The sequence below is a fragment of the Uranotaenia lowii genome, chromosome 1 (assembly GCF_029784155.1).
Source record: "Uranotaenia lowii strain MFRU-FL chromosome 1, ASM2978415v1, whole genome shotgun sequence".
Taxonomy (NCBI): domain Eukaryota; kingdom Metazoa; phylum Arthropoda; class Insecta; order Diptera; family Culicidae; genus Uranotaenia; species Uranotaenia lowii.
Genome location: NC_073691.1, coordinates 43,724,451 through 43,796,539, shown reverse-complemented (window position 1 = coordinate 43,796,539; position 72,089 = coordinate 43,724,451). Strand labels below are relative to the sequence as shown.

The 72,089-nt window shown below is 36.8% G+C and overlaps 1 protein-coding gene across 2 annotated transcripts; it reads right to left on the bottom strand.

Annotated features, from left to right (window-relative positions):
- Positions 1-37,705: 37,705 nt before the first annotated feature.
- Positions 37,706-52,421, bottom strand: LOC129739062 (transcription factor btd). 2 transcript variants are annotated; one of them, XM_055730441.1, is made up of 4 exons: positions 52,242-52,421; positions 50,942-51,875; positions 45,503-45,957; positions 37,706-41,626 (listed from the first exon to the last, which is right to left on the bottom strand). In XM_055730441.1, exons 2-4 carry the CDS (start codon positions 51,050-51,052, stop codon positions 40,054-40,056), a joined length of 2,139 nt encoding a protein of 712 aa, XP_055586416.1. In that variant the 5' UTR covers positions 51,053-51,875; positions 52,242-52,421; the 3' UTR covers positions 37,706-40,053. The 2 variants fall into 2 exon arrangements, with proteins under 2 accessions (XP_055586416.1, XP_055586415.1); XM_055730440.1 differs by having other exon boundaries at positions 50,942-52,421.
- Between the last annotated feature and the right edge of the window lie 19,668 nt (positions 52,422-72,089).

The following is a 72,089-nucleotide window of genomic DNA, read 5'->3' as shown; positions in this document are numbered from 1 at the left end:
AACTTCCTTGGAGGTAGAATTATTGAAATAAGATTCTTTGCCGAACCGGCATTAACAAGCTTTCTATTATCTGGCATTGTCCTTCCAGCACAAACGTATTGAATATGTCTGAAAGAAACCAAATTGAACATATCCCATATCCTATTACAAGTCAAATCTGGATGAAAACAATCAGCCAGCAAGGATATTATCAAATGATGTACCGAGCGCTGTGTGTGTATGTTTAACCGGAATTAGAAAAAAAATTCTTTGTTTCCAACCGACGGCAATGAACCACCGACCAACATGAGCTGCACGTGTGTATGTAAACCAGCAGGCAATAGAAAACAGTTTCTAGTTTCCTTAACATTGCATTTTCCTCCCATTCTTATTTCTTTCCCATCAAAACCAAGAGGATGAAGAAAAACCCAAGCGATAGAGGGCCAATGCAGTGCGTTTTGCCAATCGGCGATGGCAGAAACACTTTGACAATAAACTTGCGTTTGCTAACCGTCTCAGATGGTGCACTGGATAAGATATCGGACTGGCAAGCCGAGATGAGATGTTACAGCGAGTTCGGTTCTCACTATAAATTTGTTTATGAGACGAATTATCCAATAGGACGAAATTCCCATCAAATGTTTTCTTGTTTAGCTTGAATGTAGTGGCCATGCATCATGTTGCTTGGGAGCTCGAGTTTTTATGCCAGCAGTGCTTTCCCAATCATATCGTTTTTGGAACAGTACAATTTTTAGCGCATTTTTGGCACAGAGATTTGCTAAAATTGGATGGAAACTGATATAAATTAATCTTCCATTTTGGAAATTCATCCTTAAACACAGATCCGATTAGTTTCGACCATTACATTGCACAATGGGAATATTTGACCCAAAAATCCCAAACAATTCGAAGCCGTAGGTTTGAGGAGCTGAAATCATACTTATCATACATAAAATTTTCTCGGTTCTCAAATCTGCCGCCCGATTTGGCCGGAGACATCTCAGTGAGATATTTTTTGCCCTTCATTGCCCAGAAATATGCTATGTTTCATGTAAGTCTTAACAATATGAGGTTTTAAATCATTTAAATTTCATAAAACGAGCTGAAAAGCTTTTAAATACTTAAAATCACTTGCAACCGGCCAATCACGGATGAGTAGATCTTAAAAAGCGATCTTTTTTGTCACCTTTCACCCTATGAAGATTTAGTAATTTATCAATTTGTTTTCAGCCATGAATTGATTTATTTATTTATTTATTACACTACATTCATCTGACTAAATACAGGGTCTACATGAATTCCTATCCTAACTTTCAAAGAGATTATTCACTTATTCATTTTCAGAATGTTTTCAAGTGGTTTGATACACTAATCGTTGATTTGAATTGGCTAGTAGCAGTGTTCGGCATCGCTAACTGAAAAATTAGCGCCGCTAGTTAAATCGCTAACTCATTCAAAGTTAGCGATCGCTAATGGAAAACGCTAAATGTGCCGAAAAAGTTATCGCTTTAAGCTTAAAGCGGTAATCGCTAACTGTTGATAAACAATTAGGTCGGAACAAATATCAAATTCTTCGTTTGTCATCTATTTCTATTCCTCTATTTCTATTTTGTTTATTTAGAGAGGATTTTAACCAACATGGTCATTCTTCCTCTTTTAAAAAGAAAATTTTAAATTACATTCTAAGTTTTACATCTTGTTAAGTAAGTTTGAACATTTCAGGAATTTTATCAGGTTTTCTTCGTTCGCCGTGTTTAACGCTACCGCGATGTCGTAGCCTATCCCACTGGTTCTCCTTTCCTTCTCGTACAGTCTGCAATCTCCGATGACGTGCGCCACCGTCAGTGGCACGTTGCAAGAAAGACATGTTTGGATGCCTTTTGTAAAAAATTCGCGATGCGTCAACATGGTGTGTCCAATTCTTAACCTTGTAAGGGCGCGTTGCTCCAATGGTTTTCCTCTATCATTCCAGCGTGAGGTATTCCTTTTTATTTTCCTTAAAAACAGATGCCGATTTCCATCCCATTCTTCCTCCCATTTCAGTCTAACCTCTGATCTGACCCAGGTGATGATGTCACTAGCTGGAATTCCAATGGAAACTCTTGATCCACTCCTACCTTTGGATGCCAATTCATCTGCTTTTCTATTTCCTTCGATACCAACATGACCAGGAATCCAACATAGCACGGCTTTAAGTTTCTTCTGTTCTTCTTCTATCGCTTGTATCCATGGGTGCAAGGATATACCGGAATCTACTGCTGACAAAACACTGGCTGAGTCCGAAAAAATCACTGATCGGTATCTCGATTTTTGCGCTATATTTCGCAGGGCGTGAAGTATAGCCATAGCTTCATCGGAGAATATCGTACATTGATCCGGAAGTTGGTAGTGAAGCTCTCTGTTGCCACACGAAATTCCAAAGCCAACCTGATTGTTTGCTACTGATCCGTCAGTGAATATCTCCAGGAAGTTTGTATACCGTTGTTCTAGATGGTGTTTGAACAATTGGATTGCTTTCTGATTACTTTCACCCTCTTTAAATTGTGTTTTTATAGTCTACGATTGGATTTTCAACGTTCCAAGGTCGGCTGCTTACTGTTATAGAGCGAGCAATGGTGGGGATCGTTTTTCCAGTGAGTGTTTCGAATGCCTCCATCGACCTTTCCGTGGCAGGAGTGATTATACCATGAGGTTTCCCAAGCATGCGTACTGTATTGATGGCAAGTCGTTCAGTAAGTCGAAAATTCCACGGCAAGGTTCCACTTTCAGCATGCATTGACAGAACTGGGCTACTACGCATAGCTCCAGCTGCAATGCGTATTCCGGAGTTGTAGGTTGGCGTGAGCGCTTTTAACGAATGTGTGCCTTTCCTCCCTATCGTATTTAGAGCATAGAATATTTTTGACTCACCGATGCTTCTAAAAAGATTTAAGATGCTGTTTCTCTGACCTCCATACGGCCGGCCACCTATTGCGCGTATCAAATTTAAACGGGATTGCAGTGCTGTTTTAGTTTCAAAAATCTGAGACGAGAAGTTGAGGGTTTTGGTAAATGTCACTCCAAGAATGCGTGCTTTTTTCACTTCGGGGATGCTTCTTCCAAGGACCTTAATTTCGGGGACTGCTTTGTGTTTCCTTCTTCTACAGACATGGAGAACATTTGACTTCTCGCACGAAATTGTGAATTTGATTTCATCAGCCCATTCTACAGTTTTGGTGACGGCGTTTTGCAGTTTTTTCCTAAGACTTTTGACCTGTGTACCTGATGCAACAAGAACTATGTCATCAGCATAGACGAAGGTTTGGATTCCACGAGGAACTCTCTCAAACAGTGGTTCCATTGCAACAAGAAAGAGTGTTACGGCGAGGACTGAGCCTTGAGGGACTCCGTTTTTCTGGCACTTTAGCTCTGAGAGAGATCCTCCAACTGCAACTTTGAACTTTCTATCAGTGAGGAAATCTTGCAAAAACAAATACGGTTTTCCACTGATACCCCACTTGGCGAGGGTTGCGAGAATCGGTGCCTTTTGTGCAGTGTCGTAAGCTTTGCTGAGATCGAGTAAGGCTAATTCAGTGTGTTGCTTTTTTTCGAAAGGAGCATCTAGCGCTGCCTCCAATTCCGTGAGATATTGTTCCACTCCCCTTCCCTTTGGGTCTTTGCCCGCTTTCGCAATAGGTATGATGATAGCTTCTTTCCAGGGAGAGGGAAATATTCCATTTTCCCACAATTCATTTAAGCAACTCAATAGTTGTGTTTTTGTGGAGATTGGGAGTCTGCGTAGCATTTCGTTGCTGATGTTGTCTGGTCCAACGGAACGACCTTTTTTAGACTTTGTTGCGACAAAAAATTCTTGGATCGAAAATTTCTTTTCTAGTTCCGATATGGTGTTTCGATTTTGACGTTTAATTTTTGGTACAGCGGGGAATGGAAGTAGTGGTTGATCAGACATGGATTGAAAGTGGTCGCCAAGGAAGTTTGCAATAAGCTGGCTGTCATCAATTATACCAGTAGGAGTTTTGAGTACCGTTCTTGGTGGTTTACGTTTGCCGGAGAAGCGATTGAAGTTTTGCCACATGACCGATGTCGGAGTTTCCGATGAAAAGGACGCAACAAAGTTTTCCCAACTGGCTTTTTTCGCTTCAGCTATACCGCGGCGTGAAGCGTTTCGAGCATCTTGAAACGATTTGAGAGTATCGGCGAAGCCCAGATCGTCCGATGCAAGGTTTCGGAGGTATCTTAACTTTTTTCTACGGTCTTGGATCAATTCTTTCACTTATTCGTTCCACCACGGAACGGCTCTACGGTGGCAATGTCCGCTGGTTCGTGGGATGCTTGCTTCCGCTGCTTTAAAAATTGCCTCAGTTATTTCGGTCAAAGTGGGATTGGCGTTAGGGTCGAGTTTTTCTAATAGAGTTTCCTCAAAGATTTGCCAGTCAGCTTGACTTTCGAGCCAGCGGGGGCGGTTATTTCGCGCTTTCGGAGGTGTATTCAAAGTTGTCCTAATCGGAAAGTGGTCACTTCCGCACAGATCATTTTCAACTTGCCACGTGAGTCGATTGCAAATGGATAATGAAGCCAAGGAGAGATCGATTGCACTGGTAGTTCCGTTGGGGAGATGGAAGTAGGTGTGATCTAGAGAGTTTAATATAATGAGCGCATTTTTTGCGCAGAGCTCTTCAATAAGGCATCCGCGACGGTCAGTACGCTTTCCACCCTAGGTGGTACTGTGAGCGTTGAAATCACCAACGATCAGGAGGGGGTGGGAGAGAGAGTGGATTATGTTTTCGAATTCAGTGTTAAATGAGGTGAGTGTTTCACCATTCGGGATGTAGACGGACAAAATCGTGACTTTGATGGGTAATTCGATAGTGACGGCGCACGCAGGGAGACTTGTGTTGAGGTTAATTTGGGAGAAAGGGACCCCATTTCGGATCCCGATAGCGGCGCTTGATGTGTGGGGATATATGCTTGGAGTCGAGAACCAGGTAAAGTTATTTACATACCCTTGTAAATTTGATGTACGGAGCTCTTGAAGGGCCACTACAACTGGATCATATCGGCTGATGAGATCGGCTCTGCGTGGGTGGGCCCCGCAAACATTCCACTGCAGCACTAAGGTTTCCTCTTTCGCTTGTGTACGATTTTTGTTGTTGCGATTCATGTGACGGATTGGTGAGATAGAAGTTGAAGCAGCATGATTTTTCGGGTCAGTTGTTAATGTGCTTGTCGTTGAAAAATTTTGTTGATCGGTCATTTCGCTGTTTAGTTTTGTGAAACCAGGTCCTGGGTGCACTGCGTCATTGGGACTTCGATTTCAGATCCTATATCTGGGCAGTCTTCGAATTCGGATGAAGGTTGAGTGGTGGCTTGTTTTTTCTGCGGTGGCTGTTTGAGCTGTTCGGTTTGATTTCGTTTGATTGGTGTTGTTGAGCGATTTCCATTAGCTTGGGTTGGTGCCAAAGAGCGACTTGGCCGGTTGGGCTGCGATTGTGCCTTTGGGGGATTGGCTGAATTTTCGTTTCTTGGTGGTTCTACTACGATTTGAATGGGATTAGTCGACGATGGATGTGTTCTGTCTTGGCTTCTGGAGCGATTTTTATCAATGCTTTGAGATCTTTGGATCCACGTTTTCGCTTTTTGAAAGTTTGACTGCAGGTTTTTGTAGGAAGCCTCAAGCTCGTTGAATTTTTTCTGCAACTCGAAGATTACCTGATCCCTCTTTTCGATTTCGTCTTGGAGAGGTGATTTCGATGAGGTGATTTCGGCGTATGATTTGTTGTTTGTATGTTGGGAGTCATACAATCGTCGGGCCTCAGGAAAAGTGATTTTAAGGTCAACTTGCATTTTACAAATTTTATCTTCCAAAAGATATTTTGGGCATTGACGATTAAGGGCAGAGTGACCATTTTTGCAGTGGTGACAGTAAGTGTGGTTTTCGCATATTCCATCGTGCTCCTGGGAGCAATTTTGACATTTCTCTTTTCCGGTACATTTCAATTTTGTGTGACCATAATCCAAACACTTGAAACAGAGCATAGGTGTTGGATAATATGGACGTGTTGGAATACGCAGAAGCCCAAAGTTGATGTAATCCGGTTTCTCGATTCCAGCTACCGTAAGGACAAGGGTGGCAGTATTCACTGTCAGGAACATTCCTCGTGCATTTTCGTCAGCAACTTTCCTCGTGATTCTTCTAACATGTGTCACATTTTGACTCTTCAATTCTTTCAGAAGCTCGGATTCGTCGATGTCAATGGCATCACGACATGAGACGACGCAACGTGCGAAGTTTAGTTGAGGGTGCGGTATCACTTGGATTGGGGTGCCGTCGATAAGAGTTTCCAATTTAATAAGCTTTTCAGCCAATTTCCGGCCGCGAACCTTAATGGTGTATTTGGTTCCTCTGGCTTCGGTTTTGGCGTATTCTATTTTTCCACCGTCAAGTTGGACAGACTTGCTGATAGTGAAAGGATTCTTTGGGAGGCTGTTTCCTTTAGTTGGATTCATCTGCAAGATGATGGTGTCTTCGTATGGACCAAACCATTCAGGAAGTGTTCTGCTGTATGTTATACCCGGCGGGGAGCCTCCCCCCGGGGGGTTTTCCGGGCTAGCCATAAGGCTAGCGAATTACTCCGCTAAGAACGAATGTTGTTTTTGTCGCTCAATCTTGTCTCAAACTAAGTAACGTACCTGATAGGTATTAGGAACGGTGCGCTTTACCCTTTTCCAGTTCAACGACCAAAGGCGCACGAAGGTACAAGTCGTTGAAGCCTTTTTACCTGGCGCCTCTCGTAGAAGCAATAGGCTAAGGTACACAACTACGAGGAATTTGGAGAAAAGACCCACTCGCTACAGGAGTAGTACAGTCCTTTACCCTATGCGCTGAACGAAAACGCGAAGGGCGAAGGTACCACGTTTCGTTTTTTTCACCCAATCCAAGTCCTATTCGTGATGCGTAAGTCAGCCAGTTAACCTTTGTCGAGGTAAAAGGAGGCAGAACAATCTCTGGCTTTCGAGCAGTTTAAACGCCTGAAGGTAGGCTCTTATTCGAGAGCTTCAGGTTGGATTATAGCGGCGGGGAAAATTTATTATGGCAATCCACGGCCACCATCAGCATCAAAACAATAACAACACTAGATGTTTTGGTGAATAGTGTTGTATTGATTAACGCTCTTGCTCGAACCGGAAGTAGAGAACTTCACCACGCTATGTCGCTTCTAACCTCTGGCTATCTCATGAACCGAAAATCACCAAATTAGAAAGCCGTTAACAGTTGAAATAATCGCTTATAAAATCCCGAAAAAAGACACGTGCCGTAACGCTCGTAGTGTCAACTCGGTAGTGCGTTTGTCATCCTCAGTTATAATTTATAGGTAAATAAATAATAAATATGAATAAGAATAATTAAGTTTTGAATATTTTTTTGGAAGTCAGATAAATTGACGAATTTTCATACAATTGTATCATCAAAACACTATCTGGCGATGATGATAATGTTATCACCTCTCAGTGTTCCAGAAATAAAAAAATTGAATTTTCGAATCGTTACAAGAACAAAAAACAAAATGTGAAAAATGGGAATCTGTTTTTTTTTATTTTGGTCAAAAATTTACTCGATTTGTCTGTTTTTTACTAAAGCAATAATGTTGCACGAAATCGTGCAATTTATTTCAATTTATTTTTTTGCATTATTTTTTTTACTTTCCTCCCCTTCATGTTTAACCAGTTTTCACCTTTTTCAAACAAGTAGGGGCATTACCAAACGTGGACGTTTATATAATATCTGATCGAACTGAAAACGAAGGCTGGAATGAACAATTAACAATTAAACAAGGTCAATTGATTTTATAGTGATTTTATCTTAATTTAATGAACTGATCTGAAAAAATCCGAAAAAAAGTGAAAATCCAAAATTAATTTTGTAATATTTTTTTTTTAATTATGAACAAAATTTAAAAATTATGTGCAATCTGTGAATACTTCTGAAACTAAGTGTTTTGCGACATAGATTTTGTAATGTACATTTGCTCAATATTCTGTGAAATTATAGATTTTTCTTTGATTTCGGCAATCTGGGTACGCATTTCTCAATTAGAAGTGAAAATTTTCGCTTGCAGCGCATATTGGGGTCAGAATGATACCCAAGATAACCTTCACTTAATATTTGACAAAAAGTAAAATTTATCAGTTATAGCTCAAGATGCAAATATATATAGTTCGTTGATGCAAATTTGTGGAGGTTAGCGGTTTTCAATTAGCGGAACCAAAAATTAGCGGAACTTTTTAATTCACTAGCTCAATCAAAACTTAGCGCCAAAAATAAACCGCTAACAAAAAGTTAGCGGTCTAACTAGCGATTAGCGGATTAGCGCATTTGTGCCGAACACTGGCTAGTAGTGATATTAAAATCGTGAAGCTCGTAGAATGCGTTGAAGATTTGTTGCGTTGAGGAAGATTTAAAACAGTAGCGAACCTAGGTTGCTGCCCTGCGGGACACCGGAGAGTTTACTGAAAGGGTCAGATTTGTGCGTGCCGAGCTTAACCCTGACTTGTCGTTTGCTGAGGTAAGGTTTGAGCCTTTCAACTACTGTGTCAGCCACACCCAGATGTTTAAATTTAGCTAAGAGTAGAACATGGTTCACGCGATCGAACGCTGCTTTTAGATCCGTGTAAACTGTATCAATTTGGTATCCTTCTTCGATCTATTTGATGCACTGAGAGGTGAATTGCGTGTTATCATCGGAAATGTACGATTTGGCTGCTGGAGACAAGAATTTCGGACAACTTGGAACCAGCACAGTTTATTGCACCATGGTAAAATTCAGAGCATTGGTTGGCAGACGACCAAGGGCTCTTTCAATTTCATATGCAGTTATAGCACTGACCATACTGATTGGACACTCGATTTCGTTTTTTGGATAATTATTCCAACAGTACGCAATGTCGATTCCAGAGTGCGCATCGATCGATTTGAAGAAATGCTATCCCAGTTAGGAAATGCCACCCAACTTTAAAAATAAAACACGCAATTTCTACCATAAAATCGGGCTAAACAGGACCATTTTTCCTACAGGGCATTTTTTGTCAAATTTTTCAGGTTCGCCACCTGCCGTCGGTATTGCGAACCTACAAAATCTGACAACAAAAAATTAGCCAGAAAATGGTTGAATTTTTGTTCTAAGTGTCATGTCAGTGTGGTCAGTGGTTATAGGTTCATTGCAGAAAGCACTCGTAAAATGCCGTGCAAAAAGTTGACTTTGCTCAGCTGGTAAATCGTGGGATTCGCCGTTCAAATGCATTCTGATCGGAAGCCCACTTTCCTTCTGCTTTGACCAAAATCTTTTGGGATTGTGTTTCAGTTTTGACTGCATTCGCAACATATAGCTTGCATAGAGATCTCGATTACATCTTTCATATGCATCGCTAGCCTTTGTGAATATTTCCTTAGAGAATAGGAATAGCATGAGGCATGTGAAATGTGACTGTAGAGGGTGCAACGGGAGGCAGTCGGGCGTGGGTGTAATCGAGGTGCTTAGCGGATGATTTAAATGCGCCACTCCGAAGAGATCATCCCCCTGTTTGGTGCGTGCCCGGCTAAGAGACCCATCAATAGGGTGGGTGTATTCTGTCTGGCCCTTGATTACCGATCACCCTACCGTTCCTCAATCCGTTGACCCTCAATCAAATATCCCCAAATAATTACCGGAGAAAACCAAGATAAGAAGGCAAATCCTAAGTTGGTCCCGAAAATACTAACTAAATAAGAAAACAAGTTCCTAAGAATTTCTTCAACCGACCCACTTTCCCCGTACAAGTTTGCTAAGATAGCGTAGAAGGCAGGAAAGGGGCAAAAAAACAACGGAAGTCAACCTAGACTTCCAGTAAAAGAATTACGGAACCGGAAAAAACGATGTCTTCAACACTCCAACAAAAGTCACCAAAGAAAAAACTACATCAAATGTTCTTCATAAACGAGCTCTATTAGCCATAAAAAGATGATGATGGTTTTGGTTGTTAGTGGGGGTTTTACATTTTGGTTTTCGGGATTTTCCTACTCTGCTACCTTACATTTTCATTTGGGTGATTTCCCCTCTAACGCTCAGCGCTCGCAAGCGCTGTCTGGCTATTTGTTTTCCCTCAGAATTTGTTCAGGAGTGCAGTTTTACTTGGCCAAAGTCATAGAATTTTTCCTAGGAAATTCTGATCATCGTGTGTGCAAATTGGGGTTTGGTTTGTTTGGGTTGATGGTCATAATTATCAAATTTCAATCATGTGCGCGCGCGCCTCAACCATGCTGCTCTTGATCGTTGAGCATATAAAAATAAAAGATTCCAAAAATCGAGATTCGAACTCGTGACCTCGAGGTTACTGGGGTAACGAGTGCTTAAGCACTGACCGAACCAACTGAGCTGTGGTGGCAGGCTTGTGAATGGGATGCTGCAGTCGAATCTATATGGGAGAGGAATACATGACGAAGGGGTTCAATTTTTGCTGAGTACTCACTCGGTTGGCTGCTCAAACCTGTTATTTCCCCGGAAATTGGATGGTTTTCCGGAAAAGTTGTCCTGGGTTCTCCAATGGGGTGGAACAATCACTCCTGGGTGGCCGTCACGCGTATGCCGTTTCGCCGATCTACGGTGTGCTCGTCGGACGAAACGTACCACGAGATGTTGGGTGGTGTGATGATCGCGTTCGCTCAGCTTGGATAACCTTCCCTTGGACCGTCGTGTTCGGGTTGCAGGTAGATCGGTACCTCCAGTAATCTATTTTTTAAATTCGATTAAAAAAATACCCAATATGCACCATATCGACAAACCAATTACCCGTTTTCAAAATCTGAATTGCACTGAATCAACTAACTGCACTTTTATTTGCACTCGGAGGGATCTGAGGGAAAATAGCAACTTAAGTTAAATTGTTGAAAACGTGGTTTCTTCAATTTTTAGTACCTTTTTGTACTATGTCACGCGCGAAATACAAAATTAACACCGATCCTGCCTACTTCACAGTCAAAGGAAAAGTGGTCAAGGGATCGCATTAGCCGTCAGATCAAATGAGCTATTGATCTTCGGGACCGGAATTGCGTAATTATTAGCGAACTAATAATTACGAAATTTCCCGAAGAAGAAAATGTCTTCTTACCTAAACCTTTCCCTTTCATACATCCGAGGGTTCGTTCTCGGGTGTAAGAGTTCGGGTGGAGCGATATCGAAAACCTCGGTACACCAATACAATCATACTATCCCCGTGATGGGTTAATGACCGGGCAAGCACCAATCAGCTGGTGATTACAGGCTTCATCCAAACAGGCGCTAAGCGATCACACCCCAGTTGCAGAAAAAAAATATCTCATTTAAATGCCCGTTCCTTGGTGACGTCATACCTGGAATTCCCTTTGGCGGTGGGATTTACGTCATTTATTTATTTATCAGATTCTAGGCTTCAGCCTTTGATCCTAACTAGTTACAACACATCTATGATAAAAACATCTTAAGACTATTTTTTATTTGTTCTCTGGACATAGTCAGTTTGATTACATCAGCATGTGCGTTGTAAATCGCCATCATTCTATAGATTGGTTCATTACGAGCGTAATTCTGTATTCGATTTGGAAGCTGAAACGGTCTCACGTTGCGCAAACTGCTACGTCCTTCATTTGGAGAAATTTGTGATACTAAATATGGCGAAAAGTACTTTCCACTGATCAAGTCCTTTAAAAACAGCGCATCTGTTGATTTCCTCCGAGTTTCGAGTGATTCCAGTCCAACTAACATACACAATGATCTGTATTCCGGCATTTCTTCTTGCCATCCAAGATTCCTTAAGGCGTATTTCAGACATCTTTTTTGAACCCTTTCAATCCTGTTTTTATGAACGTTATAATACGGCTGCCACACTATACTGGCGTATTCAATAGTGGTTCGGATAAGCCCAACATAAATAGAGACAATAGTGTAAGGATTGTCCAGCTCGTTACAAATCCTGCTTACCATTCCGTACATAGAGTTTGCTTTGGCTACGACTTGTTCAACATGTTTTGAGAAACTGAGTTCTTCATCCAACTCGACTCCCAGATCTTTCATGGAGGATTTTCTAGCTATGGCACAGCTGTTCTCGAAACGATATTCGTGCACAATATTACTCGCTTTCCGGGAAAAGGTTATCACATTACACTTTGAGGCATTGATTTTCAATCCGAAACTGCTGCAACACTCTGAAAATCTATGAAACGCATTTTGTAGGGTCAAACAATCCTTTGGGTGTCGCACAGGGAGGAACAGTTTTAGATCATCTGCGTATATCAACACAAACACGTCATGCAGCACTCCGGGAAACTCGTTCATAACAGTGACGAAAAGAAGGGGTCCCAAGTGACTCCCTTGTGGTACGCCGCTGTTGACCGAGAATACCCTGGATCTCGCATTCCCTATCTTCACAAACTGGACTCTTTCTTTCAGGTACGAACGAATCCACTGAAGACAAATTCCGGTGATCCCATTTTTACACAGTACTGACAGGAGAGCATTTATGTTAATCACGTCAAATGCCTTTGACATGTCGGTATATATAGCGTCGACTTGAAAACCCTGCATCATCCATTGTGAAGTTCGAGAGACGAATTCTGCCAAGTTCGTAACCGTTGATCGTTTTTTCAAAAAGCCATGCTGAAAGTCCGACATTTTTCCTTCTAACCAGGGATACATTTGGTCGTAAATTATGCTCTCGAACAGTTTTGGTATGGCAGACAGAATTGCTATCCCACGATAATTTTCAGCAGGCAGTTTTGAACCATTTTTATGGATTGGCACAATGTGGGAGATTTTCCAAAATTTCGGAAACTGACCTCTACGAATTGAAGTTGAGAAGAGCATTAACAACGGCTCCACCAAGGCGTTAACGCATTTTTTAAGAAAGGAATTAGGAATTCCATCAGGTCCACTCCCTTTAGATTCATCAAGCAGCAAAATTTTTCGTCGAACATCCGTGATCGATATTCTCAACTCAGGAATGACTTCTGTCGCGGTTTGGAATTCTAGCTCTGGAACTGTATCGTTTACGCTGTAAATGCGGCGGAAATATTCGGCAAATAATTCCGAAGCCTCATCGAGGGTTTTCGCGTCTTTGTTGTTATAAGATATATTTTTCGGGACTAACTTTGTCTTACGTTTGGAGTTGACATACTTCCAAAAACGTTTCGGTTCTGATTGAATACCTCTTTGAAGTTCATTCAAATAGGTGATACGTTGGGCTCTATGCAAAGTATTGAAAGCATTGGCCGCAATTCGGTAAGCAGTTTTATCCAGCTGAGTTTTACTTTTACGATACTTTTTATATTTCTTCCTTTTATCTTTGAGAAGGCATATTGTTTCGGCGTTAAACCATTCAGGATACTTAGTTCGATTCGGCCTTTCTATAAATGTTCTACAATGTTCTAGCAATATGCCGTAAACAACATTATAGAAAGACAAAATGTTGAAATCAACAGCGTTTTCGACTGAGCGATAATTTTCAGAAAGGTTATCGAAAACACCAAAATTGCTTAAAAAGTCAAAAATGCTTTGAGCGCGCGGTCTGGCGGTATCAACGTTAAAATTGTCGTTCGGTATAAATACGTTATTCCATTCAATCCTCAGCAGTGATTGAGAAACGGCTACATCATCGAAACTCTTCCAATCAATCATTACCTTGTTTTCCTGAGCTGGCCCTGTGTCCGCGTAATGCACTTTATCTACAGTGACACTAATTACCATTGCGTTGTGATGAATTTCATTTTGTAGCAGCGGTACACATTCATCCATTTGGCAGTTCTCCTCGTCGTTTGTAAACACCAAATCAAGAAAACGATTGTTTTGATTTGGAATTCCACAAATCTGAAGCAGGTCCGAAGCAGCCATATCGTCAACAAGAACGACTTCTTCTGGTAAGCGAACATTATACGGCAAGAGATGAAGATCAGTATCTTTTTCTCGAAACCAAGTGGCATTTTTCAAATTGAAATCGCCAATAATTAACACTTTGCTTCCAGGCGACGCGCAATCAATAAGCGTTTTTATACTTGCCGTATGAGAGCAATAACGCTCACAACTGGAACCAGGAGGTAAGTAAATGCAGCAAATCAAAACTTCCGTTCCGTTGAACATTAGTTTTACGGTAACTTCTTCGTTACAGGTAGACTCGTTAATTAAAATGCTGGTAAAACGATTGTTAACAGCAATCAAAACTCCCCCTCCTGAAGTCTTATCGGAATTCGAAGTTGTACGGTCACAGCGGTAAGTTGAAAAACATTCTGGAAAGATCATTCGATCATTTATAGTCGAATCCAAATTTGTTTCACAGAACGCATACACGTCGTAGTCGAGCTCGAGCGAAGATAAAAAAACGGCCTCAAGTCTTTTCCTGCTGCGGATGCTGTTAACGTTCTGGTAATAGATACTCAGACTATCATTTTTGGTCAGCGAGCAATTGTGTACTCTATTTTCAGGTAGATTGATACGTGCCCGAAACAGAGACTCGTTGGGGAAATTTTGAGACGGTAAACTATTGCTGGCAGAACGAGATCTGCATTGTTCGATCCGTGCGCCGTGCCAAAGAGGAATCGGCGATTGGCTGATCAGCACTGACTGTTGGTTGAGCGACGGGAGCAGCGGCAGTGGAGACGGTAGAGAGATGTTGCGGTCCGAAGCGAAATATATCGGCTCTGCGAGTGAATTTGAATTCAAATTCACGGAAATAAATTCCTTTCTGCCAAGTGGAGGCTGAAGGGGCCCTTTCCTTGTTCTCAATACCAATTCCCACCTTGAATGACACGTATGACAACTCTTCCAAACGCTTTCCCTGTGGTACTAGTTTTACAACTTCTATTTCAGAATCAATACCCAAATTCGATTTTACCAACTTAACGATTTCATCTACTGTTGTTTGAGGGTCGAACTTTGAGAGATGCAGCCAAAATTTCGGATGGTCTTGAACAATTTTAATCGAACCGACCGAGTCAATTTTGCAACCTTCGGTTTGTACTCTTTGATTGGGAGTTGATTGGGCATGGTTCGAGTTTAGGTTCGTGCGATTACGTTTAGCGCTTAGAGGTGGAAACATAAAGCTTCCCGGGCGCTTTGGTGTACGGGGATTGTTAATATCAAGAATTGCATTTATCTTTTCGCTATTTATTTTGATTTCGTTTCTCAGCCCTTTCAGGACTCGATTGTGTTGGACTTCCATTTGAAGCACAGCAGCATTAGTGGATGCTAATGCTGCTGTGAAAGTTGCGTTTTGCATTATTTTGTTACAAGCAAAACACATCCAACGAATTTGTGTGTTTTGCTTGATGGCTTCGTACAATTCTGGAGAAATTTTTACGCACTTCAAATGGAACACAGACTTACAGAAACCTTTGCAGATGATGGCTGCTTCTCGGGGGACGGATGTTGCGCAAGAATTACAGCAGTCTACCATTTTGGCTCAGGCGTTCTCGGGTTTGTATCGGCGAAACGAGTTTCTGTGAAACAACGTAAATATTTCCGGAACACTTCGAGCTTTTTGGATGAGGCTTTGTTTAAAAAAATCAAAAATGCAAATTTTCTTATTTTAAAATTTGAATTTACATTAAAAAACGGAAAATTATGGACTTCAAAACGATTTGTAAACATAAACAAACGACTTCTTCTTCTTCTGTCCATCGATCGAGCGAGTCATTGAGTGACTCGCAAGAAGAGCGGATTTGGGTTTCCCTAAAGATTTATATGACGTCACTGAGCGACTGGTGTTGCGAAGTGCAAACTCTCTGAGTAGTCGCAATCTAAAAATAGCTGAGAGCGTGCTAGGGATGCTTAAGCAAAATGAACCGAAAAATCGATGCTTTATCGATACAATTTTATGAGTGCTAGGGGTGTTTAGGTAAAATAAGTTTCCGCAAAATCGATACTGCTACAAGGGTCTGGGTACATGCACCCGTTTTCGTGAGGAATCCAAGATATATCGGACTGGTTGAAGTCAACCGAATAAGAGGAAGGTGTCTTGTGGATGAGTGCGGTTTAGTACGATAGTGTGAAACTGTTTAAGAAACTATTTATGAAACTAGGAATGTGCTAACTCAGTGGCACGAGGCTCTTTGACTTTGTCTCAGAGTCGGCGAACCACAGGGTAATTGGAGGGGCGTTCAACGGTACAGCAAGGCTCGTTTGTCTTGTTTCACCAAATTATACAAAACAGCTTGTAGTAAAACGATTAGTTTATTGAACGAAAATAAAGAACTTCTTCGATTTTTATTGTGTATTTTCTGTAAAGTGTAGTGTGTGGGTGTATGCAATTTCCACTTATCTTTTTGCTGCTGCTGTCTGCCGGCGAGCGCTCGCTGCTGGTTCTCTGCTGCTGCTTGCTTGATGCTGATTTCTGTGGTAGCTACTGCTGTTGGTAATCTGCGGTGACGCGTGGGTCCGACCGCAGAACAAAATGGTGGCTCACTAGAGTCAGTCTACTAAAGTACTGTACAGACTCTAACGTGGAGTGGGGGGGATGAGGTTCACACAGGCGCTTCCTTCTTTGACTCGATCGACCTACCCAGGCTAACCTGATTGGTAGAATCGAGAAGGGCCCTCCTTGGGAATTAGAATCGGGTCTTCCCCGACCCGAGGGAAAATCCTCCTTAACGACTTATGGCCCGCAGACCAGAGGATCTCGATGATCTTTTACGGGTTAGACGTAGTGGGCTACTGGGCCCACTGGGCCGAGTAGTGTGATCGGGGGCTGCTCAAACGGATTACCGCTCGAACAGCGAGAAAGATTTTCGAACGTACGGAAAAAGGTCCTATGAAAGGAGAATTGGTGGTAAGTATTGGCCACTGGAACTGGGGTTAGGTTTACAATACCTGAACAAGGTTCGTGTCCCGCAGGATTTCCAGAATGGCCACCGAGACACTTTTCCACTACTTTCTCTACTCCACTATGACGATTTGATCACACTCACGCCTGATTACTAAGTGACCGTTGGTAATCGAATTCAATCACCAGTACCCCATTGTATTCTGGCAAAATTGCGCCAGTACGAATGCGTTAAGGCCTCAACCATTTTCTTTCCCAACGATGTTGCATGCAATTATCCTCCATTTGTAATTGGGAGAATTTTCCGGTTGCATTCAACCCACTTCATGTTGTGTTGTCTAGTGTGTTAACAAATTATGTTCCTAACTTAACCTACGTCTAACAATATTTTATTTAAACCTAACAAGAAATAAAACAAATGAACATTCACTCAAACTTTACAATGTACCAATTTAAAAACAACAAGAATTTTGTAACAAACGGTTATAAGTGACAGATTCCATATGGTTTTCGATGAGTGAATCTGTGCTGGCTATATCGGAGCTAAAATAGACGACGCCGATAAAAACGGTCTGCTGCGAGAATGCTATTTTTGCCCAAACTTGCTCGAATTTATCGATGAACGCAATGTTTACGGGTTGAGTTAATTTTTTTCTCTACTGAAACGAGAACCCCGCCACTAAGCTGCTTACCAGTTGCGAGTGCATTTCTGTCTACTCCAAGAGACTGAGATAAACAGAGAATCATCGTCAATAATCACACAAATTGTGCAGCTTAGGATTGAATTTGTGGTAATTTGTGGCAATTTGTTTGGGGAAATGAGAAGGTTTGAGTTAAAATGACAGAAACCAGTGCTCAGAGAGAGTGAATATGTGTTTATTGTTGCAAATTGTTGCAATTTGTTAAGCAGTTGTGGAATTTTGATCATTACCATGCCAAATGCTAAGAATTCTCTCTCTACTACAATCCCACGGTCTACTCTTCCAGGTTCTCCTCCAGCTATCTATGTAGAGTCAAATTTTTGAAGAGTTCCTCCAGTGTAGAACTCTGATAAATTTAACGTTGGAAATCTATGTATTTTGTTCAAGAGATTTTACTGTGTCTCCTTTCCCTCCTTCTTACACAGTAGCTTTCGTGTCCTTTTTTTACTAGCCGGGCCCAAAGATATTCTCGGATCAACAAAGTAAAGAAAGAGAACTGCCAACTTCAAAACGTGTGGCTAAACTGAGCGGCTAACATGAGTAAGAGAGCGTCATACGTGTTTTGATGTGACGGAGCCTACCAGGAAATACACCCGTCACACGAATATGGGTCCCATGGCGACGAACGTGTTAATGATCCACGGCAGGGCGTCAACTATGAGAGTATAATTTCAAAATTAACCTGAATATTCCGTTTTCCCATTCATTACGCTCATGCTTCGCTAATCCTTTGAGACTGCGTGTTCCCGATACACTTATGAAATTGTTAAATTAAGACGCTTTATTACTACAAATATTGTTCTAAACGGAGGAAGGACGCCTGCTGTTGTTGGTCTCCTAGAAGGTTCTCAAACTGTACCTCCGGGGGAAAGATGTCGCGCAGAGTCAAGGAAGAGACATTCAACACCCACAACCCTTAAGAGAAAAATGAAAACGCATGAAGAGAGTTCGAAAGCCTCCTGGAGACTTAACGGTTCTTAAGCCGTGGTCCTCAGCGGTTTCTTCGTCGATCAAACTCGGGATCACCAACTGTAAAATCAAGGGTGGACATATGATGTGATATCCTTAAATACACAGGTTGATATCATTGGATAAAGGGATCGATAACTGTTGAACTGCGAAGACCGAACTCTACAATGTTTACATCACGGCGGTTATCCCGGACTGACCAACCACGTGGCAAATGTAAACAATAACAGACAGCCGCTAGTGAGAGAGAACTTCAATTTGCTAGTGTTCTAGAATCGACAAAGAGTTAATTCATAGTGTTCACTGGAATTTTTTTTCCAGTTGAACAGATTGGAAATCATTAGGGAAGTGTTGCCAATATTACGGATGAATAATCCAATATATCAATCACTATTGTAACCTGACCTCTTTACATGACTTGACGAGAATGAATGTGATTATATTATCAATTTCCGATACAAATAGTACTCTGTTTTATTTGATATCACAATAATATCCGACAAATTAACGGTGTACTGTCCTATAGGAAGTATGTATACTAAACTGAGTCGATTTGGGGTCATTTTTGAATTTCTCAAACCCTGGGGTCTTAAAAGATTCGTTTTGGTCCAAAACTCATCCATGATTTTTTGCAGAATTTTTAAGTAACGTTTACATGAGTAAATTTGTCAACAACTTTGTCGAAAATCAAAACTTCGTATCTTTTTCGACAAAAAAGTTATCAGCTCTTTAACAGGTGTATGTCTTTTGGCATTGATAAACAATAAATTCAATTGACACCACTGCTGGGTGCCTAGCGAGGTATTGCAAGACCACTTTTCATGCCATACTTCATGAGGCACAAGCAGTGATGTCAATTGAATTTATGGTTTATAAATCCAAAAAGACATACACCTGTTAAAGAGTTAATAACTTTTTTGTTTAAAAAGATACGAAGTTATGATATTCGACAAAGTTGTTCAGTGGCAAATTTCCTTGAATAAATTTATAAATTGGCACTAAATCCATTAGCAGGCTTGGTTCCTCAGAAGAAACAAAAATGATGTTGAATTTTCAGTACAAAATGTTCAATTTTCCCATACAAACCTAAAAGTTCAAATTTACTCATGTAAACGTTACTTAAAAATTCTGCAAAAAAATCATGGATGAGTTTTTGTTCAAAACGAATCTTTTAAGACCCCAGGGTTTGAGAAATTAAAAAATGACCCCAAATCGACTCAGTCTAATGTATACTTCAGAGTGTATGCTTCAAAGGTTATCCACTTATTAACCTAGATTCTACTGCGCTACCATGCCACTAGGATTCATGAGGGATTTATGATTGCTCCAAATTTCGTTAAAGAGCTCCACAAATATGCAATCCAAAGTTCAGAACTTTTGTAAAAATCACGAACCAACTTAACTGATAAAATCGAAGTGAAAACCTGAGGTTTACTATTCATTTCAAAGAAATCTCCCAGGATCCATTAAAATATAACAGAAAACTATCTCGAAGAACATAATCGAAATTAGGAGCTCAATATCATTCTTTCGAAAGTGTGTTTAAATTTAAAACTCAAACGCCAGTAATAGCATTTTTTTTTAAATTTAATTGATCTTTGTTCTCCACTCGAAAGTTCTGAGCCGATCTTTGTGGTTCCAATAAATTGAAAATGGCTTCAATTTTCAACGATGATGACGACGACATCGGGAGCAGCACTCCATCATCATCCGTCTTCTTTCCGAAAAAGTGATCTACACGCCCGGCCATTCAGTGACCGGCAGCCGGGTGTCCAAATTTTGCCGCCGACAGCAACACAAGTCCCCGTCTCGTGGTTGAAGGTGAAGGGGGGGGATCCCGAAAAGCAATATCGAAGGTGATCTGCGAAATGGGATCGCAAATGGGATTTCCATTAAAATTAAGCGTCCGGAGTTAATGAAAAATGATCCCGATCATCGGAGTGGGTCTTCGGTCACTCACTGATCAAATTGGGCCAACGACCGTCCGCTTGGACGAATTTGGTCTCCGCTGGAAGAAGTTTTTGGATTCGGTATTGCATTTTCAAAACCCAAAGAAAATACGGGAAATCTTTCATCCCAAAATTTTCGGGGAGATAATGAATGAAATTACTGGAAGGATAACTTCCTTTATGTGTTTTCGGGAAGTCTTTAGCCGAGTTCAGCAACCTTGCTCGGGGTGTTTGGGAAAGTAAATCAAACACACTCAATATGGGCGCCCAAAATCCGAAAAAGAGAGAGGGGGGAAATAAAATTAAAAATACTGTTCCCCGGAACCTGCTTCTGCTGGCCAAATAATAACCGAGGTGTACGAAATTGTAATTATCAATTTGAGATTTTAATTTTATGATTTTATCAGCCTTTATTACGGTGGCCGATTACAAAAGGCCAATTTCTCTGGAAGATGTGGTGAAATGAAGTTGCTCTTCCGTGAGCTTCGAGGACCAAGACGATGATGATGTGCAACATTTGTGATCTGACGATTTGCCACCGGGGGCCCACGTCAGAAAACCCAAGACCTCTCGTAACGGATCTGCACCCGTTAGTGTTCTGAGGAAGATTGAATTGATGGTGTGGTATGTCGTATCAAAATGATGATAATGATAATAATAGCAAATAATAACGATGATTTCCACGACGACGGCGCGCTGACGATGGCTCTCTCGAATAATGGTGTAAATCGGGAGAAAGATTGTAAGTTTGTGGCGTGGCGTGTGGAAAAATTGCGGAAATCTTCATCGAAGCAATTCCTCTGACTCCTGACAGATCCCTCCTGGAAGATCCCGCGGTGCTGAAACGATTAATCTCGTCAATTTTTTATGTTATGAAAACGATCACTCATGATGTCTTTAATAATGAATATGTTCATTGAAGATTAAACGTCAAAACCAAAGAAAGGTATGCTGATAAAATGAATAAATATCCTATTTAAACTTTTTCTATGGCTAACGAAATTTTTTGGACTGAAGACAGATAACAGAATGTACTGATATTTTTATTTTCCAAAAAAAAATGGTTTACGAAAAGAAAATTTGTTAAGGTTTATTTCAATTTTCTTGAATTTTACCAAAACTTTACTACACAGAAATTTGTCGCATATTTGCTAATGCGAAATCCATTTCCACTTGAAGGCCCAGTGCATCGTATGTCAAAGAAAAACATGTTTAAAGTATTTCGTTAAGAAATACTTTTCAAATTTTTTAACCTCAAGAATATTTCAAAAAAAGAATCAAGAATTTAGAACCATTTGCCCGTGATGAATTTAGTTATACGATGGCAAAGTATTGATAATAAAAGAAAAAAGTTTCCATACTTATTTATTCTAGATAAATGATCTATAAATTCTTTTTCTTCTTCTTTCTTTCTTGGAGCTTCATCTGCTTCAGGTTGTTGGGCCAGTGGTAATGACTATATGCCCAATATCTATAAATTCAAACTCAACACTTAAGTAACTCATCAAAAGTTTTTTGGTGAAATTCAGCCCAGGCAATTGAAAATTACAGCTGTTTGAGTTAGTAGACTTTTATTCAACCTTAAGCTCCTGGTTTGTTCATATCAAATATCGTTGAATCAACTATAAATATGCCTAACTCGCATAATCAAGTTAGCTTAGTATACTCATTTTAATCAGGAGGCAGCAATTTTCAGAAATATTTATCGTGTCATATAAGACCAAGATTTCCAATCCAAACTTTAAGATGTATTTTTTTTTACTTCCCTATCCTGCATTTTATACAATTTAAGTAGAAGGTTTTTAAACATAGAAGTTTCCAATATTGACTACTGGCATTAAGCTTAATTTTTTTTAATAAGATTAATTGTTTTATAATAAAGTGGCCTCATATTGTTTCAATGTTTATCGAAATTGATTTCAAATTGCCTTAAGACTGTTTCTTGTAGATTTAATTTATCGGCCTAGCGGTGAAAAGTGATGTCCTTTTTAATAGGGACATCTAAAGATTATGAAGTGTTTTTATATAGGTGGATATAAGGTTAGATGAAATGAAAGATGTTGAAAATAAGCGGGTAGAATTTATTTAGAAGCATACCATCACATATCAAATTTTTGTTCCTCACGGGCCTACTACTATGAAGCGGTAGATACAGATAGAGTTCCATCTACCACCACCTGCCTACTAATGTGTGCAGGTAATTACGATGATTAACCCTTCATAAATTCATTGGTTTTAGTCTCGAAATTTTTCCGTAGGTAATTCAAAACTGTCTCAAAATTAGCTTAAAGTTGTCTCAAATTTGTTCTAAAATTGTTTCAAAATTTATTCAATATGATATAAAACCGTTAAACGCTTACATGCCTCAAATTACTTTAAAAATTGCAAATTTTCCTGAATATTTAATTATTTTTTGCATATTGCTTCAAAACATCTTTTAAATTGTCTCCAAATTATTTCTAAATTGCTTTAAATCAGTGTCAAATTGCCTTAAAAATATCTGGTATTTGAGAAAAGTTTCTCAACGGGCTCTGGTTTGTCTCAAAATTTCTTACAAAATTATTCCAATATTATTTCATAATCATTAAATATTGACTCGAAATTGTTTAAAATTTACCAAAAGTTAGTTTGAATTTTTTTAAAATGTTGTCTCAAATTATCTTTAAATTTTCCAATTATTTTCCAAAATTTGTCTTCAAACTGTATCCAAATTGTCTCTAAATAGACTAAGTACTATATCAAAATTGTCTTCACATTGTCCAAATATTATCTAAAAAATGTATCAAATTTGCCTCAAACATTGTTTGAAATTGTTTAAAAATCGTTGTTCAAAAAATTTGAAAATTAATTTTAAAATGCCTCAGAACTGTTTTAAACTTTTATCAAAACAGTCTCAAGATTGTCTCAAAATTATTTCAAAATGATTCATGCCATAATCAATGAGAAATTAAACAAATAAACTGTTCAAAAACTGGCTCAACATTGCCTAAATATTATATGAGATTTTTTTTCAAAATTGTTTCAAAATTGTTTAAAAATTTGACTAAATATTATCTTCCATTGTTTTAAGATTGCATAGAAATTATTCCATAAATAATAATACAAAACCTAAAACATTGTTTAACATACTCAAAATTGCCCCAATTTTTTTGCATAAAAAAATAATAGTCTCTAACTTTTTTTTAAATTGCCTCAAAATTATTTCAAAATTGTCTGAATGTTATCTCAAAATCTCAATCAATATAAAAATTAACATAATAGAGAAAAATTGCGCAAGAACTATCTCTAAATGGCTTCGAATCGTGTCAATGTTGTTTTCAAATTTATTTCAAATTGTCTTAAGGCTGTATCAAAATTGTTGAACTCTCAAAACTGTTCCAAAAGTGCTTCAAAACTGACTCAAAATTTTCTTAAAGTTGACTCACATTTGTTTAAAAATTGTTTCAAAATTAATTCAATATAACTGCAAAGTAAGTATTGATTGCATATTGCTCTAAAACATCTTTAAAATTGATTCCAAATTATTTTAAACTTGCTTTGAAGCTGTATCAAAATTGTCTCAAAAATTTCTAGTGTTCGAAAATAGATCAACAGGTTCACGTTTGTCTCAAAATTGATACAAAATTATTCCAATATTATCTCATAATCATTTAAAATTGATTCGACATTGTTTAATATAAGCCTAAAATTTATTTGAATTTTCTTTGAATATGGTCTCGAAATATCTTGAAAATTGTCTTCAAATTATTTCAAAATTGATTGAAACTGCATCAAAATTGTCTCAAAAATATTCCCCAACAGGCATAGGTTTATCTCAAAAGGTTTCAAAACTATTCTAATATTATTCCATAATCATCAAAAATTTACTAAAAGTTGTTTGAATATTATCTCAAGTTATTTTCAAATTTTCAAGATATTTTATAACAACTGTTTAAAAGCTGTACCAAATTGTCTCCAAATCGACTAAGTTTTAATTTGCCATAATCGTTAATAAATTAGTCTGAAAATTATTTAAAAGTATCTCAGAACTGTTAAAAAACTTCAAAATCAAAATGGTCCCAAGATTGTCTCAATCTTATATATAAAAATGGAGGCATTTCCTTTGTAACAACATCACGTATGAATGGTCGGTCGGAATGAAGTGAAATTTGGTACCCTAGGGTATTTTGGGTCAGAGATGGTTTGTATAATAGTTTCAAGGATCTCACTTTTTATGGAAGGTGGTGCTAATACAAATTCAACTTTATTTGTTACGATTTCCATAAGAATCTATTCGCGAGCACGATGCAGTTAAGGATGTGTAGATGAAATTAAACATTTATTTCGATTCATACTTTAGGAGGTAAAACGAAGTTCACCGGGTCAGCTAGTATTGTATCAAAATAATTCATTCAATAATCAATAAACGAAGAGTTAATCACCGTTAATTTAATTTATGAAATTATTTAATCGGCTATATCGGTTAAATGTTATATTTTTTTAGAAAGAATATTATAGAATTGAAAGAAAGACGCTCATTTTCAACATCTTTAAACTTATTCTAATCTTGTATCCGTCTATAATCTTTCAATTTTTCAATATTTTTCTCAAAAAATATAACATTCCACCGATATAGCCGATGAAATAATTTCTTAATCAATAAAAAATTTATACAGTTAAATTTGCAAGAAGTTTATTTCAAAATTATCTCAAAACTTTCTCAAAATGGTCTGAAAAATTATAAAAGAACTTGTTCAAAACAGTTCAAATATTGCATCAACATTGTCTAAATATTGTATCATTGTCTTGAAATTGTATCACATTTTTGTATTCAAAATTATTTTTAAATTGTTTCAAAATTTGTCTGAATGTTATCTCTCAATTGTTTCAAGATCGTATAAAAATTATTCCATGTTTTACCATGAAAAATCTAAAACATTCTTTAAAACTCTGAAAATTGCCCGAAAATTATCTTGAATTCAAAAACTTTCAAAATGATTTCAAATGGAATGAAAAATGACTTAAAATCATCTCAAAACAATCTACAAGCTGTAATGAGTTTGTTTCAAATCTGTTCCAATATCTTTTCATCCTTTCTTCAAATTATTTTGAAATTAAACTGTATTAAAACTGACCAAGAACTTTTTTAACAATTTTCTTTAAATTTGTCTTAAAACTGTATCCAAACTGTCTCTTAAGCAACTAAATATTATATTAAAATTGTCTTCAATTGTGCAAATACTGTCTCAAGATCGTATCAAAATTGTCTCAAACATTGTCTTAAATTGTGTCAAAATTGTTGTTCAAATAGTCTTCAAATTATTTAAAAGTGTTTCAGAACTATTTTGAACTTATATCCAAATAGTCTCAAAATTATTTCAAAATTATTCATAATTCATTATTCAAACTAAAGAACAAAATTTGCAAGAAGCTTATTTCAGAATTTGCCTCAACATTGTCTAAACCAAAATGATCTTGAAAATGTATCTGATTTCTTTATTTCAAAAATGATTCAATTTTTTTTTAAAGTTGTCTGAATATTATCTCTTAATAGTTACAAAATTGCACAGAAATTATTTCATAAATTATAATACAAAACCTAAAATATTGTTTGATATTCTCAAAAGCGCATCATTTTTTTTTTAATCAGAAACATTCAAAAGGGCCAAATATATCCTCAAAGTTATCTCAAAATTGTCTGAATGTTATCTCAAAATCTAAAATTTTCCTAAACGGAATGAAAAATCTATCAAAATTGTCGTTAAAAAAAATCTGAAAGTTGTCTTAAATGTAGATTTAATTTATCGGTCTTGCGGTGAAAAGGGATGCCCTTTTTAGTAGGGACATCTAGAGGTTATGATTTTTTTTTGTTGTCTTAAATTTGTTTCAAAATTGTTCCAATATCATTTCAAAAGCATCAAAACAAACCTCAGATTTTTCATAAAATCATCCAACATTTTTCACAAAATTTTCTCAAAAATGTTTATTAATTACTTCAACGTTTATTCGAAATAATCAAAAGCATTCATAAAATGTTCTCAAAATCGTTTAAATTTAATTCAAAAAATATCTCCAAGTTGTTTTTAAATCCTGATTCTCAAAACATTAAAAATTAAATTTTATTGAAACATTTTAGCTTTCAGTTCACGAAAAAAACGTCTCAAAACATGTTTTTGAATGTGTTTCAATATCGATCGAATATCATTTCAAAGTTATCAAATAAAATCACTGATTTGTTTCTCCCTGCTTATCCCAAATTTGACTAATAATTTTCCCGAAATTTGCTATAATTAATTTCATTCTAGTAATAATTCATTCCATGAATTGAATTTCAAAATTGTCTATCTCAAATTTGTTAAAAATTGTCTCTAAATAGTCTCTAAATTGTTTGAAAATTCTACAAAAAATGGTCAACCTAGTCACAAACTAACCTTGACTGAAAATTGTCTGAAAAATGTTTCGAGATGACAAAAAAAAACTGTCTAATAATTGTCTCGAAATAAGCAAAGCTGAACTTAGCTTGATTGACTACTCAATCGAATCGTTGAACCAGAAATGCTACCCCAAAATTTGAAACACCACTTTTTTAAATACCTCGCAATTTTCTCAAAACTAATTTTGAAATCCTCAGAATGATCTCAAAATTGATTCAAAAAATTTCATAAATGCATTGCAAGTTTACAAAATTAATAAATTGTCAAAAAATGATAAAATTTATAAATTTGAATAAGATGTAAGAGTTTCCAAAATTTGTCAAAAGTGTTAGGTACAATTGTCAGAATTCTTCAATTTGCAATAGTTTTCAAATTTTAAATATCTCAAAACATTCAAGGTCATTAAAAACTTTAAAAATTGTCTTTCAAAAATGATTATGTTCAAAAAAGTATAGATAATGTAATTCTGACAGGTTGAACTTCTGGAATACCGTCTTCGCATCTTTGTTTTTTTTATCTCCAGTTGTATTTAGTTAGTTAGTTAAGGGTTTAACAAGATAAAAAAAAACATTTATGAATTTTAAAAAAAATAGTTAATACATAGAAGGAATGATATCGTTCGTGAACCGCTCGTTAATTAGCCCTATGTCCATTTTCCGGCACCTCAAACCCATTCGTTTATCCCTAACCGGACTGCGGCCATTCAATTTTCTTTATGAACGACTTCTTCCGACAATTGCAGATCAACCTCCTCAACCCGCGCACCACCCCCTTTTTCCCGACTGCCGAAGGCTGATGTCTGCTTCAATTCTGCTCCCATTCAAAGTACCTACTTTAAGTTGTAATAATATTTGCTCTACCCAACAACATCAACAATGTATCGAGCAGATCTTGAGGTCTCGTTCGAAATAAAGCGATGTGCAAATATATACAGATCATCATTCTTGGAGTTTTCCTTCTGCTGATGGTGCACTCATTTTGTTCAACCCATTTTTCACCCGCCAAGGTTTGAGACGAAGTAGAAAAAAAGTACCTACTAAAAATCGTTTTCCAGCCTGGAGACTGCCCTTGCAAACTAAGTCGGGTGAAGAGCTCTTAAGTTTGAAAAAAAAATCCCATCAACAAATAGATTTATTTGTAACTGTTACGGATCCGTGAGTTAATGATGCACTTGATGTTGTTGTGTGAAACGATCCATCCATTCCGGCTGTCCCATCAGACATGCGAAAGGGTATGATCGATCATGACTCAATTGAGAAAGAACGAACCGACTTACTTTGCTCATCAGTGCTGCTGCTGCTGATGGATGATGTAACAAGTCCATCCGCAATTTCTGAAAAAAAAAATTATTTTGAATTGTGGTAAGATTGAATTTGAGGATAAGGATCAAAGGACATTACATTTGTCCAAAAACTGTGTGTTCCGGAATCAAAACTTTCAAAAATTGAATAAATAAAACGCGACCTTGAGACGCCTTAAAGTTGGAAAAATGGTGATAATGGTGACCTTCAAGATGAGAGCTGAACAAGTAAGCTTTTAACCATTGCCGGTAGTTGTTTTCAAAACATCAATTTGAACTATTTGGAATTAATCTTATTTAGAAGGTAGAACAAAAAAAATGTAACAATTGCAAATCGCAAAATGAGTTTTTCAAAGTTAAATTTTGTTTTCATTATAAAACTTTTTCATATCTTTTTCACACATATCACAGTAAAGATTTTTGCTCATTGAGGGAACCTTTCAAGGAGCTGAAAATATTAGCCCATTTATGGGAATTGGGAAAAGGAAGCTACTAATCAGCGTGAAAAACCAGTTTCTACAACAGGACCGAACAAATTTGTGAGGCGTCATACTAGCTAACAGCTAAGCATTGTGGTGGAGAGAGGGACTTCACGTTAATGGATCGATTATCCCAGCACACATTTTTATGACTAATTATAATGCTGTTTTGATATACCATCCATATACATTGTAGAATGATCGTATGAAAGTTGAAAAACCAGTATTTCCCTGTTCTGTGAACTTCGTGATACCTTCTGGTGTTCCCCAAGGTAGTCATCTTGGGCCACTTATATTTATCATGTTCGTGAACGATTTGTGCTATCAGCTGACCTCACAAAAGCTATTTTACGCAGACGATTTAAAGCTTTTTCGCCAAATCACGACACCACTTGACTGTATTTTACTGCAGAATGATCTTGACGCTGTTCTAAGGTGGGGCAAGTTGAACGGGATGTTGGTGTATGTGGAAAAGTGCAAACTAGTGAGTTTCTAAAGAACACGCAACTTGCTCCTCCATAATTACGTTATGAATGATTGCTCTTTGGAAAGGGTCGACACAATTAAGGACCTAGGTGTAATTTTTGACAGTCGGATGAGATTCCACACACACGTTGCCACCACAATCGCAAAGGCGTACGCAATGCTTGGCTTTCTTCGTCGAAACACTGTTCATTTCAACGATATTTATGCTTACAAAGCTCTTTATTGCTCGATTGTCAGAAGCATTCTCGAGTACGCAGCTCCTGTTTGGGCAATTAGGATGGAATCCAGAAATCGCAACACCTTACGAACACCGATGTAACCTTATACATTTAGAAACGCTGTCCCGTAGAAGGAAATTCTTACAGTGTCTTTTCACATATGACATTCTGAGCGGCAACATCGAAAATAGTGAGTTGTTACAAAATGTCCATCTATTCGCTCCTACGCGCCCACTTCGAACTCAACAGCTCCTTTGGATTCCCGCTCACCGAACAACGTATGGATACTTCAACCCAATGGACACGTGCAGCCGTTACTTCAGTGAGTGTGCCAGCATTTTTGATTTTGGCATTTCAAAACAAGTGTATAAAAATAGGTTAAGACAACTTTTAGCTCAATAAGTCTGTGCGAAATTATCCTTCGAAGACATTAAATAAATTAAAAGTGGAGGCAATATTCGTAGATAAATTTCATTTCTTTCTAAAGCGACGAAAATTACACCAATTGGGTGTTAACCGACACCTTATTCGGACCTATCAGAAGAATTCCAAAGAGCATAAGATTCAAATCGTTGCTAGCGACACTATTATTCTGTTCTCTCATTGGTCAATATAATTTAATTCCCATCTGATTTTTAGCCATCTGGATGTACTGCTGATTGCAGAGAGAACATGACGATGATTTTCTCACTTGAAGTCTGCGGGAGAGCAAAATTATTTCAAAATATACAAACATGGCGACCTAAGCGCCGATGTGGTCTAGCAATTGAGCTGGCGCGAGTCTGATTTTGGTAAGCCAGGCGTACTGGGTTCGATTTCCGGTATCGGAAAGAATACTTTTGGGTTCGAATCCCATAATTGGGCGACAGGTAAGATGTGTTTCCTCTTATAACTGACTATATAATAAGAATGTTCAATCAGTTGCCAGCTAGCCAGGTATAATATACGGATGCTGGAATACCTGTAAGTAAACTAACCCACCTGATTGACTCGTTCTTCCAGAATATACCTAGAGTAAGGTGGGGTAAAAGTACGAGTCGGGTAAAAGTACGTTCTGACATTATCACAAACCGAGAACAGAAAAATTAAAACTCTGGCGTTGATTGCTAGTGATTTGGACTGCTTTCATCCAGACAAAAATTTTATTTGGAAAAATTGAAAATACCCCAAAAAATGAGGTAAAGCAGCTTTTTTGCCCAAATGATGTAATATTTAAATTAACAGCAAACATGTTTGGGCAATCAGAATGAATTCAGAATTTCAATGAAAGTCTTAATGCGTCTGTTTAGTTGTTTTCAACCACTAGCAAATGCCGAAGAAAGAATTTTATTAATATGTCTCTGTTTTGTACAATGAACTGTGAATCGCAAGAAACCTTGAAGGGGCAAAAGTATGAACTGCACATGGGGCAAAAGTACGAATGATATACAGGGTCTACTGAAGTAAATCTGAACGGAAAGTTTTAACTTGTTTCTAAACTTCACTGGGAACGTCAGCGCATATTTTTGTTTCTATAAAGACTTGCTCTCGCGAAAAATTGCTCAAATATGATGAGAACTTGATTTCGTAAACCTATTGAATATGGACAATTAGTGAAGAATTCCAAATCCGCGCAGGTTGTTCGCCCATGTTAGGATTTGCATCAGAAGCGAACACAGAAGTAAGCAAAGATTGATATTAAATAATTTTCCAATTGACTTCATGCTAAATTGTTGAATTCTGAATGATCGTACTTTTACCCCACATTATTCGAACTTTTGCCCCAGAGGTGGGGTAAGAGTACGTTTCGATAGCAGTTTCGCATTTTCACTACTGCTATCAAATGCGTTGATCGATTATCTTCTTAATTTTTTAGAAGAGAGATAAAAGTCTAAGGAATCCAATGCTGTTCTTGGTTTTTTAGAAAAACATCTGCACAATTTTATAAAAATAATAGCACTAAGGTCGAACTTTTACCCCACCATACTCTACATTAATACACGCAATAAATTCATTCCATAACAGCTCATACGAAGCCATGGGTTCCGAGTATGGTGTACGCGCTGTATTGAAGATTTGTCCAACCTCATAATCTAAAAGAATGCACGTGAACACATATGTAAGTACGTAAACAGAAACTGCGGTGAATCTGTGAACCCATGATGGATAATCAACAAAATTTACAAACAGTGCGACCTTTCTATCACATCCGATTTGAACTGACTTCAGACGACATTTTATACGATCTTTTCACTATGCAATCAGAATTGCGATTCGTATTCGCATTGTTAACGACTAAGTTATCATTTCTGTTACGATTTCATGTTTGCTGGGATATCCTTACATGATTGAGAAACATTTTTTTTCATTTTTTAAAATTAGTAGGCATAATTTAAATTTAATGCTCAAAAATAACAAACTTTTGAAATTTGGTCTTAGGATTGCAAAGGTATATAATGTTCTATTGACAAAAAAAAAATTTCGATTGAATTTCACATATATTGGTATACTTAAATTGTTTTCTTTATTCCACTGGCTCAGTGTTGTTGCTCTGGCACTGGAATAAACAAACAAAATCATCGTCAGTGTAAGCGGTAAACAGTGCGCCCCCTGGTCAAAACCAGTACAACACTGACTGAACAGACAAACAAGATGGAAAATTTAGAATTTGAAAATGATACTTTGATTTGTAGTTTCATTCATAATTGAAATTAAGATTTCATATTTTGTATTTCGATTTAGAATTGTAATTGAGAGAGCTGAATTTTTTTACATTAATATCCGGTTATAAGGTTGTGATTTCATTTATCTTTTATTCATGATCAAAATATTAATTATGTCTCGCTTTGACACCGATTAAGTAAGTGCCTTGTAATGCATTTAACAGATGATCAACAGGTTTTTAACTTAAACTGTTGGTATTTTAATAGTTTTCTGGAGAAAAAATTAAGTTGATTTAAATATAATTGTTGGAGATTTGAATTATGTCTCAAAAATAAAATTACCATTTTGCAACCACCATAACGCAAAATAATCCAAACAATAACATTAACTTTTTGGACTTAAGATTGCAGGAAAAGGGGAAAGGCTGGCTAAATGCGCATATTGAGGAATAAACTAATTTTCTCCTATATTCCAATAGATAGGAGTCTAAAAACTATATTTTCATGAGCGGACATCTGTTTTTTATACGTTAGAGCATTATGTCTGTTGAAATCTCTTACAGTTTTTGTGAGAATAATTTTATTATAAAAGTAGCCAAAATAGCCGATTTTCGAAAACGGCGGGCTAAATGCGCCTATTTACGTTTTTAGCTTTATTTCGTTTACGCTTGCAGTATTTTGATATTATTCAATTGAAAATGGTAGGAACGGATGTTAAGCATACATCAAGGATGAAATTTTGTCGAAATTTTAGTTATAACTAGTTCTTTTGCATGAAACATAGTTAGGTATCCATATGGCCATATTTCATGGTAATATTTTGTTTATATCGTATTTTTATCGGATCAGTATTGAGCTCTTTTTTTCACTTTAAGATTGTGATTTGGGCGTAGATTTTTTGGGGTTTTTAAATTTATTATTAAAACACTTATTTACTACAAGACTATCTCCTCATTTTTACATTCTTTTCATTATTCTACTCTATTTACATAAACTAACTTAAATTTAGCCAACTTCCGAAATTTGCAGAAAATGCATTTTTGTTGTTCCATATATTTCCTCTAATCTTTTTTTGTAGCACATACAAACTGGGCTTTTTGCGGTTTTTTTTATCTAGTATGATATCACTTTTGCTACAAACCAAAAGCCAGTTTTTCTTGTTAGGCATTCAAAACCTGTCTCTTTTCCAATAACTGATCATTTTCAACATTGCCAAAAGCTTCAATTGGTTAAATTTCCGATTTCCAGATGAATAAGAGAGAAAAACCATTAACATTTTTGTTTACAGATTCTGTATGCACGATAATTCAAGTTCAGTATATTTTAACAAAACTGACAAAAATCTTCAAGAATTTTTTTCATGCCATGTGTCAAAAGCGTATTACCCTCAAACTGCACTGATTAGATATGTTGAATCTCCAGCCATTTCGTCAATCGGCTGTATGAGCAAATTTTCCAATATGCGCATTTGGGAACACCTCCCCCTACAAACTCGATTACTAATACCTAATTACAATGATTTTTTTTACGTTAACCAACAACGAACATTATTTTTCGTGAATTTGAAAGATGTTCACGGATATCTAATCAGAATTGGGGTAGACTTAAAGGGCGAACACTAAATCATTGCGACACCGAAAATGTCATTCCCATTTTCTTATAATGTTTTGAATCGAACCAAAATTTAAAAGTTGTTTTCATAAATTTACATCAAAAATCAAAAGAAAAGTAAATCGATGAAACCTTGAGTGTAAAATAGAACGCATTTTTGCATGATGCCGTCCATCAAAGTCTATCGGTGTCTAACGGTACCAGTTACTATGTTTTTTTTCCATTGTCTTATCATGTCCTTCTCGTCTTTGACTGTCTTTTTGCTCTCCGAAGTTCCCGCTTTATTATTGCCCAGTACTCCACCGGGCGCAGCTTCGGACAGTTCGGCAGTTTCATGTCCTTTGGAACAAAATGGACGAAATTGGCCTCATACCACTCCAGGACACTTTTAGAATAGTGGTATGATGCCAAATTTGACCAAAATAGTGGAGCTTCGTCTCATCGCAAAAGGCGCTTCTCGAGGCACTCAGATTTGTAGATCTCGGCATTCACTTTGCCCTTTGTCACGAAAGGCTCACTCCTTAGTCCACAAGAGCAGATGGCCTGCCAAACTGCGAACTTCGACATTTTCTTCTTCTTAAATTTGTCGTCCACATCGAACTTGCTCTTGCCGGTAAAACACTCCAACCCCGGAATATGCTTAAAATCGGCTTCCATATACGTTTCGTCGTCCATCACACAGTAGCCATATAGCTTCCGTGCCCGAGTTTTAGCCGTCGATTGTTGCCGCTTATCGCGGTTTGGTAAGTTCTCTACCTTGTATGTATGTAGTCCAGTTCTCTCCTTTGCATTCTGGACGTAGCTCTGCGACATGTCGATCTTTTTAGCCAAATCACGACTAAAGACGTTGGGATTTGCTTTAATCATCCGCTTCACCTTTCCCTCCGTGTTTTTGTTCTCCGGTCCATGTTATCTTCCAGCTCCTTTGCCGTGGTCCAACGTCAATCGCTCCTGGAACCGCTTCAACACTCTGGACACGGTTGAATGGTAAATGTTCAAAATTTTTCCCAACTGATGGTGCCACAGGTTGGGAGATTCCAGGGGTTTGGAAAGAATTTGTTCACTTGACTCACGTCCATTTTCTTTGAATCGAAAAACACGAATGTGTCACAATAATTTCGTGTCGCCCTTATCTAGCGCACGTTATCCAAACACACGAGAAAATTGTGCCAAAAAATCCCAAATAATATGGAAGGCTACTACTGAACTTTGGCGGCAATCAAAATGGCTTTTTTGATCAGCCCTGCATTGGTACTAATTTTTATGTCCAACTTACTAAAACTAACATTTTATCACTCTAGATCTAATGCAATTAAAAGGAAAAGTTCCATTGAATAACACACTTTGAAATCCACTTAAAACTGTCAATTTTTGTATTACGCTAAAAACATATTTCCAACTTGTTTAGTTTGATACGAGTGAAGGTAATCAGGGCGGTCCGGAATAATACTGGGGTGTCCTTCCGTGATTTGGCTAAATAGACAGTTCAGATTGTCGAAAAATTTCATGATCCAATTTCGAAAACCGATCATATACATTTTGTAGATTGCCTCGAAAAACTGGCGAGTGCAAAATTTCAGCCCAATCGATCGGACTTGATTTAGAGGTGGCTCAAAGCGCTCAAAGTTTCGGTTTTTATGCCCTCAAAAATTACCAAGGGGAACCCAAGAAAATCTTAAAAATCTAATTTTAATTTTAATGCCAAATGACTTGGAAATGCATGAAAAGTCGAGAACTGGTGTTATCTAAAAAAAAAAATTGGCCAAAAATAGGACTTCCGGTCGGTTTTCCGAAAAACGATTTCTCTGGTCAAAGTTGGAAATATCTTCTCATAAAAACCCAAAACAGGTGATGGTTAGATATTTAGAGGCCAAATTCTGTATTTTAAAAAAATGCAATAAAAATATATTTTGCTAACTGATACGATTTCAATATTTTTTATTGTTTTTTAACTATATTTAATGTACTTTTCTATTTGATCGAAGCTCCGGGCTCCAGGCTCCGGGTTAACTTTTTCGTCGTCGTCACCATCGTGATCTTCTTCTTCTTCTTCTCAAGTAAACGCGCTTTCCCACCCTTTCACACCATTTTTCGGATTTATCCTCAATCATCGTTAATAATCCCACTGATTTTCACAACTCATGCTCCTAAACAAGCTCCCTTTTAAATTGGTTGTAGGGTTGCCTCTTTTAATTTTTTTTTACCTTTAGTTCTGCTACAGCCCTCCAATTCCGATCCCGAGTTAAGGCGGCAGACACGGTTTGACGTGATTTTCTCCTCAAGTGGCGGCGTCTTCGTCGTCGTCGGTCATGTCAAAAAAATTGTAAAGATAGGTACCAACGGTGAAATTGAATTGAGAATTGATAAAAAAAAAAAAAGCTATAAGACTGGCGGCGGCGTCGGCGGAACCTTAACTAGAAGTAGTAGCTCCCAGCGATTCTTTGGGATGGTTTTGCTAGGCGATTACAAGCGATCTTCGTTTTTCCACAATGATCTACAATTTGTTCTACAAGCTCTCAACTTCTTAACACTTGGATGATGATCAATGGTTAAAGGGAAATTTTGGATTCAGATTTCAGATTTCACAATAAAATTCAGATTCCAGATTAAGATTCCAATTTCAGATTCAGGTTACAGAATTCAGATTTCAAAATTGAGATTTAAGATTCAGATTTCAGATTCAGATTTCAGATTCAGATTTCAGATTTCAGATTCAGATTTCAGATTCAGATTTCAGATTCAGATTTCAGATTCAGATTTCAGATTCAGATTTCAGATTCAGATTTCAGATTCAGATTTCAGATTCAGATTTCAGATTCAGATTTCAGATTCAGATTTCAGATTCAGATTTCAGATTCAGATTTCAGATTCAGATTTCAGATTCAGATTTCAGATTCAGATTTCAGATTCAGATTTCAGATTCAGATTTCAGATTCAGATTTCAGATTCAGATTTCAGATTCAGATTTCAGATTCAGATTTCAGATTCAGATTTCAGATTCAGATTTCAGATTCAGATTTCAGATTCAGATTTCAGATTCAGATTTCAGATTCAGATTTCAGATTCAGATTTCAGATTCAGATTTCAGATTCAGATTTCAGATTCAGATTTCAGATTCAGATTTCAGATTCAGATTTCAGATTCAGATTTCAGATTCAGATTTCAGATTCAGATTTCAGATTCAGATTTCAGATTCAGATTTCAGATTCAGATTTCAGATTCAGATTTCAGATTCAGATTTCAGATTCAGATTTCAGATTCAGATTTCAGATTCAGATTTCAGATTCAGATTTCAGATTCAGATTTCAGATTCAGATTTCAGTTTCAGATTTCAGATTCAGATTTCAGATTCAGATTTCAGATTCAGATTTCAGATTCAGATTTCAGATTTCAGATTCAGATTTCAGATTCAGATTTCAGATTCAGATTTCAGATTCAGATTTCAGATTCAGATTTCAGATTCAGATTTCAGATTCAGATTTCAGATTCAGATTTCAGATTCAGATTTCAGATTCAGATTTCAGATTCAGATTTCAGATTCAGATTTCAGATTCAGATTTCAGATTCAGATTTCAGATTCAGATTTCAGATTCAGATTTTAGATTCAGATTTCAGATTCAGATTTCAGATTCAGATTTCAGATTCAGATTTCAGATTCAGATTTCAGATTAAGATTTCAGATTCAGATTTCAGATTCAGATTTCAGATTCAGATTTCAGATTCAGATTTCAGATTCAGATTTCAGATTCAGATTTCAGATTCAGATTTCAGATTCTGATTTCAGATTCTGATTTCAGATTCAGATTTCAGATTCAGATTTCAGATTCAGATTTCAGATTCAGATTCAGATTTCAGATTCAGATTTCAGATTCAGATTTCAGATTCAGATTTCAGATTCAGATTTCAGATTCAGATTTCAGATTCAGATTTCAGATTCAGATTTCAGATTCAGATTTCAGCTTCAGATTTCAGATTCAGATTTTATATTCAGATTTCAAATCCAGAAAAATATAACAATTTAGAAAGATTGTATTGACAAATTGGAGAAATCACCATAAACCCAAGGAATGTGTCATCATATCAGTAAAAAAAGCCAAAAACACAATGATTAATTTTCGAATGACTTAAAGATTTGTTTTTATTGTTATTATTTGCTTTGTTTTTCAAAATTGGAATTCATAAATATATATAATATAACATCGAAGATTTGTGTGTGTGTGTGTGCTTATGTCTGTGTGTTTTGTTCTGCTCTCTTAATCTGTCTATTTGCAACATTTGCATTAGTTAATATTCAATTATCATAATATTCAATAGACTTAAAATTTACTTCCTAGTCACGCCGTTTTGTTTTTTCTTTTATTTTAATGGGCGTGATCGGTTTTATTTACAATAATACTTGTCTAGATTTTTAAGTTGTTTTTTCGCTTAAATTTTTATTAATTTCATAAATGTTATCGATAATTTTTCGTTTTTGAGGATTTCATAGAACAATTTCTCTGCGTGTGTGTGTTCTTAAAGACTAATTTTATCATGTTTGTCTCTGTGTTTTCTGGCTATTTTCACTTTGTTTTTTTTTCTTTCAGCACAGTTGTCAGTATTGTGATCGTTCATTTTTCGTTTGTTTGTTTTTGTTTTTTTTTTGCTATTAAAGGTACGAAACTTACATCAAATTTGTTGGTTTTGTAAAGTTTTATTTACTTCAGTGTTTTTATCAACAAACTTCAGAACATCGTCTTTCACACGACTTTTGTGTCGGTTTAGTATCAAAGTTTTGTTTGCTGTTGAATTAGAAAAAAATGTGAATAGTTTAAAACGTTTTCAGAGCCAAAATTGTTTTTGTTTATTATTTACAGTATTTATAAAATACACAATGCTTTTTTGCCGTCATTATTGTTTGTTTTTCTACATTTTCACCTATTTACAAAAATTGTATTTTTCGATCAACTTGAGTTTTGTTCGATTCAAACTGGAGGGAACGAATTTGTTTTGTTTTGGATATCTCAAATTGCGCGATTCGACATACACACTGAAACAAAATCGTCAGGTAATTTTTACACGAATAATTGTGTGATTGTGAATTGACTAAGGTGACGCCCGGCTAGTTTGCCAATTAGCGCGAGTTAAAAATACTTTTTACAAAATGCAACCTAGCTTACGATTCACCGATGTATACAGCATTAGTGGGATTAAAATGTGTAAACAAAAACTACATTCTCCTCTTGCGAAACCAAGTTTTTAGAGCGGTTTAGGTCCTCGGTCGTCTCTTTCTTTCTCAAAAGGCGCCGCCGCCACCGACCGAAAAATTCCATAAGTAAGCCATTGACGATTGCAACGATGGGTATGGGAACAAATTAATTAGGCTTCACCAAGACTTTACGCCTGAGCAACGAGTGTCGAGCGCGCGTGAATGTTGTGGCGAATTTTAGAGCGAAAAAGTTGAAAAAAAAAAAGATTTTCAACCGGCACTGCTTGCTGAGTGGACGTTAAATTAGCGCTACGGGTTTTCTGTGTTTTTTTTTTCGTTGCTGTCTTTGCCTTAGCACTGTTCAATGCTTTGTGCTAGTTAGGTTGCTCTTTAACGATGTTTGCGGCTAATGGCCGGGTTTGAGCGAGCGGAAAAAAGGATAGACCGAGGCTCAGTGAGAGGAATGATTAATGAAAATATAAATAAATTTAATTACATTTTACAATTGCTAATTTTGCCGACTTTCAATGGCTTTCTTACGCGCGGCAACGACGACCGCACGCCACAGTTGATTCACGGTTTTTTCTTTATTCTGTTTTTTTTTGTCGTAGGTTCACAGGGCACCTTTTTTGGGGTGGGTTGGTGCGAGAGGCCCAACTTTCCTTTGTTCCGTTTGGGCCCATGGACGAGACAAAAACTTACAAACGGCCAAAGAACCAGAGAAAGGGAGACGACTGACAATTGTAGAGGAACATAAATAAATCATGACATAATTTAATAGTTTTCACAGTTTCGGTTCCCTTCTTTTCAGCCGCCTAGCCGCCTAACTTTCGATCCGCAAAGAAGGAAAAAAAGTGACGCTCAAACTCGCAGATATAATAAACACAGTCGGTCGGTCGGGCTTATTCTTTTGTGCTGCAGTTGGCACACTTTGAAAGAAGGAAAGAGCGAGAGGATGCGTTGTTGGTTTTTTTTTTCGTTCGGTGTATGTTACGGTGCCGCATTTTGGGTTTACTTAAAACAAGAACAAAAAAGCTACTACATAATAAAAAATGAACACAAAGCAGTCCATGACGCCGAAACAAACGACGACGACGACGACACCAAATGGCTACTTTGATTGCCGGACAACCCGGACTAAAAGGAACGTCACATACATTTTGTGTTATTGTAGAATCTCATGATATTGGCTTTGTTCAGTTGCGCAAAAAAAACTAACACAGTCGAGGAACGGGGGTGTATCTGTCAAACTTCAACCGATGGGGATGACTAGCAGCACTTCTTCCGCGCTTCAACGTCAAGTCTATTTGAATAGTTCGATGTCGGACTGATGCTGCTGCTGCGACTGTTGCTGTTGCTGCGCGTGATGATGGTGATGGTGATGGATTGTGTACTGGTTCATCATCATGTTGTAGGTGGCGGCAGCTGAGGCCGAGGGTGACACTTCGCTGTGGCCACTAGTGCTGTGTCCGGTGCTCACTTCGCCGTAGCCAGCGTTGCTTACCGCACTGTTGCTGTTACTGCTGCTCAAATGATGACTCGGGTGATGATGGCTCGGATGATGATGATGGGGATGGTAGGCTCCCAACTTGGAGGCATTGGTGTAGGCCGCGTAGTTCGAGGCCAGTTCCTGGTTGATGTGGTACACTTGTGCTTGCGATTGAGGTAGTAGGTTACTGCTGTTGGAACTGTTCCGTTGCTGCTGCTGATGGCTGCTGGCACCACTGTTATCGTTGTTCAGTAGACTGCTGCTATGGCTGTTTGTGTACTCTTCCAGTTTCACTAGACTATTGCTCACATCACTGTTGCTGGAGGTGTTGTTATTGTTGTTACTACTGCTACTCCGTCGATCTGACGAAGCCGTCGTCGTGTCACAGAGACTACTTCCGGAGATGCCACTGCTGCTGCTGGTATTCGCTGAGGTAGAGAACAGATTGCTGCGGCTCTGGAAGCTCCCGCTATCGCAGTACGGATTGTGGAACAGGTTCTTGCTCTGATGCGCCAAGTTGCTAGCGTCCTGCAGGAATGCGCTCTGGAAGTACGACGACGGATGATGATAGTTCATGGCGGAAGACTGGTAGCTGCCCGTTCCTTGACCACCGTAATCGCTCCCAAACATTGACGATTTCCCCGTCGTCGTCGACGGACTACTCTCGTAACCCTTCTCTTGCTTGATCTGTGGCATCCGAATGTTCGCATTGATATCCTCAACCTGCTGCTGCTGCTCATCCGCAATCTTCTGCTTCTTCACTTTCCCCGTCAACTGACCCTTCACTTCACCACCCATTCGTTTACCTTCAACCCGTCCCACCTCCTTCTTCATCTTAGCCTCCTCGGCCTTTTCGCTCTTCTTCGCCAACTTTTTCGCCTTGTTCTCGTGCGTCTTCACGTGCTTCGCCAAATGGTCACTTCGCATAAACTTCTTGCTGCAGATATTACACGTGAACCGCTTCTCGCCCGTGTGCGTCCTAAAGTGCCGCTGCAACTCATCCGACCGGGTAAACCGCTTCCCGCAGAACAACCACTTGCACAAGAACGGCCTTTCCCCGGTGTGCCACCGCAGATGCGCCTTCAAGTGACTAGTCTTGCCGTAGATCTTCTCGCAGCCCGGAATGTGACATATGTGCTGCCGCTTGCCCTTCTCATCCGGACCGACAACCGGAGGCAGTCCCGAAAGCTCGTTGATGCAGTTCGGGCAGGTACAACGGGCACAGCGCCTCTGGGCCGCCGTCTGGTGCGAGTAATCCTCCAGCTTCAGGCCGTACGCTTCCCCGGGCCAACCCTGGTACATCGACTCCTGGAACCACGGATTGCCGGCCATGTTGTTGTAGTAACTGGCCGGGTACTGGTACGACGGGTAGTGCATCTGCTGGGACCTGGGGAAGGAAGGGAGAGTAAAAGTTCCGATTAGTATCTAGTGAGTTAACGGTTGCAATGTTTGAAGGTTCAAGTGCTGGGCATATAGTCTCGGTACCGGTCCCGAAATGAAAGTTAAACTTGTGAGAACAAAACAAAACACACATTTGTAGAAATTAACGGGTGGCAACTAAAATTTTGGAATTTTTTCGAGGCCCCAATACTGAAACATAAACGAACTCAGAGAAAAATTAGAATGTGTTTGTGTTAGCTTTTCTTCTCCTCTTTTCGCCAGTATTTTTTGTTTTGTTTATGTTTGCCCAGTTTTGCTCAAAATGCCGTCGAACCAAGAGCGTTTCACGAGCGCGTTTTACAGATCTACGAACTGCACAAAAATCTCGGCAAAAAGTATAAAGTACAACATTTTAAAAGTAAAAATGTTACGGCTTCCACTGTTTACCTTATCCTAAAATCCCCAACAACTATTCGCAAGCAAGGTAGTGGCAGACCAGTGAAAATTATGGACGCAAAAGGACTTCGTTCTGTTTCTCGTGCCTTCAACAAAAGGATTAACTGAGCCAAAAAGTTCAATTGTTTTCACCAGTACATTTGCAAGACAAAAAGTTGGAATTAAGTGCCGAAAGAGCTCTAGAATACACCGAGGATCAGATTTCGACATTTAAATCCCAATGCCGCTGGATGTTGACAAGTTATTCCGGAAAATGTTTTGTTTTGGACGACGAAAGTTATTTCCCTCTTTTGAAGACGTACATCCCCGGAAACGATTGATACTATTCCAAGGATAGTTCTACTACATCTTCGAACATTAAATACAAGTTGGAACATAAGTTTGAAGAAAAAGTTATCAGTACATCGCCATTTCCGAGAGACGTATTTCTTAGTCGTGTTTCAAGCCGTCTGGTTTGGCTATCAATCAAGATGTGTACCAGAATGAATGTATGAAGAAAATTTTGATGCCGTTTCTACACAAACATCATCCAGATGGACAGCTTGGAATCGTTGCACAAAGCGAATTGAGAGAACAGCTTTGTAAGAGGACAGCTTGGAATTGTTACACAAAGCGAGATGAGCGGACAGTTTTGAGAGAAAGAAAGCAATCCGAGCACGTTGAGAAGACAACTTGAAATATTAACACAAAGCAAGTTGAGAGAATTGTTTTCAGAAAAAAATGGGATTCAAGCGCTGAGAAAGCAGCTCTGAATTGTAACACAAAGCGAGTTAAGATGGCAGCTTTAAAGAAAAAGAAAAATACAATTTAAGCACGTTGGGAGGACAGCTTGGAAATGTAACACAAAGCGAGTTGACAGGACAGCTTTGAAGAAAAAATGCTATTCGTTAAGATGACAGCTTGGAGTTGTAACACAAAGTGGGTAGAGAGGATAGCTTTGAGAAAAAAAAAAAAAAAAGCAATTCAAGCGCGTTGAGAGGACGGCTTAGAATTGTAACACAAAGTTATTTGATCGAACAGTTTAGAATTGTAACATATTGTGAGTCGAGAAGACAGCTAAGAAAAAAACGAGTTGAGAGAACAGCTTGAAGTTTAGAAGCTTTTTTTCACACAATTCATGCGCGTTGAGAGGACAGCTTGGAATTGTTACACAAAGCGAATTAAGTGGTCAGCATTTTGGAAAAAAAAACAATTCAAGCGCATTGAGAGGACAGCTTGGAATTCTAACACAAAGTGAGTAGAGAGGACTGTTTTGGGAGAAAATTATGCGATTCAAGCGCGTTGAGAGGACAGCTTGGAATTGTAGTACAAAGCGAGTTAACAGGACAGCTCTAAAGAAAAAAAAACGCAATTCTTAAATAGGACAGTTTTGAATTGTAATACAAATTGAGTTGAGAGGACAGCTTTGAGAAAAAAAAGGCATGCGCATTGAGAGGACGGCTTTGAATTGTAAAATAAAGCGAGTTGACAAACCAGCTTGAGAAAAAAGTTCAATCAAGCGCGTTGAGAGGACAGCTTCGGATTGTAACACAAAGTGAGTTGAGAGGACAGCTTTGAGAAAAAAAGGCAATTCAAGCGCATTGAGAGGACGGCTTGGAATTATAACACAAAGCGAGTTGACAAACCAGCTTGAGAAAAAAGTGCAATTCAAACGCGTTGAGAGAACAGTTTGGATTTGTAACACAAAGCGAGTTGACAGGACAACGTTGAAGGAAAAATTTAAATTCGTTGAGAGGACAGCTTGGAGTTGTAACACAAAGCGAGTTGAGAGAACAGTTTAGAATTGAAACACATGGTGAGTCGAAAAGACAGCTTTGAAAAAGGTAGAAAATGCGAGTTGGGAGAACAGCTTAAAGTTTAGAAGAACGTGTTGAGAGGGCAGTTTTAAAAAATAAATCAGAAATATTAAACTCAAGAATCTTGAAATTCTTAAAAAGCGTGTCCTGAGAACTTGAATGGTAAAGGATAAAAATCAAGCGCGTTTAAAGAGAAGCAATGAGTAGAGAATAGAGCGAATTCCTCACTGTTTTCTAGCCAAAATGAGAGATCGAAACGTTTTTTCTAGTTGACATTTTGACTTTTCAAAGTTGAACATATTTTGAAGTGGCTGGCGCTTGGCGACGAACGTATTAATGTCAAAGTTCAGTTAATTTTTTCATTTCAAGAGACTCATGCTCATTAGACTGAGTCGATTTGTGATCATTTTTGAATTTCTCAAACTCTGGAGTCTAAAAAGCTTCGGTTTGATTCCAAACTCATCCATGATTTTTTGCAGAATATTTTTGTAGTGTTTACATAAGTAATTTTAAACTTTTATGTTTGTACGGGAAAATTTAATATTTTTTTCTGAAAAATCATCATATTTTTTGTTTTTTTTTCTATGGAACTGAGTTTGCTTATAGTTTTTGTGCCAATTTATGAATTCTCTAAAAGAAATTTTCCGCTGATCTAATTGATCGAAGATCTCATTATTGTATGATATCTGGCAAAAAGTTATTAGTTAATTAACAGGGGTATGTCTTTAGGCACTGAAGAATAAAAAAAAATGTTGATTTTTCACTCCAAAATATTCAATTTTCCCACACAAACATAAAAGTTCAAATCTATTCCTGTAAAATTCATTTAACAATTCTGCAAAAAATCATGAATGAGTTTTGAACCCAAAGGAAGCTTTTTAGAGAGAAATTCGAAAATGACCCAAAATCGACTCAGTCTAATGCCCATTTGACTTGTCTCTCACTTGAGTTTTGAGTGACCTAGTCAATATTCACTTTCTCATCACTTGAGTAAAGGTCTGAGAAAGACACCGTGTTGTGCTTTTTGAATCTCAGGGACATGTGATTTCTGATGCTCAAGATGCGATAAATGAACATCACATCGCGATCCTAAGTATTACGCGGAAACTTGCTTTAAAACTCTCAATCTTATGACATTTTGCAACACTGGGATTGTTTAATTCGATTCTCATCTCAGAACTCCAAATTGATTTGTTCTTTTTTTGAAGAACATGTTGAAAAAACGTCAAAAATCAAAGAAAAATAGCATTTACAACTTGCATGATCACTCACTCGAAAATTTTCAATCTCATGTTATTTCGAGACACTTGCCTGATTACGTTCGATTCTAGTGTGGCTGATATTATCGCGATTTTACTTCGGAAGTCTGGACTTCCGACAAGGAAAAATGAGGTACTAGATTGTCGGAAGACTGTGGTCTGCTATCAATCTACCAACGAAGATTCTACAATTTTGATTTAAACGCACAATATATCCAAAAACGAACTTTAAAACTGATTAGCTGCGCAATAGAATTAATAAAATATGGGAGAAAAACGATCAAAAATGCACTGAATCCTCCAACGTTTCGAACCAACTTCTTCAAGGTATTCTCAAAAAAAATTTTTGTAAATACGAAAAAAGACACCTACCTGGCGGTCATCTCGAGTGCGGCGGCCGTGGCCGGGTTCTGCTGGACCATGGCCGCTGCACTGAATCCGTACGCCGTCGTGGCTGCAACGGCTGCCGCCGCAACGGCAGCACTAGTCGCCGAAGATCCGGCTACTGTCGGAATGACTGCCGAAGCTGCCGAAGGGGGCACAACGATATCGGGACTAGCGGCGTTACTTCCGGTACCAACACTTCCACTGCTACCGGCTCCTAGTGGGACCACCTGTCCTGCTGTTCCGGCTCCGCCGACGAGGGTTCCGGATCCGGATGTGCTAAAACTGCTACTGGCAGCCGATCCGGTGCCACCGCCGTTGGACGAAGCGATCGATTGAGTCGGTGAAAGTCCGGCCGATCCGAGCGAGGCCACCGAACCGAGGCTGCTAACGGAACTAGGCTGTGGCGGGTACTGGTACGGGAGGATGTTCAGGGGCGATAACTGGTTCGGGAAAAGGTAGAGAAAAAAAAATCCAAATTAGAATTGAATCGGTCATTGCGAATCGCCCCGGGGATCAATGGCTCCGCTTAATGCTAAAATTAGTGGGTGACGGCAATAAAAAAGAAAAAAAAAACGGGGACCGCAAACGGTTGAAAAATGATAATTTTATTGGGAGCCGCGTGCGAACTGGTGCTAAAACCGTGGTTTAGAAATTTCATGTGAAAACTTCATCAGTTTAGATCAGCCGCAATCGTAAATTTGGCAACAATGAGAAAGTATTACGACGCCGAACAAATTACAATCGCTCAATCGGGTCGCAATTTCTATGGGTCATTTTCGTTCTGGAGGCTGAAATAGTTAGGCCACTGTTTTTTTTTTTCAAGTTAAAATTTGAACTAAATACAATTTCTTCATCATAACATGGAAAGATGTCGTTCCCACTACAGAAAGGTGGTATTGTAGATCGATTTTTTACTCTTTGTGTGTGCGTTATGTTCGGATGATTTTACCGGAACTGTGCAAGCCGATTTAGCTCATTACAAACTCAAACAATGGGAAATATTGTCCACCATAAAGTTTGAGAAATTTGAAGAAAAGTTTTGAAAATTGAAAGAGTTATTTAGCTTATCGTTTGTGAGTTCGATTTATCCCAACTAGGTTATTGCATTCAGCCTAATTTTAATTTGAACGATGAAGAATATTGTTAGCTTGAAAAATTGTTAAAAAAAATTCTGCTGAGGAATTTCAAGCACCAGTTCTAAGCCCCACTTTGTGAAACTAAGGAAATTGAAGAAAAAACTTACGAATTCAAAGAAAAACATATGTTAAAAACAAGCATCTTTATGAATTCCCCACTAAATCGTTTGTGTGTGTGTTTTGTTCACACGATTTTAACAGAACTGGATGGGCCGATTTTGGTCAGCTTAGTCTTAAAAGTTGAGGAACATTGTCCTACGCAAAACCTGAGGAAATTGAAGAAAAGTGTTGACGAATACAAGAGTTACGAACCAAAAAAAAAGGGTGTTCAAAGCTTAGTTCTGTTATCTACCCTCCTTAATCGTTTGTGTGTGCGTTTTTTTCATATGATTTAAGCAGAACTGAATGAACCGATTTGGTTTAATTTGGACTCAATTTGTGAGGAATATTATCGTCCTTAAAACTGTAGAAAATTGTAACCGAACGGAAAAGTTTGAAGCAAATTCGTTCTACGAATTACGGAATCAACCTTTTTTTCTTAGTTTTCCCAACGATTAAGCAAAACTTAAAGGACCAAAAGATATGAGTAACATTTAGCCGCCCTCTCTCCAGGTCTGGTTCCAATTCTTGTTAGATTGTTCTGCTCTTTTATTTGTCAAATGGTATATTTTAGAGGAGGAAGAGTGCATCGGCCAACTTTTAATAAGATTCCAGATCCGGCCAACTTTTAATAAGATACTACTTTCAGCTATCCTCAGAAAACTATATTAGAATACAAAAGCTTGAATTAATTAAAAAATTCTTCACAATATTCCATCACAATATCACTGCACTTTTGCAATTACAATTTGTTTTGCCACGTGCTTCCTGAACGGCTGTTTTACTTGATTTGAGACGCCAGCTGCTAGAAGCGGTTCAAATTTGACTCAAATTAAGTAAGACAACCGTTCAGTTTTTATTAAATTTGATGGAATTTCTGCATATCTTTCATCTCATCTTTACATTCTTTCTCACCTTTATTCTCAAAGGAAACTTTTATTAACACACTTTTTCCAATTCTACATTACATACAATCAGCAGAAGCTGGCCTAAAATCTGCGCTTCCTAAGTCAATCGATCTTTTTTCCACCGGAAGGCCAAATCAAAACAATCAATCAGGAGCAACAGCAGCATTTGAAATCTGCGCTTTCTACGCCAATCCGTTTTTTTTCACCGGAGGGCTAAATCACAACAAACAATCAGCAGCAGAACTCTTAAATTCTGCGCTTTTTAAGCCAATCCCGTTTTTTCCACCGGAAGGCCAAATCAAAACAAACAATCAGCGGCAGCAGCCTTTAAAATCTGCGCTTCCGAAGCCACTCCGTCTTTTTCCACCGGAAGGCTAAACCAAAACAAACAATCAGCAGCAGCAGCCTTTAAAATCTGCGCTTCCTAAACCAATTCTGTCTTTTCCATCGGAAAGCCAAATCAAACAAGCAATCAGCAGCAGCAGTAGTAGCCTTGAAATCTGCGCTTCCTACGCCAATCCGTCTTTTTCCATCGAAAAGCCAAATCAAAATAAACAATCAGCAGCAGCCTTAAAAATCTGCGCTTTCTAAGCCAATTTCTTCTTTTTCCACCGGAAAGCCAGATCAAAACAAACACTCAGCGCAGCAGCCTGCGTTTCCTGAACCAATCCGTCTTTTTCCACCGGAGGGCTAAATCACAACAAACAATCAGTATCAGAACCCTTAAAATCTGCGCTTTTTAAGCCAATCCGTCTTTTTCCATCAGAAAGCCGAATCAAAAAATAATCAGCAGTGACAGCAGCCTTTAAATTCTGCACTTCCTAAGCCAATTCCGTCTTTTTCCACCGAAATTTTGTGGTTTCTAAGCCAATCTTCCTTTTTCCAGGGGCGAAACATAAACAATTTTGTGCGTATAACTAGCTTTTGAAATCAGTGCTCCCTGTGCCAATCCGTCTTCTTACCGGAGGCCGAATCAGAAACGAATTTTCCGTAACAGCAGCCTTGCCCATCTGCGTTCTCTGTCCTTATTCTACCAACCACGCCATTGTCGTGATTCTACGATTCTGTGTCGTGGTCTTACTTTCCTCGACAAGCGAAACAACGTATATTTTGTTTAAGCGTAATTTAAAGAGAGTAAATTGCTGTTGAAATATTTTGATAGCAGCTTTGAATCATTTTCCAAGTAATCTTTAGCAAAACTTGCAGATTTTCCTGAATAGAAGAGAGCTGTATAATCAGCGAAAAGCCTAGCAGTACCAACTAGTGGAAGATTATTTATGGCATTTATATAAAGAAGAAAGAGTAAGGCCCAATGTTACTGCCTTGTGGAACGCCTATGCTTGTATTCCTTAATTCACTATCTACTCCTTCAACTACAACAAATTGTTTGCTGTCTTCTATATAACTTCTGATAATATCGTTCCCTACTCAGTAAACATAAAATCGCGTTGAAAATGTTAGCTCAAATCGTTCACAATGCTAATGCGAATCGCAATTCATACCAAATATTTGAGTAAACGATCTTAAAAATGGTTTCTTAAAGTCGGTATAAATCGGATATGATAAAAAGTCCGACATGTTTACAAATTTGTTCTCCCGCGCGGGATTCAAGTGAGAAAACAACCTTGTTGTTCTCTCTGTGATAAGCATTGCAACCAGAATGCTAATAATCAGATGCTTCATTTTGAAAAATTGTCCAATGAGCGAAGTAGCAATTTATGTTCAAAAAGAGAGCATAAGTTTTGGACATTGTGAATTTGCTGTCCATCTCAGGCACCATTCTTTTGACATATGGAAAAACGATGGCCTCGGCCTACAAAAAAAATTATGGCCTACTGAGCCACTCCTGGAATTTGATAGGTAGGTAACCTCTATCTTGGAACCAATAATGTAAACAGAATTGGATTTACTTTGGTTCAGAATTTTTGAAAAATTAACCGTCTTTTCTGTAAACGTGACAGTAAATAAATGTTGAGTTTTGTTGACAGAAACATTGCATGAATGAGCAGATCTTTAGCAAAAACTCCTGTTAGTGATAAGTGATCAGCCCATCGGAAACGCAAATGAGTGTTTTCGTATACCTACGACTTGTGCTGAAAAAAAAAACACTTTTTGCAACTGATTGCATAAACAACTATTAAAAGTCCAGGGAGTGGGCCTTGAGAATACTTCAAAAACCATTGAATATTTCCCTCTTTTTCAAAATTAAAAGACAGTAAAAATAAACATACAGATTTTTTTAAATCCGTCCGCAAAGTGCAAAAGCTGCTATTATGACAAGTTAGGACTTTGTTTCCCATTTTGATGAAATTTATGATAAATCTGCAAATAATTTTGAATTCGGTCGACTTTTCGACGAAAACACTATGAAAAAATAACCGTCTTTTGAGAGTGACAGTAAACGATGGCTAAAATACTGAGTTTTGTAGACAGAAACATGGCATTTAGGAGCAGATCTTAAGAAAAAACTTCTTTCATTGATGAGTTGATCAGCAGATCTTTAAACTCGAAAGCAACGCAAATTAAAGAGTTTGTATCCTTGGCACTTTATGAACAGAGTATTGATCAAATATGTTAGCTATTTGAAGTAACCATAAACTAAATCATTTGAGTAAGAATGTTACCAGGCTAAAGTTCATTAAATTTTTAGGTATTTTAGCAAATTTCTATCGGTAAACACCATTTTTTCCGATCAAAACATGCGTGATTGGTTGAGATTTGGCATATTAGACATCAACTTAGCTTTTTTTTACTATTGGCACATCGCTACATTAGTTGGTTTCTTGAGAGGTATGAACTTGAAATTGATTGATTTTTTTCGTATTTTAGCAGATTTCAATCGGTAAACATGATTTTTCGATCAAAATAAGTATGATAGGTTGAGATTTAGCATAATAAACATCAACTTAGCTTTGTTACAATTGGTACATCGCTACATTAGTTGGTTTCTTGAGAGTTATGAACTTGGAATCCCGGAAATTTGAAGGATGAATCAACCTAAAGGATGTAAATCCCGAAAAAAAAAAGTCAAAAAGATATAGTGAAGGAAGCTTAATTATTCAGTAAAATAAACTTATAATTTTCAACAGTTCAACGGAGAGTTGATGACTTTAACGGTGCAAAAGTTGTCAAAAGGCTAACTTTTGATACATCTTGAGAGCCTTAGTATTGTCAAAATTCTCGGGTTCCAATAAATAAAACCCCCAATAAAAACGAAGGACGATGCGGTCTGTCTGTAAAACAATAAACTCTCTTATTTTTTTTGGGGGGATTCAACCAACCTGTGCCTGGTGATGATGGTGGCTGCTGCTATTCCACTGGTGATGATGCAGATTATGGTGATGATGATGGTTGTGATGATACTGGGTCATAAAACTCGGTGAGGCCATCATCTTGACGGAGGTGACTCCGTCCCAAAGTTGTTCTGTTGTCGCACTCACTACAGCGTTTCTAGGGTGCTGTTTCCCTATTGTTTTTGTTCTCTTCTGACGTTTGGTATAATCCTTGTTTACTTTGATGATCACACACTCTAAACACAACACTTCGTTTGCGTCGGTTCTTTATCGATGGTCACTTGATCGATGGTCGATTTGTGTCGTTTGGTTGTTGTTGCTGTTGTTTTATTGTAGTAGGCTTTGAGGTATCACTTTAATCCAAGAGTGTTATCACGGGTAATTCACTCGTTTCGGTTAATTATACACTACTGTTGCTGTTGCGGTATTCTTGGCTACCTTTTTTTTCAGTGGGGGGTTTGTACACATGCTACATGGACAGTTGTTACACGAGCACAAGGGGTCACAGAACACAGATGTTTGGATCACATGGGGTGCGCACTCATTGCTGCTTAATCCGGAAGACCCGAATCGGGTTGCTGCGATTAGCGCCAAACCGTGTAATTCAGCGCGCGCGGATTTCTTCGAGGCAGTAGTACACACATAACAACAAACGAAACCAGTAAAGACCGGGGCATCCGGACTGGATAATCTTCTTCTGGGCCCGCAACGGTCCGAGAATTTAGCGGGCGCGTGGTGTTCAATTTTTCTTCCTCGAATTAACAAACCCAGGCCCTGGCCTGGCCACGCAAAGATCGTCGGAAGGTTACCTGCCTAAAACTTCTTCTGCCACTTGGCCACTTGGTACACACAGCATCCGCGAGCCGTGCTGCTGCTAGCTGCCGTTGATGTTGGTTGTTGCCGCGGCCGCTGCCGAGATGCTCTTGATGAGAGAAGCAGAAATTAAACTCTAAACACTATTATTAAGTCCTCTTCTCACTGGCGTTCATTAGGCCCCGGACTTCATAGGCTAGGGGGTAGAGAGATACAAAACGCACACCATGCCGCGGAACGTGGAACCAGAAAACGGTTTTGTTGTTGGACAGGGCGGTGGCGAGAGGCGTGGAAAGAGCTAGTAGAGAAACGGCGACGGTGCAAGCCCCGAAAAATCGATGATTCGCGTATAGGCACTCTCCTTTTCTCGTGTTCCCCGACACCGACGACAGCAAAAAAAAAAGCACACAACTTGATCCGAATCCGAGGGCCCGAAGTGCGCCCGAACTATCCAGCCAACCAGATCAAAACTCACACACTCACGAAACCGAGCCGTTCCGTTCCAAAATCTCCTCAAGCAAGGCGCGCGAACACGTTCGTTCGCTCGTTCGGTCGTCGTCAACGATCTCTGCCTTCGAAAGCACAACTGAACGCGAAGCGGAGAAAAAACTTATAATTATAGGTTACAGATTGTACTTTTTTCCCTTCTCATCCGGCAGACGAATTTCAACTGAGATCAATTTTTGATTTTATTTTATTTTCCTAAAAAAACACGACACAATCCTGCCTGTTTCTTCTACCCGCCGGGCACTCGCAGCAGCAGGGTATCGCTCCGTCCCACTCGCACCCGAATTCTACCTACCTCTCCCATCGCAGCAACCGACCCTCTTTCACTCATTCACTCCTCCGGCAAACGCCCGGCTCAAGACCTAGCTAGGAGGCCGATTCAGTAGGCTTCGAGCATGTGAAAACGCACACACAACGATACCCGAGGAGCGAACTATTTAGGATTACCCACGGACTGAATCTTCCACAAACAAGGGGAAGAAGTAAAGAGATCCCTGCCGAAGGAGGGATGGAAGAGAGCCCGCAGAAGGTGACGATGATTCGGTACTTTTTCCCACACACAAACGCAAAATCGTGCACACACAAACCCCGGCGTAAGGACTCGCTCTCTCAATCCTAATCGTTTTGAACACACAAAAAAACACACTCATCATCGGCATCAGAAGAAGGGAACTCATCGCAGCGGATCAACGCGCCTCACAGCATAATCGGAACCCTCCGAGGTGTGTCGAAGTATGCGTTGCGTTTGCTCAGCAGTACACACGTTTTGACGACTGTTTTTTTTCCTTCCATTCCTTCCCTCTTTTAATAGCAGGGTCCAATCGCGGTAGGCTATATTTAAGCAGGCGTGGCCGACACTCAAACAGTTTATTAACTCCACGCACGCATCGAGTTGTACACGAGGAAAACGCTCTCGCGGGAGAACACACATATACGATACGAATACAAGACGCGGATCGGATTCGGATTCGGAAGGCCTCTAATGAGAAGGAACGATGCTTTACTAGCGAGTGCGCGCCTCACACACCCTAAAAGCGTACCCACACAAAAACAATCCAAAAAATTGATATGGAAGCGATTTTCCCTGTCTTATTTTTGTTTGTTGATAAGTTTTTCCTACCGTAAAAGAAAATCGTTCCACAATTCTACTCGTGGAACAGTTCCTACCGAAATCTTCCCAAGCTCTAATCGGGCCAGGAGGATTCATTTTTAATGATGATCATTATTGCACTACTGCACTGGTTTTGGACCCAGGATGCTACCTTAAGGAGGTCTCGGCTCGGATTGGCTGGCTGATTATATGGTTGTTTGGCGATTAGGCCCACATAGCAGTGAAAGCAACTAGTTAACAACTGGGATTTTTCTTTGAGCAAACAATCGCTGTCCTGAAGCTTTTATCACTCATTCCATCTTAATTAACAACTATGGAATTTGACTGATTTGACTGTACCTATGGTTGTTTTGTTTCTTTTTATTTTCGACCTACAATTTTTTTGTCTTTTGTTTTCTATTTCGCGTAGGTAGGGCGATTGTAGGCTTTAAGATCAATCAAAAGCATAATTCAGATGCATTTCAACAAAATAAAATCAATGCCTGTCGACTCAAGAATAAGGTTGGAAAATTCTAACATTTTTGTTACATTGTTTCTTCCTTGTTAAATTCATCTTGCACCTGAAAAACGAATGGAGAAAGATTACAGTTAAAACGTGCATTTTTCAAGTTTTTCATCGTAAGCTGTAATGTAATGAATTGTATTGAAACATAATGATATGCAATGAAATATAGTGAAATGTTGTGGAACGTGATGATGCGTAATGAAATGCAATGAAGGGAAATGAAACTTAATGAAATGTAAACATTGTAATGAATTGTAATCAAATTTAATACATAGCACATAACATAATGTTTCATCACATTAACAAAAATTTATAAAATGTAATTAGAATGAATCAAATGATATGTAACGAAATGTCATGAAGTGTAAGAAAACTTTACGTAACATTACAAATGTTACTAAACGGATTGAAATGCCAAAAAAGAAACGAAATGTAATGAAGTATGAAGAAATGTAATGAAGTGTGAAGAAATGTAATGAAACGTAATTAAATCAATGTAGTGTTATGATATGAAATCATATGGAATGCGATATAATGAAGTGAAATGAAATGTATTGGAATGAAGTGAAATGTAACGGAATGTAATAAAATGTAATACATGTTTAATAAGATGTAATGAAGTGAAATGAAATGTACCGAAATGTAATGAAATGTAATGAAATGTAATGAAATGTAATGAAATGTAATGAAATTTAATGAAATGTAATGAAATGTAATGAAATGTAATGAAATGAAATGAAATGTAATGAAATGTAATGAAACGTAAAGAAATGTAATGAAATGTAATGAAATGTAATGAAATTTAATGAAATGTAATGAAATGTAATGAAATGTAATGAAATGTAATGAAATGTAATGAAATGTAATGAAATGTTATGAAATGCAATGAAATGTAATGAAATATAATTAAATGTAATGAAATGTAATGAAATGTAATGAAATGTAATGAAATGTAAGAAATGTAAGAAATGTAATTAAATGTAATGAAATGTAATGAAATTTAATGAAATTTAATGCAATGAAATGTTTTGAGATGTAATGAAATGTTATGAAATGTAATGAAATGCAATTAAATGTAATGACATGTAATGAAATGTAATAAAATGTAATGAAATGTAATGAAATGTGTGAAAATGTAATGAAATGTAATGAAATGTAATGAAATGTAATGAAATGTAATGAAATGTAATGAAATGTAATGAAATGTAATGAAATGTAATGAAATGTAATGAAATGTAATGAAATGTAACAAAATCTAATGATATGTAATGAAATGCAATGAAATTTAATGAAATTTTATGCAATGAAATGTTTTGAAATGTAATGAAATGTTATAAAATGTAATGAAATGTAAGGAAATGCAATTAAATGTAATGACATGTAATGACATGTAATGAAATGTAATGAAATGTAATAAAATGTAATGAAGTGTAATGAAATGTAATGAAATGTATTAAAATGCAATGAAATGTAATGAAATGTAATGAAATGTAATGAAATGTAATGACATGTAATGAAATGTAATGAAATGTAATGAAATGTAATGAAATGTAATGAAATGTAATGAAATGTAATGAAATGTAATGAAATGTAATGAAATGTAATGAAATGTAATGAAATGTAATGAAATGTAATGAAATGTAATGAAATGTAATGAAATGTAATGAAATGTAACAAAATCTAATGATATGTAATGAAATGTAATGAAATGTAATGAAATGTAATGAAATGCAATGAAATGTAATGAAATGTAATGAAATGTAATGAAATGTAATGAAATGTAATGAAATGTAATGAAATGTAATGAAATGTAATGAAATGTAATGAAATGCAATGAAATGTAATGAAATGTAATGAAATGTAATGAAATGTAATGAAATGTAATGAAATGAAAAATGTGATGAAATGTAATGACATGTAATGAAATGTAATTAAATGAAATGAAATGTAATGAGATGTAATGAAATGTAATGAAATGTAATGAAATGTAATGAAATGTAATGAAATGTAATGAAATGTAATGAAATGTAATGAAATGTAATGAAATGTAATGAAATGTAATGAAATGTAATGAAATGTAATGAAATGTAATGAAATGTAATGAAATGTAATGAAACGTAATGAAATGTAATGAAATGTAATGAAATGTAATGAAACGTAATGAAATGTAATGAAATGTAATGAAATGTAATGAAAAGTAATGAAATGTAATGAAATGAAATGAATTGTAATGTGATGAACTGTTACAAATGTTATGAAATGTAATGCAATGTAATAAAATGTAATGAAATGTAATGAAATGTGATGTATTGTAATGAAATGTAATGGAATGTAATGGAATGTAATGAATTGTAATGAAATGCAATGAAATGCAATGAAATGCAATGAAATGTAATGAAATGTAATTGAATATGATGATATGTAATGAAATGTAATGAAATGTAATGAAACGTAATGAAATGTAATGAAATGTGATGAAATGTAATGAAATGTAATGAAATGTAATGAAATATAATGAAATGCAATGAAATGTCATGAAATGGAATTAAATGTGATGAATTATAATGAAATCTATAGAAATGAAATGGAATATAATGAAATGTGATGAATTGTAATGATTTGTAATGAAATTTAATGGAATGCACTGAAATGTAATGAAATGCGATGAATTGTAATGAAAGGTAATAAAATGTGATGAATTGTAATTAAATGGAATGAATGTAATGAATTGTAATGAAATGTAATGAAATGTAATAAAATGTATTGAAATTTAATTAGGTGTAATGAAGTTTATTGAATTGTTATTACTTCAATGAAATGTAATGCAATGAAATTAAATGTAATACTTTAAAATTATTGAAATAAAATATAATATAATAAATTGTTCAATCTATGTTTAAAATGTGAAAGAATCCTGCAGGAAGAACTCCGAAACTTGTAATATTGATTGAGTTGATTAAAGTGATGTAAAAGATTTTGATGAATTTTATTTCATTTCCTTCTTTCTCGTTTCATACAATATTTTTAATATTACCTTACCTTACCTAACCTTACTTTATTTAAATAGTGTTAATGATTTTCTCAGTATTTTTAGTATTTTTTCCATAAAGACCAAACCTGGATTGGAGATTGATTGGGCATTGATTCCCCGGGAAGAGGGGCTATTTATCCTATTACACTTGTCCAATTTGTAGCACGGCCCCCATGAAAATCGATTTCATTAACAAATTCTACAAGCAATCATCAATGGATACAACACACCGAGTGATGCCAACAAAAAGCTTCGAACAAACGAACACATCCAACCGTTGATTGATGATGATTCGTGATGGCATTCAAGAGAAGAAAGAAAAAAAAATCTCAACCGAGCGAAAGGTCCCGGTGACCATGCCACAATCCCATTAATTAATTCGAGTCAACAAATCATTAATCAGCGCCGAAAAACTCTTTTTATCTACCTACACTTCATTTCTCTCCTAACTTTCTGTTGCTGATGCTGCGGCTTGAATGGCGAGGCCATGGCAAGAAAAGGGAAAAAGTTGAATAAAACTGAAAGAACACACACCGTGAGTGGAAATAAATTGAAAGAAAATTAAAGGAACAACAATCAAAATATCTACAAAATAGAAGTCTCATTGTTCGACCGTAAACATTGGGGCACATGCTGAATCGAATGAATCACGCTTCTTTTAATATCAACAATCAATTTTTCACTTCAGTTGGGCTGCCTTGTCTTGACTTTAGGAAGAAACTGAAAAGTTGAAAAAAAAGCCAAACGTGTAAAAGAGCGTTTCTAATTGAACAATAGAGGAAAAAAAACGAGATTCGCTGCTTGTTGCTCAACGAAACAGCTCCGCGGTTCTCTTCGGGTTAAGAAAATTGACGGATAATCACTCCCAGCTAAGATCCAGCTGGGTGTGGACTCCACGGGACACCTCTTCTTGTAGGGATCAACGCAAGACCACATTAGCGCAACCCGGACGACATTACGCGCGCCAACAATCGAAACGCTCAATTTCTTCAATCACCACACGTGCTCGGTTGCCGATTGAGCGCGCGCTTTTTTTCCCTACCCTTCCTACCTTTTCCATAAAGTTTGACGTTTAACCCTTTTCATCGATAGACGAAATACGCGATGAAACTTACATCTGGGGGACTCGCGGGGGGGATGGAGGAACCTCCTATGTCGATGGGATGGTCCCGGACATTGGAAATAATAATTTGACAATCGAAATCCTACACGGAACACATTCGCCGGCTGGGTGACAATGAAAATCGTGTGGCTTGACTACGCTTTGGTTGCCGAGATTTTCTCCATGCGTTTGATTCCTACCTTTCCTATTTTTAAAAAGAAGAATCATTTTGTATTCAACATGAAACAGGTAATATTGTTGAAACGACTTTCACAAATGATTAGACAAGATTTTATTGCTGCAACGGCCAATTCCTTGATGATGGGCAATATTCAAAATTTTTAGAAAGGCAACTGTTTTGGCTATGTAAATCATTTTTTCGCTCACCGAAAAATATGTGAAAAGTCAAATTACGAAAAATAGAGTAATTAAGAACTTTCCGTACGCTAAATAACAACAAAGTTTTTGATTACAACCTTCTCATAGCTTCTACAGCAAATGTGCATCTGACCTCAAGTTAGTCTCTTTACCTCATAATCATCAAGACACTTTTGTAGAACTAATTTGAATGTGGACCATCATTCGGGATCAATCCAAAAATTCTCTTTAAATGCGTCTTTAGCACACATGACTGCCGCAAATTTGTATGGGAAACTCAAAACCTGTAAAATTTTATGCGCTGCAGGCTAAAATTGATCCTAGGCCTAGTGCAAGATCTCATGCCAAATTTGGGTCAGATCGGATCACGGGAAGGGGTCGCTCAACGAGCCTGAAGTTTGTATGGTAGTTTGAGACATTTTGTACGGGAGAAACATGAAAAACCTGTTATTCATCAATAACTTTGGTTTCCTTCGGTCGATTTCTTTTGAAAACGGTTTTTATTGAAGTCCAAATCATGACAAATATTTCATCTCAAAACTGCAGATTGATTCGAATTGAGTTAAAAAGTTATTAGGATTCAAACATGGGCTAACTTTTTTAAGGGTGGTATTCATCATTATTAATAAGTCGAACATTTGGCGCAGCATTTACCGTGATGAACACCACCCTTAAAAAGTTAGACCATTTTTGAAGCCTTATATCTTTTTTATCTTAATTCGGATCAAACTGCAGTCTTCAGATGAAATATTTGTCATATTTTGGGCTTTAAAATCGGGAAATCGGCCAAAAACAAACAAAGTTATTGAAGGAAAATGGTTTTTTATGTTTCTCCCGAACAAAATGTCTCAAAATACCATACAAACTTCAGGCTCGTTGAGCGACCCCTTCCCGTGATCCGATCAGGCCCAAATTTGGCATGAGATCTTGCACTAGGCCTAGGATCAATTTTAGCCTGCAGCACATAACTTTTTCAAAAGTCGGGTCATTTGGGGCACTTTAAATGAGCACCAATCAATCAGTTTAAGCTAGAGGAATAAAAATCTTAAATTCGTTGTACTTATATAAAACCGTTTTATTTTCAACAGATGACGGTACTGAAGCAGAACCAGGTTAGGGTGAGATGAAATCATTTAGATTTTAAATAAATTAAACTGTAAATTAAATGGTCTTAAATTGTTTACTCCTCAACTGTTAGATAGGGAAACTGTTTGAATTAGTACAACGGAATGAAAAAGAATATTTTTAATAATATAAAAAAAATCGTAGGTGTTAATACTGGCATTCAGCTATTGAAATGAAGCTAGATTAATCTAATCGAACGTCTTTTTTAACACAAATGTTATATTTACCTTCAAAGCAATGATTTTATTTTAAATTGATCTATTTTATTTCTTATTCTATCAATCAAATTCATATTTTTACAAACATCGAGACGGTTTTAAGAACGTATTTCAAAATGTACCGGTTTTTTTCGAGCATACCCGGATTTATTCATATTATTTGTTAAATTTACCAAAAGATTCAAACTGCAAAAGTTTTGATTTTCTGGTCCGAAAACAAATTTTTCAGAATTATTTTTTCATAAAAATTAATAAGAATTTTTTTTGCAGCATTGAACGCAACTTGATGTGCTTCGACCAAAGAAAAATGTTTTAAGTTATTTTGACCTAACTTTTTCTTGATTTTGTTCGAATAATGGATAAATTTTGCTCAAATTTGTCCGGATATGGGCCGGTTTTTGTATTTCAATATATAAAATTAATTGATCAGTTTAAGCTAAATTTTTCAAAAAATCACCTGGGATTGCCAGGTCCGGAAACGTGCTGGAAAATTGTGGGATTGCTTAGTATAGAATCACAACGTTTTTGACACCGATCGCACTCGATTCACTCAGATAATTATTTTTATTTTGTTGAGAAAAAAAAATTTTCAATATGAATTAAAACCTGATAAAATCCGCCAGCCTATCTTTTCATGTTTAATAAATGCCTATCCTTGACGCTCATTCTTGTTTATTATGAAAATAAAACAATTCCTGCGGTAACTTGGTAACTATTGTAACGCACTATGGTAGTAGAAAATACAAGCAAGAGGACAAAAATGTTTACAAAATGTTTACAAAAATTCGACTGATTTTTTTTGGTTACGATCATGAGAACATAAATTATGATTTCACGATCACAATTTGGAAGTGATTTACGTTTATAAAAAATCAGGGATTTACGTTTATAAAAAAACAGGGAGCTCAAGCCCATATTCTATCAGAGGTTTCCCTTTCTTTTCTTAAACACCTCTAGCTAGCTCGAATTTGTAAAAAAAAAACATGTTTCAAAAGTTAGGTTACTATAGGTAGCCCATTAGCGTGCCTAGTTTATAAATAGGGTACCCTGAAAAGCCGATCTGCTCGTTTATATTTACCTTTCATAGAGGACAGGTCCAAAAACTGACTGTGGCGCGGTGTTGTCAGTGATCCTTTTTTCCCCTATCATCACAGAGAACAGACGTACAAGCTAGCCCACGAAACTTGTGTAAAAATCCCAACACCCTTTTTAAACCAATTTTGGTTTTTTGGCTGGGCCACCAGATGTCACCAAAGAGAACTGACAAAACAAAGCTAAGAAAAAAATACTGAGTTTCAGTCAGTTTTCTATAGGTCGTATGAGCTGCTAGCATGCTTCAAGAAAATCGCTGTTGAAGTTTCGTTATACGTTCATCATGTAACATGAAAAAAATGATCATAAAAGTTTCTATTCTTTTCCTTCAAATTTGTTAGAAATACAAAGTTTAAAACAGCTGGATGCGTAAGTGATATGTGAAAGTAACCCGCTTTGAAATGCCAAGAATCAGTACTGCAAAAATGTTCTTGTATTTGACTGGACATAGGTGATGTATTTTCTAAAATAAATTACTGTTCAAGAAGTGCAAAACTTATAACAAAGCTGTTAGTAGCTTAGCTGTCATAGTAGTGCAAAAATAAAGAAAGTGAAATTTCGCTTATTTAAAAGTAACTCTGATTTCATTTATTTAGCAATCAATTAAAGCCGTCCATTTTACTAAGACATTGGATTGATTTTTTTTTTAGTTTATATACGATTACGCCTTTTCGAAAACTGGGTACTTGAAAGTTTATTTGTAACTTTTGAACGACGCAATAGATGGCACTGTTTGTAGTCAATTTCTAACGTTTTTTTTGGTGATAGCATTTGAAATTTTACACACTTTTTTGTTTTTTTGTTCGAGCTTGCTAACATACATATTTTTTGCATTTTTCTTCATCTTTCAATATCTTAAGAATGGAAGAGTTCTGAAATTTGAGCTTTTCTTAAACAAAGTGTCTACTTTCTATCAAGAATTTTGTTGATATTTTTTAACAATTGTTGTCCGCGTGATCTCTCATAGTGCAACACAGTGCCATGTATTGTTGATTTCTCTGTAAGTTGTTTACTACTTTGATCATGAGGTTTGACAGCTCTGTGCGCTAGTGGCGACTTCTCTTGGAAAATTTACATTTTCCAGTGATACAACAAATATATCTCTATATATTTTTTAAAGAAAACACAAATGTTTAATGAAATTTAAAGTGGCTTTTAAAGAACCAATAAAACAGGAGTGTATTCGAAAAAATGCAACACTTTTTATTAATAACTATTAAAGGCGTGGATGGAAATTGGTTAAATTTTCAGCCATACTGGCTTGTAGTGTAATGTATTTTGTGACGTTCTGTCAAGTGGTTTTAGAGATAGCGTCTAATAAATAAGTTTTTCATCTTCTATTTTTGGGCACAACTCGCGTCATCTATGATGTATACTAAGAACCTTCCTTTTTCCGAATCAGAGTTAATTTGAATACGTTTAGCTTGACCTTTATCGTGTCAATCATTATGAAATATTGACTGATTTACAACTTACACAGGTTGTCAGTCTCCTCAAGTACTAGTTATCATAATAAGTTTATCATTTTTTCTCCGGTCCAAATATTTTGCCCAAGATTTTACCACCGTATTTTGATTATTTTACCGGTAAGCAGCTTTTTTACTTTCTACAAAGGGCATCAGGCCTGTTTATTAGTCAGCTAGATGAATCATTCAGAAAAATTACCTTTATTATCAATTACTCCATTGAAAATTTTAAATTACGTTTGATAAAACCTCTCAAATTGCTCAACATCATAGAATCAATCATCTTCACTGTTAGATACGCTAGGACTCCTTAACCGATTTACCATATGAATTTTGGTCGAATTTTTGATTTCCAGCTGTTTAAGGGTCTCCCACTGGGACTTTTCTGAATTTTTCTCAATCCTGCCCAAAAAATATTGTCAATAAGTTTCTGTATTAAACGCTATTTCAAAAGCCACTTGACAGATGTTCACCAAATTTTGCCCGCATACACATTACATTACTAGGCAGCTTCACTGAATATTTCATAAATTTCCATCCATGCATCAAAAAATAATTCACAAAAAAGTGTGCATTGTTTTCGAATACACTCCTTAATTTTCATAAGGGGAGGAGATTTTGAAAATACTCCAAGGTTTCAATAAAATACAAATAGGCATCAAATAACCCTTATTAAGAAAAGAGGTTCTTAAAAATGTGTTCTTAAAAACTGTCTTAGAGAAAAGAAGCTTTGAAGACAATCGTTATCATAAAAAAAAGAATTTGAAAAATGATGATTTACATATTTTGTATCTTTTTTGAAGTAGTTTATTGTACATTTTCATCAGAACTTGAAGAATATTTTTCATAAGTTCTTTAGAATTTTTGTGACTATGATTTATAACTGTTTTTGGAACATATATATATAGATACTAGCTGATTTTACCCGGCCTTGCTCGGGTTCGCATAAAATATAAATCAAAATGAGTCGTTGGACTTTTGGAAATTTTGGAAGCTTTGTATTCATCATTAGATATAAGAAATTTCGCCAATTTTAGGCCATGTGAGCTATGTAAGTTTTGTTAGTCATTTTCATGTTTTGATTGTGATTATTTATTGTTTTTCTCGTGTTCATAATTTAAAATAAAATTGTTTGTGTTTAAAGAAACTTAAAACTATTTCCCTAGAATACTTGTTCATCCTATCATAACAAACATTTTTTTCACCCACCATTTCTGAGGAAGCTTGAATTTCATTTACCTGATATCTTCAGCTGATAAAACTGTTTGTTTACTTTCACTTCCCCCATTTAATAAAAACTTCTTTTGGAAATCATTCCACTTTTCAAGTTACATGATCTCCCGTACAATGGTATATTCAAGTTTTGGTTACTTAGAAATTTTAAAAAAGACTTTCGAATTTTGTTGAATTATGTTCAAAACTCACTTTGCATGTTTTCAAATGTAGGTATGTGTGCTTTTAAAATCACACTGCTTTATGAGTACTTGCTCTTAAACGTTAAAAGTTCCACTAAAAGTTTTTTGAAGTTATCGAGAACAAACTATCTCTGAACCGGAGTCACCATTATAATGCTATGAAATTGATTTAATTTGAGTTATATTTCAATGTTTCCATTGTTGGACACAATCATCCCATTAATTATTGTGAAAAGTGATCAATGTTGTCAAGTCACATTGATGACCAAAAATGACTTAAAAGTTAGTAATTTGCCAATTAAATTGAATTGTATAAAACTCAAAACCTTAGATTTAATTTCTTAATAAATTTTCTAAGCCCCCGTTTGAATTCCTCGAAGGCTATCTAAGAGGCTGAAAGCTGAATCTAATAAATTTTTCTTCCTCTATGAAAAATCCCATAAATATTAAAATGGTTGGCTCTTATAAGCTGGAATTTATGAAAATCGGTTCATAAGTTTTTCAACACTCAGTCCAAATAGTTGTTCAGGTGAAAAAGTCAATTCATTGTTCACTGTTCAGTTCACTGTATGTTTTGTTGACCCTCAAAGCCCCCCAGCGGCGGTAAAGAGCTTTGATATACACTATGTACAATTCTTGTCAATATCTATATTCCTAAGAGGCTAGTTAGATTTTTCAATTCAAAATGTAGGCATATTATTGCATCCAAATATCTTGTACCGGTTTCACGTGCGTTGAAGTAGAGTGACAAAAACACCCGCCAAAATTTTCCTTTTCAAATTTTGAATGCTCAGCAAGCTTTGATTTGCTATCCAGTACACGTGAACTCTGGATGTTCGTTTCTAATGCCTGGCCCATGGTGATGGTGAAAATAACCCCGCCAAAGGAAAAAAAAAGCGGTTGCCAAAACGGGTGCCATGACTTTTGGTTCGTGTGAATAAAACCGAAAGTTGTATGGGAGGGTCCCTTTTCTTAGGTGGGAGGGGCTCATAACTATTACTAAAACTTTACCCTGGTTCAACTACATCTTTGTACCAAATTTCAGGCTGATCGGTTCAGCGGTGTGGATTTGTATGAGGTGCATACAAACAAACAAACATATATAGTCCAACTCATCTTTATATATTAGATATAGATTTATCGTTCTGAATTCAAAATAATTGTTAGGTTTGGTCTATTTTAACTTACTTTGGTGATATGGCGTGTGGAAATCAAAAATTGGTCAGTTTTGGATAAAATCGATCAGAGATAACAGAAAAATTAATAAACTTTCTAGAGACGAACCAGCCAAAGGCTGAAAGTCTCTCTAATAAAGACAAAAAAATTAAATAAACTTTCACCTAAAGCTGATTTTGAATCAATTTGTTATGCTCCATTCAATCAAGGAAACAGAACTTGCCTAGATGTTCTTCTTTCAGAGATACAACGCTTTGAAAAATTTAATTCGTCAATATTTAGAAATTTGAATAAATAGATAAGACTACAACTGTTTCTGACAACACTAATGAAAATCTTTGAAAATTTAAAATTAAAGATTTTAAATCATTCAATAACTTTGTTGAAGACTGTGAAACGACTTGACCTATGGTTTTAAATATATCAGAGATTCAATTTATTGTACAACTGTTTTCAAATTTCGTCATAATTCCCGTTTTTTCAGATATGGGTAAAATTAACTAAAAGAAAACTTAAAAATCTTTATTCTCAAAACTCGCAGCCTTCGGGTAGGTTGATTATTTAGTAAAACCCTTGATTTTCAAAATATTTGTAATGTGCTACAGTTTTACCAATAAAGTGCACAAATTTATTCAATGAATTTTTACCTATTTTCAAAAGTTATCTCGAAAACAAGAGCTGATAGAAAAAAATGAATACTAGCAATCAGCGCCCCAAAACAAGTCAACGTTGGCTCCCATATTCTTTGCAAAAATGTAAATGTTGTTGCATTGTGTTATAACTAAGTAAAATAATTAGGAGGGAGTGTGGTATTTTTGTACACGTTTTGGTTATGCTCAATAAATTTTAGAAAAATAAAAATGACAAGAGCAATTAAATTATTTGTTCCAAAAGTTTATTTTCTCGTTGATGTTAAAACAATTTTTTGCAAGAGTGAAAAATTCTTCTACTTTAAGTAATTATTATATAAAAAAAAAATTATATCAAAACTGATCAAATAATATGTAAAATTTATCTGTTCTCCAATTAAGCATTTCATTTCTCTTTACAGAACTGAATAATTAGGAGAAACATTTATTAATATTTTACTATCCGGAAGTTTATCTGCATGATGCTGAAGTTTCCTGTGTATTAAGGGGGCTTATAAAAAGTTTTATATAATTTATACTGACTTTTAGTCTAGATTTTTAAGTGTACTTGCAGAATCATATAAGACTTGAATTATTGCTTGGGAGAAGTATGTTTTTATAATAAAATATTCAGTTCTACATAATTATTTTTAAATTAAATTTTTTTATTTCAACATCAAATTTAAAAAAAAATCATCTTTGCTCATTTCCAATCTCCATTTTAACCTTTCATACTTAGTAGAGGAGACTGGGGTATTTTTGTACACTTTTTGGCTATGCTCGAATAAATTTCATGAAACATCAGAATAATAAAAATGACAAGAGTAGTTAAATTCTTCGTTTCAAGAGTTTATTATCTCGATGATTTTAAAACATGTTTTTAGCAAGAGTGGAAAATTTCCAATTAAGCATTTTTATAACTTATTCAATTATTGTGCGAGAAAACGAGAAATTTCGTATTTGGTCCGAAGTTTTTAATAGAAAATTATATTCGGGATGCTTCATACACATTAAAATGGATTTCACAGGGTTTGGAAGGAGTTGTGAGTCATTTAAGAATCTAACTATCAAATATTAAATTTTCCAAACAGGATTATTTGTCTTTTTATTCATTAAACAAAAAAACAACACCTGCTCTCGAGGCAATATACAAAAATTTTGGAGCCATTTGGTATTGATATTTCTTTCGAGTTTTTCAATTTTATGGAATCACCTTTTTGAAGACTTTTGAAGGTAAGAAAATCAATACTTTGAGCATTGAGGTCTCCGTTTAATGTCCCCGGATGAGAATTGGTGCAAGGGTTTTTGGTCTTAAAAAATGTCCGTTCATTAGGATGGCAGCCAAATGGGTCATCCCGGATTTAGAAAACCGACCATATATGTACGTTTAGTAGATTGGATCAAAAAACTGACCTGTGCAAAAATTTCAGCTCGATTGGACTTGACTTAGGGATGCCTCAAAGTGCTCAAAGTTTTGGTTTTTTGACCGTCAAAAATCACCTAAGGGGGAACCAAGGAAATTAGGTTAATCGAAATTTTAATTGTGATACCAAATGACTTAGAAATTCATGAAACGACTGGTGTTTTTGGAGAAAAAATTTTCGGACATAAATTGACTTTCTGGGACTTTAAAAAAATGGTCATTTTCGGAAAAACCGACTTAGTCCCAGGAAGTCGAATTATGGCAGAAATGTTTGTTTCGAAATAACATCAAATCTCTACATTTTATGAATTTTGATGCTATTTGGTAACAAAATTAAAATTTCAAATTTCCAAACTTCTGTTGGTAATTTTTGAGGCAACAAACGAAACTTTGAGCCCTTTAAGGCACCCCTAAATCAAGTCCGATTGGGCTGAAATTTCGCATAGGTCAGTTTTTTGGGCCAGCCTTCAAAATGTTTATGGTTGGTTTGAGAAGTTTGATCATGATTTTTTCCCATACATCCATTGCCATGGATCCATTGAAGATGGTTGATTTTTGAAATTAGATGAAGAAAGTTTTTTTTATATTTATTCATGGTAATTCTCATGTGTATTATTTCGAATGTATATTTTGGAGGTAACAATCTGTCGACTGAAGGATTATTTTGCGGTATATTGTACATTTCATGAAACTATTTGACAAGATGTATGTATGTAAAAGACTCGTGTTTGTTTCGGATTTTACACTCCTACTTGTTGACTATAACTAAGAAAATGTGGATACAGTGATAAAACTCTTCACATGAATTCTACGTGAAAATGTACATGGAAAATCACGTGGAGCTTAGGTAAATTTCAAGTAGTAAACAGAGTTCGCGCAGCAAGCAGAATTCACATCAATTTCATATGAGTTGTATATGAAAGTAACGTAGATCGAATGTGAAAAGGGATTCGTTCTGCTATATACGATTCACGTAAGTTTCATTGAAATATGAATGTAGTGAGTTTTTTTTCAGAATATATAATCAAAAATGTTTCAAATCAGCTTCCGTTGTAAATTTGCTATAACCTGGTTAAATTTAGTCCTTATTCTAAATCTTTATGGATTTTACAGTTCCAAAGAAAAGTCTAAATACTGCCAACGATGATCAATGATAAAATTCCACTCGCGGCCCATAGGTGGATTTGGCACTAAGAGTACATGTGCTCATAACCGTATGTACCGCTTTTATTGAATGGCATTTTCGACTGAACGTGCCAAACCCCAATTTCGATTGTTTGTCAATAAAAACCAGGCAGTGTGTGGTCGTCGGGCAAAGGTAAGCTTTTGTCATTTTCAATTACAGCGAAATAACAAAGACGTTAAACGGAAGTTTACTCCAGGTGGAGCAAATTTTGTAATACTGCCTAAAATTATTTTTAGAATCTTGGTGTTAATGTTTAGTTCTGGTATTTTCAAAGAAGTATTGAACAGTTTCCACACAACTTAATTAAGGATTTTTTAAACTACAAGATACCGAATAACCAATTCAAAAAATTACCTCTCATTGTTCTCAATTGTTGGAAGACAACCCGGACGGTCATCTTCAAAGTCGCTTCGGATCAAGAAAACCAAACTATTTACAACAGTCATTAGCTACCGGATTCCCAAAACCAATAACGCAATCAGCAGGAGTAAACTACAACGGAGGACATAAAAAGTAATGAAATGGAGAGAGAGAACACAAAAAAATAACAAACGACAGACAAACCGAATCAAGTTTGGTGTACCGTCTAGTGATGTCGCACAATGCAACAATAAACTGTCCGAACGTCATTACACAGTAGTGAGTGTCATTTTTTGCTGTCGACTTAGACTCACTTTCTGTGTATCTTCTGCCAAAGGAGCAGCTAGCAGAAGAAGAAAAAAAACAATCACGAAAACGAATAACATCTAGGGCAATTTTGGCCTTTCATCTTGAGCCGCCACCGAGTTGACAAAAGGGACCTATCGATTACGGCGACAAATACACGGAACCCATTTAGATAGCAGCCCCGAAATTGGTTGCTTCACGCACCTTTTTCGATAGGAAAAGTGTTGTGATTTGTAATTTTATGGGGAACGTGTTGTAATACTCTTTGGCTTTTATAAGACCATTTCAACCACGTTTCAAAGTTATATTTTTTAATTTATCAAATTAGTAACAATATGCGAGCACTAGTATTTCAACCATAATTTTTTTCCGTAAAGACAAAAAATTAATAACATAATGTTATGTTACTTTGAAAAAATTAGTATATCAATTTCAAAAATAGGACTTTTTTCTTGAGACGTCTTTTTTTCAAAAGGTAAAACTCTCTTCAAGGATTCCTTTCGATTTCTTAAACGATATTTCAACAAATGACATCGTCCTAGATAAAAAAAAACCAACAAAAAAACGTAAATAACCTCACACAAAACGTCCAAATTCTCAAAAAAAAAACTAATCTGACCAATTCTGCGAAACGAAACACTAGTTTTGTCGGTCTCTTATCGATTTTTGTTGTTTTCGAATTCAGTGTCCTCTTTCGCATTTGCCGAGAGCTGCTTCATTTGCTGTTGTTTTTTTTTTCGCTGCCGGTGTCCTTTGACAACCTGTCACATGTGTTGGTTGTCCCTTCTTTTTTTTTTTTTTTGTTGTTGGGCTTTCGGATCTGCTCCTGATCTTCTGCCATACTTTCGGTGACCTTTTTCCGAGCCCAGAGAGCACTTTCGGTCATGGGAAAACTGGTCGATTTTCTAACAACGCTGGCCGCGCAACGAATTGCGGAACGGCAGCTCTGCGGACACTGAACAGAGCAATTGTCAACAAGTCATAAAATGTGATGCCTAGAAGCAGGGTGCCCCATTGTGGAAGTTTGCTCTGATCTTAGCCGATTGGCATTTAGGATGGGACGGAGTAGTTGGACTAATTATTCTATACGAAAGCTACGAAATGCGTAGGTGGAAGAGCAGCACCGAGAGAAATTATAATTTGCGTATTTTCTTGGCTTAAATTTTCAAACACATCGAACCACTCGAATTTTTTAGTCAATTTTGCTGCCCAACCACCCCGTAAGACAACAACACAAAAACGCTAAGGCAAAAGTTTCTGCATACTTTTGAAACATTGTGGAAGTGCTGTACATTTTAATTTATCATTTTTTAACATCTAGCACTGATATCAGATTTGCTTTTTAAAGAATGCCAGGAGTGTCAAATTGACACTCTTAAAAATAATAATGGGAAAGATGAGGGTAAATCAAGCGCAATCCGAACATATCGATTGGAAAAGAGGTATAGAAGGTCCATTTTTATATGGTTTGTACTCAGCTGTGATTCCATTTGAATTTATTGTTTTTCAATGCCAGACAAATTGCCCCCATTCAACATTTCATAACTTTTTTGCCTAATAAGATACGAAGTTAAGGTATTTGAGAAAGTTTTTCAGCGGAAAAATTAGCACTAAAACCATTTGCAAGCTCGCTTCCACTGAAATAAAAAAAAAACAAAAATGATGTTGATTTCAAGAATAAAATATTCAATATTCCCATGCAAACATTGAAGTTCATTTTTACTCATGTAAACGTTACTTAAAAAATCTGCAAAAAATCATGGATGAGTTTTGAACTAAAACGATGCTTTTAAGACCCCCGGGTTTGAGAAACTAAAAAATTACCCCAAATCGACTCAGTCTATTGTCCAACCTACTAGATTTTCAGCTTTTTTTTCGAAGAAATTACCAATATTACCATATTCATCACAATATAGAAAAAATAGAAAAAATATAAATCGAGCTACAATAGTACAAGGAACATTATACCCTTTAAAGAAATGCTGTAAAAAAAATTTCTTATACATTAAAGATTACAATGTTTACATGAGCTCTTGAAGGACGATTAAACTTTCACCTAATTTGACACGAGTAGACATTTTAGTTTGAATTTTTTACAGTTGTTCAAAATTAGTACTTCCTGATGACCTACGATGCATTTAAAAAAAAATAAATTAAAAAAACATTAAGTGTGAGTGAAATACATAAATTGCATTTACGGCTTGAAGCTCTCTCCTTTTTCACATTGGTCACAATAAATGAAGAGACTTACTGTGAAAACTAATAAAACAAATTATTTCGGGCTCATTTTTGTTAACTGAGGAATCTCTAATTGCACTTGCTCTATTTGTGGTCTATTTCTTGAAAGTTAAACCATGAAAAAGTAAATTTATGTATCGATAAATGACGAAGCTCGTCAAAATGTCTCATACTGCGACATATTGAAAGACACAGGGCCGTAATCGTCATACGCCTTGAGAAACATGGAACAGAAGCAAAGACCATGCAAAACTTGTGTGAATGTAGTTAAAAACTGACGCTTAAAGTCACAAGCTTTGCAAAATCTTACAAAATCTATTCAAAAAAAATTACCAATCTAACTAAATACATGGCATAGGGCTCTGAATTCTCAAACATCTGTTGAAATGTTACTTTTTTACAATATTTCTAACAGAGTTTTTCAATTTTTTCAGCATCTTTTACCATAAAAACAGATGTCCACTTTCTTTCGTGGACACTCCTTAGTGCTTAAGGAGGCAGACGATATGTAGAAGCTGCATCAGAAAGTGGAACCTAACGATTGACACAATTCGGGACCAAATAAACAAATACGAATGCCTTCAAAAGCGGTCGCTTTTCTTCCATAACACTTCCAGTCGATAACTATAAGGACCATAAGGAACAGTATCAAACCTGAGAAGACTCCCTGAATCAAACCTCAGGGTCGGCTTCAACCTAAACGCGTTAGTAACCAAGAAAACATTTATCTTTCCCAAATAAACTACTCACTCAAACCCGGAACCATGGGCTGATATGTTTCTTGCCCAGCATTACCCAACCAACATGAGAATACGGTAACTGTCTTATCTTTAAATGGGCTCTCACAGCTAACGGCCTCCTAGGCGTGTACACAGGTTGCGTTCACAGCAGGAAGGCCTTCCTACTAACGTTGAATAGGGTGTTGCAGAATTCTTAATCCAGGTGATGGTCGTAGTCGGAACTCAAGTCAAATATTGAGGGGTTCTGGTCAAGATGGGGAACATCGAAAGGTGGTATTAAATTAGGGATTACAGGGTCCGGCAATTGAACTGCTA

Coding starts and splice junctions, on each gene's coding strand:
- LOC129739062 (XM_055730440.1), bottom strand. CDS start 51,052: ATGATGGCCTCACCGAGTTTTATGACCCAGTATCATCACAACCATCAT. Junction 45,958..50,941: donor ACCATCATCACCAGGCACAG/GTTGGTTGAATC, acceptor TTCCCGAACCAG/TTATCGCCCCTGAACATCCT. Junction 41,627..45,502: donor GCACTCGAGATGACCGCCAG/GTAGGTGTCTTT, acceptor TTCCTTCCCCAG/GTCCCAGCAGATGCACTACC.